The 72,089-nt window shown below is 34.3% G+C and overlaps 3 protein-coding genes and 1 long non-coding RNA gene across 5 annotated transcripts; 3 read left to right on the forward strand and 1 right to left on the reverse strand.

Annotated features, from left to right (window-relative positions):
• Positions 1-262: 262 nt before the first annotated feature.
• LOC115987696 (40S ribosomal protein S15a-1) lies at positions 263-2,183 on the forward strand. Its single transcript, XM_031111295.1, has 4 exons — positions 263-372; positions 810-957; positions 1,057-1,217; positions 1,865-2,183. Exons 2-4 carry the CDS (start codon positions 825-827, stop codon positions 1,961-1,963), a joined length of 393 nt encoding a protein of 130 aa, XP_030967155.1. The 5' UTR covers positions 263-372; positions 810-824; the 3' UTR covers positions 1,964-2,183.
• A 19,066-nt stretch (positions 2,184-21,249) lies between these two features.
• LOC115987719 (ras-related protein RABE1c) lies at positions 21,250-27,859 on the forward strand. The gene is made up of 9 exons (XM_031111319.1): positions 21,250-21,432; positions 21,531-21,671; positions 24,633-24,705; positions 24,788-24,888; positions 26,560-26,625; positions 26,818-26,915; positions 27,107-27,169; positions 27,244-27,336; positions 27,449-27,859. Exons 2-9 carry the CDS (start codon positions 21,599-21,601, stop codon positions 27,530-27,532), a joined length of 651 nt encoding a protein of 216 aa, XP_030967179.1. The 5' UTR covers positions 21,250-21,432; positions 21,531-21,598; the 3' UTR covers positions 27,533-27,859.
• A 584-nt stretch (positions 27,860-28,443) lies between these two features.
• LOC115987705 lies at positions 28,444-32,054 on the reverse strand. Of its 2 annotated transcripts, none has more exons than XM_031111306.1 (6): positions 31,881-32,054; positions 31,531-31,618; positions 29,410-30,483; positions 29,254-29,319; positions 28,974-29,172; positions 28,444-28,770 (listed from the first exon to the last, which is right to left on the reverse strand). In XM_031111306.1, exons 2-6 carry the CDS (start codon positions 31,531-31,533, stop codon positions 28,706-28,708), a joined length of 1,407 nt encoding a protein of 468 aa, XP_030967166.1. In that variant the 5' UTR covers positions 31,534-31,618; positions 31,881-32,054; the 3' UTR covers positions 28,444-28,705. The 2 variants fall into 2 exon arrangements, with proteins under 2 accessions (XP_030967166.1, XP_030967172.1); XM_031111312.1 differs by having other exon boundaries at positions 29,410-30,474; positions 31,881-32,035.
• A 5,800-nt stretch (positions 32,055-37,854) lies between these two features.
• Positions 37,855-39,883, forward strand: LOC115950143. The gene is made up of 3 exons (XR_004083045.1): positions 37,855-37,968; positions 38,755-38,821; positions 39,559-39,883. It is a non-coding gene; the product is annotated as an uncharacterized LOC115950143 (long non-coding RNA).
• The last annotated feature ends 32,206 nt before the right edge of the window (positions 39,884-72,089 follow it).

Consider the following 72,089-nt stretch of genomic DNA (forward strand, 5'->3'; position numbering starts at 1 on the left):
GGTTCTAAAATATGAGAAATGTAAAATGTATTATACACATTTAAGTTGCCAAACATAGTTGTAAAAGGCATTTTGATTTATAGAAATATATGAAATTCTAGTTGCTAGATACCAAACGGGCCATTATTTTGTATAGTTCAGTTTAGTTTTTTAATCCAGACAATGCTGGGCCCGTAATGTATTGACTTTAGGCCCAAGGTGGTCCAGAAACCCTAAGGGCATTTTAGGAAAACGACAAAAATATCTACCTCCTTCATTTCAACGCCCCCAATAGCCAAAACCCTAGCTCATTTGTTCTTTTAACTCTAACCCCCTCCTTCACTCCCCTCAAGCTAAAAAGCTACAAGTTGCGGCCGCCATCTCTGCACTCAGGTAAACCTCTCTTCACCCAAATCTACAACCTCTCCATCTCACACACATTCTCTTTCCCATGATTATAATCTGTTATATAATTCTGTGTGTTTATATTTTGGAGTTATCGATTTGTTCTTTTTGATGCGCTACTGTGTAGTTTTGGACTTATCGAGATGAATGGTGTCTGTCTTTGCCAAAAACTATATGATGATATATTTTCTGTTTGATTGGATTTTATACAATATGGCGTTACTGTAATGTTTATGTAATTATGTGAATGCTTGCATTGTTACGATTGATGCAACAACAAAGATTTAGTCCCAAAACTATGGTATTGGCTATGGATCCTCATTAGATTAATTGGGGTCGTTCGCATTTATGTAATGTTGATATGTATATAAAATATCTTTGCTTTGAGAATATGATCTGATGATGGGTTTGACCTTTTTGAGCAGTTTTGATTCGGGAGAATGGTGAGAGTCAGTGTGTTGAATGATGCTCTCAAGAGCATGTACAATGCCGAGAAGAGGGGAAAGCGACAGGTCATGATCAGGCCATCGTCGAAAGTGATCATCAAGTTTCTTTTGGTTATGCAGAAGCATGGTTTGTTCCGTTGCATTTGTTTATCTTGTCTTGTCTTTCCATCCTTTTGTAAAATCTTAAAAGAGTTATTGTTAAATTTGGTTTGAATTGGTTTTGTAGGTTACATTGGTGAGTTTGAGTATGTTGACGATCACAGAGCTGGTAAGATTGTGGTCGAGTTGAATGGAAGGCTGAACAAGTGTGGCGTTATTAGTCCTCGTTTTGATGTTGGTGTTAAAGAGATTGAGGGCTGGACTGCCAGGCTGCTTCCTTCAAGACAGGTTAGTCTCAGGAACTTCATATCTGTTGTTCTTTGCATAATGTGTTTTTAATTAAAAGGATATTTATTGGTGGAATTGTTTTCTATCCGTGGCTAAGGACAATTGCATGTTAGAAATGAATAAATAATTTGTTCGGATGCGAGAGATGCAATTGAAACATGGGATCATATCATTGTTATTCTAGATTGTGCGGAATGATTCAGTAGTTTCTGATTTTCTTAAAAAAATTGCAATATGTTTGCAAATCCTTGGATCACATGCCATATAATTTGATGTTGTATGCCTAAAAGTAGTATATTGAATGCTTCCATGTGATTTGGCATTTCGTTAGAAGTTTGGAGAGTTTTGATGCAGTGATGAGGGCTCCTAAATGTATGAATCCTCTTTTTGGTGTGTACACCGACATGTGTCTAGGCAAGGAAGTAATCATTGAAAGGTGTTTGTGTGGAGCTCATGTGCATGTGTTGCTGACAGCATTTATATAACAAATGCACGTTTATATTATTTGTTATCTACCATGTGGATGTGTTCAAGTTTATACTAGTTGGGCATACTATTGACTTATTGTTCCTATTCCCTTAAGGGGCCTTTTGATGTTTGCAAGTGATTGATGTGTTTGGTGATGATAAATGGTATAACTTTTGCAGTTTGGGTATATTGTCCTGACCACATCTGCGGGCATCATGGATCATGAAGAAGCGAGGAGAAAGAATGTTGGTGGCAAAGTACTTGGGTTCTTCTATTAAGCTACGTATTGAGGATCCTTCTAAAAATTTTGGATTACCTAATGAGTAGTTCCTTTATTTCCTTGCGAAAAGAAAAAACTTAGAAAGACATGTTTTCTTCCAATGTTCGTATGAATTCTATTTGTTAGTTTGCAATGACTTCTATAATTTATTATGGTTTAATGTGATATTACTGCAAGTTTGATATATTTAATAGCTGAGTGTTCCATCCTTAGTGGTATGATTTGGAATTGTTACTTGAAAAAAAATTCATATTATGGTTTAAGTCACCTGGAATTGTTACTTCCTCTCATTCCAATCTTGGTGATGTCACGGTTTAATAACTTGTACCTTGTTGGGGTTTCACTCGCATCTTGGTTCCTTGCATAGGAGTTGGAAAGGTGGAGCTTTTAAGTGACGTTAAAGGGTTATTCTTAAGTACTTAAGTTAAAATTTCTCAGTATGTCATGCTGATGATTATGTTATAGGGTTGAGAAATTAGCTGTAGGCCCTGATGAAAATTGTTACGTCCGCTTGAGTGCTAAATAAATGGTCCTGGTTAGCCTTGTGGCTTTTCAATTATAATGGTACAATCTTATTCGCAGTTGTATGGTTATGGTAGTGCTGGCTGTTGATATTTTATTTTGATCCCACAGAAGGTCCCTTGACTCTCCTTACTATTAGGCCTCGTTTGGGAGGATGGAATGGGTAGGAGGGAACACTCATTTCTCTCTATTCCCTTAAAACCTTAAATTTTCATTCTCCCGAAATTGGGAGGGAATGAAATTAGGTTTAATAATTTTTTTTTTTTTTTATGAAAACTCCCAAAATACTCCTATATATTCCTCTCTATTCTCTTAAAATTTCAAATTTTCATTCTTCCTAATTTTAGGTGGAATGAAAGGGAATGAAATTAGATTTAATAATTTATTTATTCGAAAACTCTCAAAATATCTCTATATATTCAACCTTTTATTTTAAAATAGAGGTCTAATGGTAATATTATTATAAAATGATTTTATTTCATTATTTCTATGTAACTCTCAAACAAGATTATTTACATTTCATTCATTTTCATTTCTTTCAATTCCTTAATTTTAAAACTTCCAATCAAGGTTACTTAATCCCATTCTATTCCATTCGTTTATGATTATTTCATTCAATTTCATTCCCTTTTCTTATGAACTCCCAAATGAAGCTTAACTGTTGGACTCTTGATTAATCTAGGTTTTAAAGTTGACATCAAATAAATGCATGGTGTTTTGCCAACCGTTGCTCTATTTCCTGAGTCTACACGAGTAATTTGGTTACATAGTGGCCGACATAAGTTTGTTTTTATACTTTTAAGTCATGCAATTTGCTCAAGTGTTTGAAATAACATCATGTGGATGGAGCAACAGTGACACCAAGTTTCTTGACTGGGATGGCTTGTAAACACCACCTTATATGTCATTTATGGCGTCAGTTGTGGAAAAGAGGTATATTCCTCGTATTTGCTACCCGACAATAAATTTCATGCCTCATGCGTCTATATGCTTGAGTGAAATGAAAATCTGATGGAAAAGAAATTCGGTCTGGCTAATTGCTCATAGTAAATGGAACTCATTCTTTGAGTCTGCACATATCGAGCTTTCTCTATTAGGGTAGGCACTCTAGCTTAGTTTGGGTCTTGGTGTTAGTAGTAAGGAGAGAGAATTTCTTGAGAAGCTGTTTTAGGTACCTCTTATATTTTTTCCTAGCCTTTTCAACAAAAACTTGAAAACATTATGGATTACTACGGTATTTTCCTTTAAACTTAAACTCCTTGGTGGGTATATTGGATTTTCTCTATTTGGGAGAGTTTATTTTTATTAGTTTATTTGAAGCTCTCCCAAAAGAGCAGGAGAGGATCTATTTTGCGGTTGAAGAGTAGAGATAGGAGAGGATTCTTTTCCATACCCCACACCTACTAATTAATCTTTGTTCAGAGTAGAGCAGCATGAAGGCTGGAGCCATATACCATTCTAGTTGGTTGGGATTTTTAATAAAGGAGATTCAAGGTTCCTATTAAAAGTAGTAGTAAAGCTTCATATTTGAAGTTTACGAGTCTGCAGCAAACAGAATAGGTTCCAAATATAAAACCATTTTTGTTGCCTAGTCTGTGGGGTTTGCTCCCCATAGTTTTTTTTAAAGACTCAGCCGAATCAAGCAATTTACTAATAAGAATTGCACTGCTACACGACTCTGAGCAATGACATCCTTTTGATTCCAAAATTAAACAAAAAAATATGTTTGAGCTAACCATAGAACATAAAGATAAGGTAGCATTGCAAAAAAGCCAAATGAAAAAGAAGTAGAAAGCATGAGAAAAAAGCTAAATGACAAGAAGGAGAAAACAAGCTCAGGAGCTCTCATGATAGTTTTATTATGCTTTATTCAAGCTTCGAAAAGATAAAATAAAGAGAACTTAAAATTCTCATCACTCTCACATAAGTAGCTTGACTGAAGAAGCTTGAGCCAAAGTGATCTCATTCTAAATGCACTAATTGCCAAAGGATCCCCAGTTGCCCAGCTGATCTCAAACATGTTCCACAGCTTCAACGGCAATGATTCATATACGTATCATCGTCATCCTCCTCATCATCACCACCGTTGATGCTGCCGCTGCTAGTTCTTGATGCCATGAGGATTGTCTTGTGAGAACTGCAGTCGACACCTAGATGGAGACCATGGATGATTTCTCAAAGAGAATTTGAGTGTTGGAGAGATTTGTGAGATTTAAAAGAGTAGGTGTGTTTGTGTGGAGTGAGTATCTTCTAAGCATATGCTTGGAGCATTAACTTGCTGGCCCATTTCTTTTTTTCCGTCAACTTTTCGATTATAAATGGGAACGTGGATTTATAATCATGTAACTAAACTTACAATTTTTGCAATTTTCATTTCCCAGCAATTTTCTATCATATTTTGCCTTATCATCCTGCTTTGGACTGTGGACCATAATGTTTATATTTTTTCCTAACTAAAGCTCACGAGCTCTAAAGTTGATTTGCATGTATAAAGATTAAAGACGTGAAAAAGGCATTCTTACATTTCATACTAATTCGTAAGAAGGTAAAAGTTCATCCAAATTGGATGCACAACTTATTGATGTACAAGTTATTCCAAAATATAAGTCAAAGTTATTAAAAAAAAAAAAAAAAGTCATTCCAAAATGATTTTAAAGAAAGTAGGTCAAATTAATTACTTGCAAATGAGTAAGATTCCACGAGTCTTAAAAGTGATTTCTTTATCATATACTATTCCTTTATGTAGGCTTTGTTAGGATTAAGAGTTTGTAAAACGGGATTTGAATTTTAAGTTGTAGTTCCATTTTCCAATCACTTGGATTAGTTATAAACATTAATCACTTGGTTGTCTCTGTGATAATGTTTTCTTTTATTATTAAGGAGGGAATTAGACTGATTTTAGTTGTGAAATTTTGTGGGGAAATGAGATTCTTCTATCTTTCTTTTTCTTTTCTTTTTTTAATTTTTTTAAAAAAAATGATAGTATGAGACTTATAAATAAATTGAAGCTTTGTTAATCTATGAATTTGAATTGATTATAAAGGATAGGATAGCCTTGACTGGATGGAGTTACTATTTAGCATATTCCATTGCCCTAAAATATATACCTAGACACATACCTCCACTAATCCATAAAGTGAAGCACTGAGTTTGGTCTGGTGTCAACTTTCCCTTAAATACTACCTATTTTTTGGTTGGGGGAGACCCTAGTCTCCTATATACCTCAAAGCTTTACTTTTTATTTTTATTTTTTAAAAATTGGATACAAAGATATAATTGTAAATTAACAAAAAGTCAAATTGGCTGTATTTAGATCCGAGAATTGCAAAATATATATATATATATATATAAATATATATTTGAAATTTGAAAACATTTGATAGTGTAAATGAATTGAAATGAATTTTTAACATCACATGAGCTGGATTTGAGTTTTGAAGATTTCCAGCAAACTTACTTTTATTATGCCTGAAATAAATGCAATGCAATAGCTTAGTTTTTACAGAATATTTTTTATTAAGTTATACGTATTTAAGGGTGGGAGTATCATTCGTCCACAACCCTTAATAGAGGGAGTGTCACTTTGTTTATAGTTTGGGTAAGATTCTTTTTTTAAAAACAAAATATTTCGTTAGTAAAACAACAGTTAGAGAGGACATATCTCTCTCTCTCTCTCTCTCTCTCTCATAGGGAGAGGATTTGCTGTAATCTTGGGTGCAACAATTGCTACTTATAAGATAAGGTGGCAACTAAAGAGAAATAATAAATGTCTAAGGATCATGTCCAATACTTAACCCATGATTTGCAGTCACTTTTCTTTGGCTGCCACCTTACCCTGTATGCAGCAATTACTACACCCAAGATTGCAACAAATCATCTCTCTATATCATAAACTAACTGTTATATTATATAAACCTCAAAATGGGAGTGGCATTTCATAAAATTTCAGGTAAGGATGATATAAAATACCCTTTATTATTTTATTTCTTTACCTATCTAATTTTATATAATAAGAACACGATTAGTTGGATTAAAAACAATGACATTTTGATTCTTAAAAATTAAAAAACCAAACAAAACGCAATGACATTTTACGAGAACAAACACATCACAAATTTTTCCTCATATTTTACTCTTTGTAGACTTTTTTTAATATTTAATTTTTATAAATTAAATTTTCCTATTTAAAACAAACATTTAATAAAAAATAACAAAAAGAATTCTAATAAAAAAGGATAAATAGTAACTTACATGAAATAATACTTTTCTCTCCAAATTTTCCAAATTAGGGGATAGAAAACTTTCATCTTCCCTCCGTTTTTTCTTCCTCACTTTTTCATCCTTTCTTTTTTTCACTCTAATAAGAAAACATAGCTTAAATTTGTATTTTTAAATACTTCTACCTAAATAAATCAATATTACATTTCATCTGTACTACCTTTCCCTTCTTTCCCTTTACTTACATACTCCTCCAATCTTATCCTCCTTTTTTTTACATACTCCCCCAATCTTATCCACGCACCTCTATGTACAGAGAATTATAGGTGTGCTTCTAATATAAAAATTGAAAGAGAGTCATGGATTACTAACTTTTCTCCACAGAAAGAAAAGAAAGACAAGAAGAAAAGAGTAGAGCATGGAAGCTGGTATTCGCAGAAAGAGGAAAACCCACTAAGATTAAAGTGAAATCATTTATGATTGATCTCCTTTTATTTTTTTATATGAAATGCACCAATTGTGGTTTATACAATTAAATTGCACGGTCCCACATTGGATTCTCAAATAAATTAGCACCATTGTCTATCCGTATTTTGTAATGTATCCCCAATCATATTTCATAAAGAGTGATTATTCATAGTTGATGCTGCTTTCCCATGTCTGCGTATGAGCGTGAATTATACAAGTGTTGCTTTCTTTGTTGGACCATCCTTTGCAGTAGAGATAGAAAGGTACTAGGTACTATAATAAAAATATACATTTTTACATGATTTTTATTTTCGAGTTTGCCATATTTTTGTATTAAATAACTTGTTTGTTTTATTTTTTATTTATTGACAAGTAAGATAATAGAATTAAAAAAGGGGGGCTGTCAGCCCAAAAAAAGGCAAAGACAATAAAAAAGGAATCGATCTATCAACTTTTTTACAAAAGACCCATAGAAGGATGAAAAAGATGGATTGGGGTCCCCAATTTAGAGAAATACATGCCCAACATGCTAAATGATGAGCAAGCTCATTATATAATTGATAACAAAAAGAGATTTTTACAACAGAAAAGCAAAGAAACAAGCTCATTACTTGTTTGTTTTAATTGATGTAGAATACCATGTCATTTATATTTCAAAATTTTCTAATAATTATGGGACAAAACAAATACCAGTTGACCTTAATAACAAAGAACTTGATGGTCTTAGAAAGAAGTTTTCTTAGTGCCAATAACTTAGAACTAGAAAGTGTGGCCTTTGCTGAGTTATGTTCTTCTCAATTTCAATTTTGTCGCATCCTAAAAATTATTATTGCAAAGTCCAAGTTTGAAGCCTCCATTTAATGATAATGAGTCACAAAGGCCCACATTGTCTCAGGACAAAATGATGTGCTAGCCTTATAGATTCGGTTCACACCCACAAAATTAAGTGGTTATCATTGCTTAATGCAAGTTGCCAATGCATCAAGCAAAGCCATATTTCTGAATCTCTTTTTTTTTTTTTGGTAAACTATTTCTGAATCTCTTTAGTATCGTCTATTCTATGTCTCCCTTTCTTAAAATGATGGAACAGTCTAGACTGTAATAAGACAACGTAGAGATGATCAGGAAATTTTTTATTGCAAGAAAAAGGATAGAATAAAGCATTAAAGTCAACAAACTGTGTTTTCAAAGAAGTTATGGTAGTTCTCATCCAAAAAAAAAGAAAAAAAAAGAAAAAAAAAAAAGGTTATGGTAGTGACCACATATGGAGATGATCATATTGTGTTGGAGTCCAATATTGGTATTGGTATTTGGTATGGGCATCTCAATTTCGCATCTTTTTTTTTAGGTGTTTGCCCTAGTGAGTGGAAAAGTCTGTCTTGAGGTTACTAAAGATATTAGCACTTACCAATAGGTGATCAACAACGTTCTCACTTCTCAGTGGACATTTTAGCACTTATATGTTTCTTATGAATTTCTGGTCATGAAGCTTGAGCTCCTTGGTAGTAGATCGAACTTAATTTGAAGATGGTTATTGTGGTACTTTTATTAGGGTATGTTTGGGACGAATAGAATCAAGGAGAGAAGAGAGGAGACATAAAAGGTATGAATGATGGGTTGTAGGTTATAGGCCAAATCACATTCCACACCCAGTGGTTGTGAGAGGTCAAGGACCTGCATGGTGTGTAAGACACCTTAGATTTGTTTTTGTACTACTTTAGCATTTTTTTTTTCTTTTAAATAAAATAGAAAGGAGAGGGTGTGGTGATGAACTATTTTATTTGAATCATGTGACTGATGATGCACGAAAATTGTTAATGAGTTAATGGCTCTTGATCACACCAATGGGTACTTGAAGAATAAGAAAACAAGAACCAAACAAAAGGTACCGGTGGGGTACCAGCCAAAGACTTTCTGAAAGTTAAGTCAGTGAATGAGAAATCTCTAAGAACTCTATGGTGAGAGAGTTAGGGATTTCTACGTACCTGGAAAAAGAGGAGGCCTGATGCTTATATAGTGATATGGAGGAAACCTAAATCCCGGGAATACAAGGATTTTCTTTATAGGGAGAAGGTGGAGTTAATGCCACCAAGATCTTGGGGATACCCTCCATTCTGGGAAGGTGATAGTCGTGTGGTAAGGTTTTTGTGCGTGGTGCGCGAGATGTTTCCATATAAGAACATGCATGTAGACCACATAAGGCCACGTAGGACCCGTCGGCATACTTCTCCGTCTGTTGGGGTCATTCATCAGCTTGGAATAGAGATGTACCTGTTAGCTTCACATGGATCTATCCACGTAACCGTCAGCTTCTGTTGGTGCTGGGCACAAGGTTTCACATGGACCCTCTTGAGACCGATGGTTCCTTTGGAGATGTTGTCGGCTTTATTGTTGGTGTGATACTTCCTGACGGGCTCTGTCATTAAAAATCCTAATCTTATTCCAAAAATACCCTTATCAATGACCATAGTTAGAGCATTCACAGAAGTAGAGTTAAAAATTTAGCTATTTTGCTCTACTAAAAGTTACTTTATCTATTTTACCTACACACATGCTGCAGCAGTGGATCTATTTTAGGTTTCAACACAATAAAATAATATAAATATCACAATAAAATAATATATCTACTACAATAAAATAATCCATCTCACAACAATAAAAATACTACAAACTGATCCACCACCACGGCCAACCAAGAACAACTGCCCATAGCCACCATGAAATCCAGCCAAACCACCACCACGAAATCCAGCCACAGCCACGAAATTCGCTACGCTTTTGAGTTCGATGAAGGATGCCGGTGGAGCTTGGATTGACGATGAAGCTTAGGTCGGCAATGGAGCTTGGATCGGCGGTGAGATGGAGGACTAAGCGAGATGGGTCGGCGGCGTGGGACAGTGATGAAGATGAAGATTGATGATGAAGGACTGGGCGAGATGAGTCGACGGTGTGGGATGGCGATAAAGATGAAGATTGACGATGAAGGACTGGATGAGATGGGTCGGCGGCGTGGGACGACGATGAAGATGAGCCCAAAACAGATCGGCAAAGCAGAGAGTAGATGAGGGAGAGAAAAAAAAAATTGAGAAGGAAAAAGGAAGAAAGAAGAGAATCCGGAGAGAGAGAAACAAAAATTTTATAATGAAAGGGGAGAGAGAAATTTAATATATATATATATATATATATTTTTTAACTCTCAATTACAGTGCACATCTATAGATAGATGTGCACTATAGCAATGTAGCAATGAAGCTAAAAAAAATAGCTATAGCTCCACTGTTAAATGATGATTTTTTGTGTTTTGGTGGAATTAAAATAGCTATATAGCTATTTAGCTCCACTGTTGTGAGTTCTTAGAGCACTCACAGCAACTCACAGCAGTGGTGCTAAATAGCTATATTGCTATTTTTTAGCACCATTGATCACAAAAGAAGACTACTGTAAGGACACGATTCCTTCGCGGCCCACTAACATTTTTGGGCTCACACAATAAAGGTCCCTCACAATATTATTTGTAGAGAGTGGGCTTGAAAAGCTAGTCGCTGGTCAAGTGGCGATGCCCGGTCATGGCTTTAGAGAGATTTATGTAGAAAAAGGGGATTGGGTGTGAACATTTAGGCCCTAAGGCGTCGTACCCCGTGGGGTGGAACTCCTCGGAGATGATCCGAGGACCCTATGAGGCCTTATCTCGGTTGCCCAACGACGGACTTTCTTCCGTGGGGTCCGGTGTTGTTGAGATGTTTTCCCCATGTAGTCTTCCTTTTTCTGGAGGTAGGATCGGCCCCCCTCTCAGATTTACTTACTTCCTTATTTTATACTAGCTTGCATTCGCTGTCCTTCGTTCACGTGTAGGGTCAGTCTTTACAAACACTGACATTTGTCCCATCAGTCCAATCCCGGAATTGTTGGGGATGGTTTGATAAAGCTGCAGGGTATGGCTCTGTCAGGCGCTGGGTCTTATCTGGAAGGGTAGTAAGGATAACCTCCCCAAGGTATCTTGGATCTCCTTACGAATTCGTCCCTATACCAGTTTCACCTCTTTGTTCTGGTGGGACTATGGATCTGCCGAGGACTACACTGTCCTCGGCTGCCTCCCAAAATTCTTTTGTGCTCTGCGTTGTGGAGCTTGGGCCACAGCTCTCCTCGGATTGGGCCTTCGGACTCTCTAAGGGCAAATGGGCCTGGTCCACGAATTGTTGGGCCCCACAACTACAGTAGTGGAGCTATAAGCAAAATTTGTTGCTTCTCAGCTACAGTGCACATCTATCTTTAGATGTGCACTGTAGCTCAAAGGTTAAAAAAAAAAAAAAATGATTACACTTCTCTCTCTTCTCTTAATAAAAAAACCTTTCCTATTTTCTTTCTCTCTCTCCGGCTTCTCTTCTTCCTTCTTTCTTCCTCAATTTTTTTTTTTTTTCTCTCTAGCTCGCCAGCCAGCTCCCTCATCTCCCTCATCCCTCAACTCGCCGGCCAGCTCCCTCATCGCCGATCTATTCTGTTGACCCAACTCGCCGACCCACCTCAAGCCCCATCGCCGAGTCGACCCAGTTCCCAAGTACTCAGATGGGTTACCATTGTTTTCGTTATCGGAGCCTTTTCGGGTCGGGTTTACATAGCGGGTGGGCACGATAAGAACAAGAACACGTTGGAATCGGCGTGGGTTTACGATTTAAGGAAGGACGAGTGGGCCGAGTTAACTCGGATGAGTCAGGAATGAGACGAGTGCGAAGGGGTGGTGGTTTTTTCTTTCCTGCTGTGGATTGGTAGTGGTGGTGGTGGTGGATGATTGTCCTGTGTTGTGCTATGATTGAGTTTTATTTATTTATTTATTTATTTATTTTTATGTATTTTCATATGGGTTTGGTGGTTGTGGTGGTGGTGGTTGATTTTGGCTATGGTAGTGATGGTGGATGATTTTGATAGTGGGTTTGTGGATTTTGGTTGTGGTGGTGGTGGATGATTTTGACTTTGGCAATGGGTTTTGTGGATTTTGGATATAAGTTTTGTGGTTTGTGGTTGTGGTTGTGGCAGTGGCAGTGGCAGTGACAGTGGGTTGTGGTTATGGTTGTCATGTCTGGTGGTTTATGGTGACTGGTGGTGATGGGGTTGTGATTGTGGTTGTGGTTTTGTTTTGTTTTTTTTTTTTTTTTCTATGTTGTGGTTGCCAAAGTAGAGTGGTGGTTGTGGCCGGTGGTGGTGGTGGTGGCGGTGGGTGTGGTTGTGGCTGATGGTAGAGGTGGTTGTGATTGATGCTGTAGATGTTTTTTGGTAGTGGGATATATTATTTTATTGTAGATGATATATTATTTTGTTGTAATATTTATATTATTTTATTGTGTTGAAATCTAAAATAGATCCACTACTGTAATATGTATATAGATAAAATAAATAAAATAATTTTTAATAGAATTAAAAAATTAAATTTGTAACTTCACTACCGTGGACGATCTTACTATCCTATTCTTTAGGTGAGATGGTATATCCTGTTTAGGTATATATATATATATATATATATATATATATATATATATATATATATATACAAGAGGTGGCGTATAAAATAATTTTCCAAAATAGAATGACTGCCAGTGGCTGAAATGCTTGATTTGAGAGAAAGCTGGTTCGGTGTAAATGGATTTGACAGAAGCAAGATTAGTGTGAGATACAGGGGAGTGCGAATCTGAAATAAATCTGAAGAATTAAGTTGTAACTCTCCTATTTATTGAGGACAATAACAAGGATAGGGGCCTACATGCACTCCATCAAAGTTTGATCTCATTCTCACGTAAAGTACCAATGATTTTAAATGGTGCGAGACAATAGTCCCTACTCCTTAGGCCAAACAAACACCCATAATGATAATTGTATCCAAAAGGTACAAAACTTAAGACCTATCTCATACCGAGACCATATGCAATGGCCAATGGGCCACGACTTTGAATGTTGTAACTAATTTAGTATTTGCTAAAAGGATCTTTAATTCCTCAAATTTTACAATTTGGTTTCAATACTTTTTAAAAAAGAATTTTTTTTTTTTAATGAGAAATTGTCATATCATCCACTAATTAAATAAAATGTGAGGATTAAAACTCACTACCACTTGTCATTGTATATTTAAAACAAAAAGACATATCCAATTAAAAAAATACTGAAGATAAGTCAAACCTTAAATTCTATATCTAATAGTATGAGTTAAACCTAAATGTTTTCTTTTCTAAAAAAGAGAACATTGTATCCTTGGACCTTGAGTTATACTATCATGTCGATTAGCAATTATTTTTTCAAGGAAACATCAACTGGTAGCTCTAGGAATACAACAAAATCTTGTGAAAAATTAGTCTTATGCTTGGTCAAAGCATTAGTGCATTTGTTAGCTTCCTTACAGTATTGGTGAATCCTAACCATTATAATTCTTTTCAAGCTTTCCCAAAAATTAGTCTCAATGGCAATAGGAAGATAGCATTATTATTTTTAATATGATATTGATTAGCAATTATTTCAAATATTTTTTTTGATGACAATAGGAAGATAGTATCATTATGTTATAATATGATATTGATTAGCATTTATTTAAAAATATTCTTATTATTATTATTGAAAGAAGAAGATGAATATATATATATATATATATATATATATATACAGTTGAGGCAAAATGAAGCTACTATCTTCGGACATTCTAATTGTTTTTTCTAGGGATGACAATTTTTGCCCGACCCGCGGGTACCCGGTCCGATTAGGAATAGGGTCGGGTATGGGTTTTTTAAAAAAAAACCCGAAGTGGGTCCGGGTCGGGTCCGGGTTTTATAAAAAAATCCGAGACCCGACCCGGATAAAACCCGGTATCCTGAAATTACAAAAATACCCCTTCTCTCTCTATATATATATACCTATCATCTAACCCTAACCCTCATTTCTTCATCTGCTCAGAACTCACGTTGCCTCACTCACAATCTCTTCAGCTCAGTCTCGCCACTCTCACTCACTCACTCACCTCGCCGTCGCCGTAGCTCACCGCCGATCTCTCTCTCCACCGTCCCAAGCTCACTAACTCACAAGCTCACTCACTCACTCTCAATCTCACCGCCGACCCAACTGTCTAACCTCTCACAGTCGCCGTAGCCGGTCCCTCTCGTCGCCGTCCCAAGCTCTCGCCGTCGGTCTCTTTCTGTTCTGTTCTCTACTTTTCTTCAATTTTTTTTTTTTTTTGATATTGATGTACTCGGTCTGTTCTGTTCTGTAGCTAAATCAAACATTTTTGTGTATATATATAAATGATAAAAGAAGAGTTGAATGTGGTTGTAGTGGATTTGTGTTTTTGACTTTTTGTGGTTGTTTTGAATGGTGGGTGTGATTTGTGTTTTTGTTCAAGTTTGTTCCTTTTTGGATTAGTTGGTTTAGCTTAGGAGCTGGAGAGCTCAGTGAAAGAAGCTCAAGGTTTTCCCATTTTGTTTACTTCAGAGTTTCAGTAAATGGATCTGCTTTGTATGTGAGGTTCATAGTTTTGAAATTTGGATTTCGTTGTTCTTGTTATAGTCTCAAGCCGAAGTATCTGAGAGAGGGGTTTTGTGAGTCTCTTTGCATTTTTTTTTTTTTTCGGTTGGGCCATGATTTGGGCCCAAATCTGGTTGGGCTAAACGGGGCCCGCAGGGCCCGACTGAGTGGGTCTAGGCCCCGGGAAAAAAACCTGTTTAATAAACGGGCCGGGTTCGGGCTGTGGGTCTTGACTCGCGGGTTGGGTCCGGGTATGAAAAAACCCAACCCAACCCGACCCGAACCCGATTCGTTGCCATTCCTAGTTTTTTTTTTTTGGTATCTTTCCCTATAATCCGAAAAGTGAAAAATAATTATTCTAAAAAAAAAAAAAAAAACCAGTTTGCATTGGTCTGAAAGGGCAAAATAAAAATTATATTATTTATCTATATATAAAATAAGAAATTAGAACTCTAATTTTGTGCCATGTGTCTAGAATCTGAAATTGAAGTTGAATTTTGCATTATGTGGCTAAATGTATGTGGACTCATTCTCATTAAAACCACTTCTATGTATCAGGTCAAGTGAGTTATTGTGCTAATTAAGTTTTTTCTTGATTTTGTAGTCAATTGTGAAAACCAAAGAGATTAATATCGGTGATAAGAACTTGGTTTGGGTACATTGCATAATTTCCAAAAAGATAGCAAAGCCAAAGTTTGTATCTTTGTTATAAATTGCTTACAAAGTTTGCATCTTTACATTTGCACTGAGTTTCAGATTAAAGTGTTTTCTTTTTGGTTCTGACACTGAGTTTTGTTTACTATTCACTTACAAAGTTTGCATCTTTACATTTGTTAAAAATTGCTAATATGTGATCAGATGCACATTATGCCTAAAATTCACTATCCTTATATTTGGTTTTTTGTTCAGGTTTGGCACCTATAACAATGAAGAAAGCACTGCTGTGGACCGATGGATGATACTTTTTGCAGGCTGCAAAGGAACTTAATGATCAATGGAATCTCACGCGAATTGGAGAGGACTCGGCTGTAGATGTCTGGATGGCAGATGTGAGTCACTATGTTTTTAAAATGTTCAGTGAAGGTAAAGGTTATGAACAATGTAAATTTTTCGGAGAGAAATTTATTATTCTATATTGACGCAAGTTTGGTCGCTTTCTTGGAGTGGATCACTCCACTCTATCTTTCTACTGGAATTTTTTATTCAGATTGTTACAATTTAATTCGAAATTTTATTTGAATTTTCCTATTGTTGTTACTATCATATATTATCATTCCAATTGTTCAATTAGAATCTGAAATTGGAGTCCAATTTTACTATACACGTGGACAATCTAATTATTTTTAATTTTGCTGTCATGTGTAGAAGCCAATTGGAATTTTTAAATTGGATCACTCCACTCTGTCTTTCTACTGGAATTTTTTATTCAGATTGTTACAATTTAATTCAAAATTTTATTTGAATTTTCCTATTGTTGTTACTATCATATATTATCATTCCAATTGTTCAATTAGAATCTGAAATTGGAGTCCAATTTTACTATACACGTGTACAATCTAATTATTTTTAATTTTGCTGTCATGTGTAGAAGCCAATGAGATGAAATTAATAACACATTAAACACTCATGCTTTGGGAATCGGTAGTACCAATCTAAATCCATTGGACCTGCTTCGTGATAATACAACTATGAAGGATGTATAAAAACACGCACAAACCCCTCTCTCTATAAAAAGAGATTGGAGAGAATTTCTTTTATCAGCCATAGAACTTTAGAGGTTTTTTCTTCACACAAATGCCCATCATGTTACAAAATGACCCATCGTAAAACTACAAAATGAGTACAACTCTGAAGGTTTTTTTTTTTTTTTTTAATTTAAAATTTTTTAAGCTGCGAAAATTTCAATCACCAATAGAGATTGAAGATTCAAAAGCGTGAATGGATTTTTTAGATAAATATTGTCACCAAGGTTCATCTTTCTATGTAAAATATATATACTGCTAAGTTTTGTTAATAAAATTTTCTGGTTAATAATATGAATTTAGACTTAACTGAACTTTTTAAACATGAATAAACTCATGATTAATAATATATCCATTCCCGTGCGGTAGCACGGGACTACATACTAGTTTATTAATTAATACAGACAAGTACATAGTCATAGAAGTTATATGGTTTCCTTAAAGAGGAAGCAAAATGAACTGGTTTCCATCTGATTTGGTCTCAGCTCAGACTACGTCAAAGTTTTGTCAGCAAAAACATTATGAACGTTTCTGGCCTGTGACCAACCTGGTCAAAGTTGTCCCAGTCTTTGAAATTGGTTCCATGCTTTTAATCTCCCCAATACGCACGCCACTATGTCTTCCTCTGACATTCACAATAAATATGATAAGATATCAAATTTGCATAATGAACCAAAAAAATAAAAATAAATACTCGTACAGGCTTATGTGTTTATACGTTACTCTTTCCTTCCGTCCAAAATTGTTTATCCGTTTAGAAAATTCAAACTTTTTTTTTTTTTTTTTTAAGAGAATATCATTTAAACGCAGTGTTTATCAGGTAAAAATGCACAAAATCTCAAAATTATAAGTATTAATTTAAACAGTAGAGAAAGAATATTGGTACTGACTTTTAAAATAGAGTAAGGCTAAGATAAGAATTTTATTTTTTAATTTTGGAAAGAGGACTTCATTTTGAGATATTTCAAAAGAGAATAGAGCACTAACAATTTGAGATGAAGTGAGTAACCAAAATGATATTTTTGTACAGTACTTATCCAAATTTAGATAACACTTTTAGCTTAGGTATTTGAAATATTATGGATAAAGTTTAGTTACAAAATTGGTTGTAACTTGAAACTACAACCTTACTCAATATTATTAACATTACTACATATTTCTAAAATCTAACAGTTGGATTAAATGTTCTTCAATCTTCACGCTGTTAATACACATGTCAAATTTTATACTAATCGGATATTATTTGCTATATGCTTTATATGATTATATTTTATGCATAATTTTAAACTACAAAAACTTACACTTTAAACAATTTATTGATGGCATAACTATTGATCTTTAATTTTCTAAAAGTTTTGCAAGTATGGAAGATATAAGATGAAAATGTAATCCAATTGTGGATTTGTCAAAATTCACATCCAATAAAAATATATTGATGTTGTAATCTTAGAATCTAACCAATTTTGTAACTAAATTTTGTCCAAATATATATATATATATATATATATAAATTTCTTGCACGAGTCACTCTTTCTTTCACATTCCCAAATCTCTCTCTCTCTCTCTCTCTCTCTCTCTCTCTCTCTCTCTCTCTCTCTCTCTCTCTCTCTCTCTCTCTCTCTTAGTGTCACATAGATCACAATGATTGCTTCAAATGACATGGTGAGCAAAACAAAGATTAGAACCTTGCCAATGATCTGAAAACTCCTCAAAGACAAGGAACCTCACCAACGGTTGAAGGTTGATGATGATTAGAGGATGGTGTTATGGTCCTAGTGTTTCACATTGATTAAGTGTAAGCTTAACTATGTGTTTATAAACTCTTGGGCACCCTTCCCTTACAAGCCGGTTTTCAAAAGTGAGTTCTACCCATGGGTTTGTAAGTGGCTTTGGTTTTAAGGTGGTGTAGTTGTCCTTTTGGAGGCTACAACTCTAGGTTTGTTGTCAATTTGTGGGTTTGATTTGTGTTGTTGGTTTGATCTGCTGTGGAGCATTCGTTTGTGCACTAAGAAAACAAGGGAAAACTAAAGAAAATATTAAATATAATTAGATAGAAATAGTAATAATAAAATGAATGAAAAATGAATAATTAAATGCGATAGAGTTTGGAATGGAGAAATGGATGTGGGTGTTTTGAAAAGTGATTATTGATTAACTAAGATACAAAAAGTAGGTTCTTAGTTTAAGAGATAAGGGAAATTTTGCATAAGCCAATGTGAAGGCTCAATATTATTTTTTAATCAATTAACCATCTAGGATTACAACAATATCAATGTGCCAATTTTGTTAACATTAATTAAAATATTGTCATTAACCTACAAAAAATCAATATTGATTTAGACAAAAATAGAAGAAGAGTAATGCTACAGGCACAACAATTTCTACAATATATATATTTTGTAGCAGTTGAGTTAACAAGTTTTTAGAGATTTTCATTTGGGACCACCGCTGACATTTCTTTTTTACTTACCAATAACAACTTACCACTTTGATAATTGAGCAATTTTTTTGAGACTCTAGACTTGTTGATTGGTAATATTGCGTTTAAGCGGCTTGACGATGGCAATGTGCCAAGAGCCTAATAGTTGGATTGGCTTTTTTCTGATTTTTTTAACGAAGATGTTTATGGTCCATTCTAATTGAAGGGGGAGGAAGGAAGGGTGATCAAAGGGGAGTAGAGTAGAGTTGGCGTCGGCCAATTCTACTCTACTCTACTCTCTTTCTCCTCGGGAGAGGATCACCTCTAGTTTCCTCTAATTTTAAAATAGATGAGTGACACGTGTAAATAAAATGATCCAACAATTAAAAAATTAGCAATTTGTGTTTTAAAAAAATAGATGCAAAGGCAAACATTTTTTGAGATAAAAGTGCAAGAAGAAGGCATGGGCTTGTCGGAGTCGGAGTAACAGTCGATGGCAACCTTCGACGGTGCGTGGATCGGCAGCCAAATTGCAGGCCGCATGTGAGAGCAGAGATGGAGGCTAGCTTCTTTGGTTTTACATATCAAAGGTCGATGAAGAGAACCGTGGCGTTGGTTTTGTGAACCACCGATCGATGAAGAAATTATGACAGCGCGTGGATCAATGGCCATCGCGCGTGGCGATGCGTGTGGGTGAAGATGGAGATTGTACTCTTGGTTTTTGCATATTGGAGGCCAAATAAGAGATCTGCGGTGTTGACTTCACGAAAGGATTGAGAAAAAACTAACAAATTTGAAGGGAGGCTCAGACTTGATGATGTGACAGCTGTGACTTTTGATAGTGGCAAGGCAGCGACTGAGAGGCCTTGTGTTGGTGGTGAAGGCAGCAATAGTCTTAGGTTGAATGGTGGTGATGTATAGTACATCAGTTTGGCTCCAGAGATGGTGAAGGGAGAGGCAACAAAGAGATGGAAAATTGTTAAGTTTTTCCTAACTGTTGGATAATTTTATATACACATGTCACTTATCTATTTTAAAATTGGAGGAAACTGGAGGTTTTAAAACTAGAGGTGATTCTTCCCCCTTCTCCTCCTCCTTCCCTTCAATCCAAACATGTTATTAAGATTTAGACCCCCTTCTCTCTCTCTCTCTCTCTCTCTCTCTCTCTCTCTCTCTCTCTCTCTCTCTCTCTCTCTATATATATATATATATATGTAGGGGTGTCAAAATTAGATACAACTCATGAACTTGACTCGACACGACATAAAATTAGCAGATTATAAGTTGAGTCTTAATGGGTTAGTGTCATTTTCGAATTGACATGATTGATCTGTTTAATAAATGATTTGGTTTAGTGTCCAATCCATGAAACTTATTTGACCTGTCTGACCCATTTAATTAAATAAAATTTTGCCAATATACTATTCAAATCTTAGGTATATAAACTTCTTAGTTGTTGTGTTTTATTTTCTTTGACATATTATGATTGATTATTTGTAACATTGAAATATGCTTTAGTTTTGAATGATTATTTGCAATGCAATTACTCATTAGTTCTGAATTTTATATTAATAATATTTATTTTTTTGGTTTTTTATAATTCAATCCGGTTAATACTATTTTTTTTTCTTTTCATTTTGATAAAATCTGATAAACAAGTCGACACGATTGACCTGTTTAATAAATGGATCGTATTAGGGTTGAAGAATCTTGACTCGTTTAATAGTTATGTCGGATATGAGTTGACACGACACGAACCTAACACGCGAACACGAATTGCCGCCCCTAATATATGTAACAACTAACTAATCTGATCATAAGGGAAGTGGCACATTAATATTATTATAATAATTGAGGGTGTAAATTGCAAAATTTTAAAATTTAAAGATCAACTCAAACCCTTCTCGGATCATAATAATTGATTCATTGACCCACATATCATACCTGGTTATGCATGTAATGTACTGGAATATGCACAGTATACCAAACGACTGATTGAAGATACGGCCAACATCATAGATTGAAGATACAGCCAACATCATAGATTTTCATTTTAATTTTTCCTTACCCACTTGCATGCCCATATGACAGTTGTAACGTAACGCTTTGACAGAGGTATCTATTGGGTGATGATTAGGATTGCCAGCTCACACACCCTGGCTCCAATCTCCCACATGCATCCCCACCATACAACACCCCCACGACATCAATTAACCAATCAAAATACGCCACCTGGAAATTAAACAGATGGCGGAGCTTGATTAGTTTCACCGCTAATGTGCGCCACCGAGGCAAAAAGGTAAACAACAAAAAAGGCAAGTTTTAGAGTGCGGAGCGCATTTTAGCAACACACCCACCATACTCGGAGGAGCTTAAAATTGAAGAAGGTGGTGAACCACTCAAAGGATTTTGTTTCCTATTTCGTAAAATTACCAAAATATCCATTAACTAGTAACTACCTCAATAACTCTCTCTCTCTCTTAAATTTCAATGCCCCTTCGGTTTTGACCTCTCGGAGACCCCTATCTCCCATTTTTTCTCTCTCTAAAGCTCTCTCTCTCTCTCTTGCTCTTTCTCTCTCCCTCTGTGGAACTTTCCGATCTGGTACTTCTTGTTACTACGATTGCTTTAAATAGTTTTAGCTTTGTCATTGTGATTTGTTTGATTCTAATTTTTTGTATTTTACTTTGACTTGATTGCAGAGAGGTTAATTACTCGAAGGGGTTTCGAATTTTTTTTAGGTGATTGATTTTGGATTAAAACTATTTCAATGGCTGCTCCACCGGCAAGAGCTCGTGCCGATTACGATTACCTCATAAAACTGTTATTGATCGGCGACAGTGGTACGTTTTTTAAAGCAATTTTCATTTTCTCGAGAACCAAACGGATCGTTTTGTGTTCAGAACCTAGATCGTGTTCCTGAGCTCGAAAAATGTGAAGATTTTCTGCATTGTAGGTTCACTTGATTTGATTTTGGAATTTGGAAGGTTTTTTTTTTTTTTTGGTTTTGTTTGGGATTTCTAGGCGTTTTGATGTGGAATCTGTGTAGATCTAGTTTGATTCAGGGTTTAAACTTGTTCTGACCTGATTTTTGAGCTTTTAGGAGTTGAAATGATGAGAATTTAATCAAACTATGTGAATTTTATGTCTTTGAGCTGTTAGGAATAGGTGTTTTTGATTCTCAATGTTATATCGTTTTTGCAAAATAGCCTTGCTGTTGTGTATCTAAGTTATGATGGATTATCTGGATGTGAGATTGAACTCTGTTTTTCAATGACTGGCTTAGCTGCAATCCTTGATTCAATTGGTTTACCAGATTGGGCCTCCAAATTGTGTTTGCCATGTTTTTATTATTATATAAAATCTTTCTCTATATGTTTTGACTGTGACTTGGTCTATGCTATCCTGATTGATTTTTTGTTTGTTTTTTTACTTCAATTACAGATAATAATTAAAAAAAAGTGTTTTTACTAAAATTCTGGCAAGTTCATATTTATATATGCTTCAATTTGATTTCTTTTGGGTTGCATGTTAAGTAGGGGTAAGAAGTGATGTGATAACTATCTTATTTAGTGTTTTAAACTTCAAATAGCCCTTTTCCAAGTCCTTGAGTAGTCTTTTTGCAATATGTTTATATTGATGAAGTTTTTGCCGCCTTCTTCTTCTTATTTTTGTTTTTCCTTTTAAAATTCATTTTTAATACAAATGTGCAATAATAGTTCCTAGCTTGGATTTTTTTTTTTTTTTGGGGTGTGGGGGTGTGTTCATGGGTGATAAGAGTTAACTTATTATTCAAATTTGACTTGGTTTAATTTAAGAGTAGTGAGCTCTCCTGCTCTCCTCCTCACCCCTCCATTCTTTCTTTTTCTTTATCATAAAATCATAGAAAGTGCATTGATTCTTAACTGGTCTGAGGCTTATTTTGATATAGCGTTACCATTTTGGAGCTCTCTGCTGGGTTTCTAACTTGCTATGTTGACCTACTTTACATCAAGTATCATATTCTCATTTATGTATTTAGATGAGTACCTTGAGGCTTATATGGTCTCTAGAGCTAGGTAGCTTTGGTGTTATGCGAGTTGTAGATTTTGGAATGGGTGGTTTCATAGGAATGGTGGAGAAGAATGTATCGAGTCGAACTTGATTAGTCTATTGAGGATCTATGACTGATCTTGAAAGTTTTGGGACTAAGGCTTTGTTGTTGTTGGTGGTTTCATGGGAATGTACTGATTCAACAAATTTATTGTGTAACCTTCAAGAGAACATGCATGAGCAAAGTCTTGCCCACCTACATGTGATCAATCAGAAATTTTGCAGTCCTCTTCTGGCCTTTGGTATATCCTGTGGGTATAGGGCTTAGGTCCCTGTTCCTCCTCCTCTCTCTCTCTCTCCCATTCGAAAGCTCTGGCTTGAAGATATTAAATTTCTTCATGGTATAGAGACAATTAAGTGATATTAGAGACAATTAAGTGATATTAAGGTAGTGATCTCACACTTAGCAGAGAGAGACTTTTTAATTAGTTATGCTGATAAGTTTATGCAGTGTTTGGGGGAAAAAATCATTGAAACTTGTTCCCTTATTTTATGTGAATGAGAAAAAAAATTTGGGCATATTAAAGATAAGGACTTTGCTACTTAGGTCATTGCCTTACATAGATGGAGGATAGCAAGCATTTTCAATGTTAAAGCTTCTTTATCATACGTTTTATTTATTTATTTATATGTATATTTTGGTAAGTAAACATACATTTTACTGCAAAGAGACTACTTCATGTACAAGAGAGACAAAGAATTCTAAAGACTTTATCATACCGCTTCATTTCTACATTCATACTGGACCTGTTTGGCTGGACCTTTTATACCTTTTCTCAATTGAACTTTGAGAAGCCTTTTTAGGATGAACTATACTAAACAAATATGACTAGTAATGAGGGCTTACAGTGGAGCACTTGTAGCCTATAGAAACTCTACATCTTTTTGGAGACAACTGTGCTATCTATTTGAGTACTTGAGTTGAAGCCAGAGATTATATGATTTGTTAATTGGTTCTTTAACTTGATGATATGTTGACAATCTTGTTGGGCTCATAATATGTCTGACTGTATCAATGCTGTTATTTTATATTTAATTGTGGTTTACTGGTTTTAGGCAGTGAATTTTTAGGGATTATGTTGTGAAGTTCAATCATAATGTTCTTAAAATGGATTAAGATCCTCTAGAGTTCTTAAAATCCTAGCCATTCATTTTAAAATGAGCGGATTAGATTTTACCACAACATCATTAATATTTTAAAAATGTTTGAGTATCAACATTTTTGTGTCTATTTAAATTATTAATGACGTGGAAAAATCCAACCCACTAACTTCCAAATGAATGGATAAGATTTTAATAACTCTATAGGATCCTAATCTTTCTTAAAGATACTTATCGCTGGGCAGAAGCAGTGGAGAGGTTGAGTTTGAGTTGAACAGTGTGCATGAATCCTGGGGCATAGTAGCAATTTTTATAATATACACTCAGTGCTGGAGGATATCAGGGGTTTAATTTTTTGGGGATATTTCATATCCATAACTAGAGAATGTGTTATGGGCAATGAAAATTCTCTCTCTCTCTCTCACACTAAGTTAATTTTCAGACTAGTACCACTGCTCCAAAAGTTTGATATTTTTGGAGATCTTACATATCCATAACTAGAGAATGTGTTTTGGGCATGAAAATTATCTCTCTCTCATTAAGTTAATTTTTGGACTAGTAACACTGCTCCTAAAATTTGACATGTTGATTCTTGTTCATTACTTCTACAGGTGTGGGTAAGAGTTGCCTTCTTTTACGTTTCTCAGATGGCTCCTTCACCACTAGTTTCATCACTACCATTGGGTTTGTATTCTTTGAATTGCAGCAGTTAGTGTTGGATTCTTGAAGAATTTTACCAATCTACCATGTCATTATTCTCTTGCAGCATTGATTTTAAGATTAGAACCATTGAACTTGATGGAAAACGGATCAAACTGCAAATTTGGGACACTGCTGGTCAGGAGCGGTTCCGAACAATCACAACTGGTAATTCTTTTTAATTATTACAGGTGTAGACGTTTTTTAATTGTGGAAGATAGATAGTACTTATGAAGGGAAGTGGTTTGGTGGGTAATTTTCCACTCTGAAACCAGTTGATTTGATAAACTTTATCTTGCAGTTTTGACAAATGGCATTTTCTAAAAAACAATTTAGTTTTTGGTGGTGCACTAGGATTCCATTAACAAAGAGTTGTTCATCTGGGCCAGTTGCAATTATCTTGGGCTTGGCTTGTTTGTTTCTTAGTGACCAAGCCTGAGCCAGTTGAAAGGCTCTTTTTTTTTTTTTTTGGATAGGTAATAAGAATAATATTAATCAAGATGAAAAATGAAGAGCAAATACAAGATGTTCATGATGGTGAACACAAGAAAAAGAAAAAGCAACAAACAACAAGAAGGAAATAGATTTTTTAATTTCTTATTTTTAAATTCTCAATATTTCAAAATTAAGCTCATAAGCATATGAAATGGCTCAACATACGACGGTAAAAACCATGTATGGGTGAAAGAAAGTTGCTGACTCTCTCATCAGTTTCTAAAGTGCGACAGGTGATCCCTCAATTTTGGTGCACCATTTTACTCCATAATTAAATAATAATGCCTAGGGCCAAGAGCCTTGTAGCTCAATTGGTACCTCTTTGTGTTTCCAATGAAGACATCCAGTTCAAATCCCCCTAACCCCAACTGTCGAATTATCAAGAAATAAATGGTTAGTACCTAAGCCCTTCTAGAAAATAGATTCAAAAGAGGGTTGCCCTCTGTAACAAGCCCTCCTGCTTTTTTCTTCCACTAACATGTTAGCTTTAAACTTCGGTCCATTGCATGGGTTTTTCTGTTCCATTATTTAATATTATAATATAATAAAATTATTAAAGGAGTCCCTGTGTGGCCTGCTAACATATAAGTCAATTATTAGCTTGTTAAAACTGAACTTGAGTATACTGTGGTTTGATTTAAGCTTCAGCCAGGCTTAACATCTATCCCAAGCTCAGGCAGATAGACCTCTGCTTTTCTTGTTTGTGGCTCTGAAGATATGAACCTAAAAAAATTTCTTATGGAAATGGGACTTTGGGAGAGGGCAACTGAGAGAACCACTGAAGTGGATCAGGAGCATTAGTTTAGGGTACATACCTAACAAAATGAATTATAAAAATGGGACCTTGGGAGGAGAGCAACTGAGGGAACTGCTGATGTGGATCAGGGGCTTGAGCCCTAGCACAATGAGGTTCACATTAATGGACTTGGCATTAATGTGTGGCATATTTGCATTGAGGCAGTTTGGAGGTGCAATGCGAGAGTTATGCCCTCATACTGGGAAATTGTTTTAACCCCCCTTTCAAAATGCCCAATTGTGTCTTTAACATTTTGCTCCATTGAACCTTCTCAGTGATTCTGGTCGTCTCCACCAATTGGTCTCATTTACTGGAAGTATGTTAGATAAAATGTCTAGGATCATCTGAATGCTGTATGTTGGTCTTTATAATATGATCAAGATAGAATTGTTTAAACACTTATACTGGGTGGTTGGATGGTTTCTATTGCTGTTTTCTTGTAATTTGTTGTCTTTCATTGTTTTGAACTGCTGCTACAAATGCTTATCGAGTTTGCGTCTTTCATATTATTTTCCCTAGTAACTCTGTTTTTAAATTTTTATTTCCAGCTTATTATCGGGGAGCCATGGGTATTTTGCTTGTCTACGATGTGACTGATGAATCATCTTTCAACAGTAAGTCCCTCACCCCTCTCTTCTCTTCTTACGTGCTTGTGCACACACATAGATAGAGCAGTTAAAGATTTGGATAATTGGATGTTTATTTTTTGTTGCATTATCTAGTCTCACCGAGGTTGTTGGTTGACAATTTATGGTTTCTTGGATTTCTACTGCTTTTTTATAGACCTGTCTTCTCACTGTTTACAGATATTAGGAATTGGATTCGCAACATTGAACAGCATGCTTCAGATAATGTCAACAAGATACTGGTAGGGAACAAGGCTGACATGGATGAAAGCAAAAGGGTATGTTCCTTTGTTTATAATTATTCATAAAGCCTCTTTTGCTCTAGGGTGAAAAAAAGAAAGCTTACTTTGATTAGTATCTAGAATTAATCATCCTTCTAGTTCCTTCATCCTGCCTTTGTGGATGAGTGTTTGCACTTAGCACCATCCCCAACCATCTTTTATTATAATCTTGCTTTTTTTCTTGTTAGGCTGTGCCTACATCCAAGGGCCAAGCACTTGCTGATGAGTATGGAATCAAGTTCTTTGAAACTGTAAGTAATGCTTACTCATTATTGAAACTTGTTAATTAGTTTAGTTATGTACTCAAATACACTTTTCCTTGCAGAGTGCAAAGACAAATCTAAATGTGGAGCAAGTTTTCTTTTCGATAGCAAGGGATATAAAGCAAAGGCTTGCAGACACAGACTCTAGGGCCGAGGTACTTTAAAATCCTGCCTTAAACTTGAATAAGAATGAAGTATAAATGATACTACTGGTGGTCACTATTGGCATCAGGTTTTGAAAATGTCTTTCTGTGGTTGTCATTGCAGCCTACAACCATTAGGATCAATCAACCAGACCAGGCAGCTGGAGCTGGTCAAGCTGCCCAAAAATCAGCTTGCTGTGGATCTTAAGAACACCCATTATTTTATTTGAGCAGGGACATGTCATGGAGGTCACACTGTCTGGAAACCGAAAAAGAAACAGAAAAAACTAATTGTCATAACAATGTGATGGGTGCTTGTAATTTTCCTGACTCATTCTTTCTGAACTTGTTTTAGTGTGTGAAGGGTAGCTTCTTTATTTGAGAATCTTATTTCGTGGCTAACATTTGATGTGTATCTTGTGGCAAACAACAGCTTTATTTGTTTTCTACCCGGTTTCTTTCTTTTGCTTGGGAAATGAACAGTTTATATAAATTGTAGTTTCTAATGTAGAAAGATGGGTTATGCTTTTTATTAGATGAGTAAATTTGGCCCTTGAAAATCGAGTTCCTTCTTGAAAGAGACTCTAAAAGACGTGGTTAACTTCTTATAACAAGCCGACTTGTAAAATTGTAAAGTGTAAACACAGGATGTCTCTGGATTATAATTTTGATCCTTGGTTAAGTACTTATTTCAGCCAGCTGAGATTAAGACCAGGGTTTTGGTCACTGGATCCGTATTCTTGTTGGCCTCCCCAATCCCGACATCTTGTTTCATATAGCAATCTTAAAAATGCCTCCTCCTTTATTACATCAGCAATCCGAGAGAAGCTTGTCCCAGGAAATATTCAGATTTAAAGACACCGTGGGAGTTTTGTATGTGTTTTATACTAAACTTGGCTAGGATGAAGGAAATGAGTCCGATTCAACACAACATGAGAGTTATTCAAGAAGTGAAGCAATTGATTTAACCTTTACTCTAGAGGAGAAACATGATAATCTGAATAAGTTGTAATATTTTATTGTTGTATACGTACACTCTTGGATCTGTACATCTGAAACACTTCAGTTGGATGAGAAAATCACAGGCACTAGTTTTCCATAACATGATAAATACCATCGCAAAGCACCTCATCTCGATGGACGAAAGCACAATATCATGTTTTACATCATTCTGCACCAAAAGAACAAAAAACACCTGTTCTTCCATACCAAGTGATAGAGTATATAATTTACAAAAGAGTTGTACTTGCACCAAAAGAACAAAAAAACACCTGCTCTTCCTTACCAAGGGATAGAGTCCATAATTTACAAAAGAGTTGTACTTGTTCTATGCACATTTCACCTTATATTACACTTTGACTACGGCTCATCTAGAATACTCCTATATATTCAGTTCTTCCTTTCCATATATACGCTGAAGCTCGCGAGTTGCAGCTTGAAATGATTCTAGAAAAAGAGAGGAAACAAAGAATCAAAACAAAAATAAATTAAGTATGGGAAGAAGAAGAAGAAGATTAGTGTCACAGTTAAAATATGGCAGCCCCCATCCCCCCAAAACAGTGGGAGAGTTAATGAAAAGCTAAACCATGAACATTTTTTATAAAGAAAAGAAAAGAGAGCAACAACTGATATGCATGAATTTTTGCTACCTTTCCAAATGCGAAAGGACTTCTGATTAATAGGTGCTCCAAAAACAGTCTGAATCGCATCAAACAACAAACTCTCAGGCGTGCTTCTTAATTCTTGTACAATCTGATAGATAGTCTTTCCATTCTCGAAGTATATGTGATTGTTTGGATGTTTTGTTTTACAACCAGCATGGCGCTCAAACTCATAAGCATTCAGCACCTATGCAGAAACCATAAAGATTAAACAGTTAGCTCTCAAGATATTTTGCTGCACCAAGTTATGAATCAATGGATTACTCACCTTAGAAAAATTGCATGACTGACACCCACAAAGATATCCAGAACCTTTTATAATTCCACGAAGCTCCTAGTTAAATGTAAAAATATAATTGTAAGTCAGTAAAGTGAAATGGCAACTGAAGTTCAAAAAATGGACGGAAAAAAAAAGGGAAATTACCTCCCGTGCCAAGGACACATACTTCACAGGAACACCATCAAGCATGCCCGTTGAGATCAAGCTTCTAACATTAGAGGGGAAGCTGTTTGGAGCTTCTTTCCTTGATGTTTTGAATTCTGGCTTATTCTTAGAAACAGATTCAGGTCTTAATTTAGCTGCTGGAGTGGCACTAAGAACTGTATTGGCATTTGTTTGATCCGATTCTTTCTCGTGGGCTGTTTCTAATGTTTGAACTGAAGACTGAGTGTATAATAAATCATAGTTGCTGACTGGCCTTCCCACAGGGATAATATCTTGTTCATCAGGAAACCCGCCAAAAGATATTATATTAGCTTCCCCCTTACCGTACGTGTCACCCATTGAAATGGAATTACCATCTTCATTTCCAAAGGTGGGACCTGTCGATCTGATATTGGCATCTCCCCTATTGTAGGCATGACCCATTAAAGTAACATTGTCATCCTGGTTATAAGGCTGCCCTATTGATGCAAAACCAGCTTCACTTTCTCTGTTATAGGCCTGACCTGAAGACAGGTGATTGATATTTTCCCCATTAGAACCGTGTCCCTTTGGCATATGCACCCCATTATCACAATCCTTAACTTGATTGACTTTGACCTTTCTTATTCCACCATAGGTAAGACATGTTTCAGCATCTTCCATAGCATGAGATATGGACAAACCAACAGATGCGTCTTCTCCAAATTGGTCATCCATACTCTTTCTTCTCACATTTGGATTCTCTGTTTCAACAACAATATTCCTTTCAGCAAAATTGACAGGCCTTGCTGTTTCAGATCCAAAAAAGCGGTAATTGAACTGGCTTGGGACTGAATGAAAACTTGAGGCATTCTCCCAAGAAGGAATATTAGCATTTGACATTCCTGAACTTGATTTGTTGTTTGGAGCTTGCACTGCTTGCTTCTTGTTAGGGAACAGCTCTGTTTCAGGAGCATCTACAAACCATTGATGTGATCGCTTTGGTTCAATTCTGGAAGTATTATCAAATGTTGGGTCTACGTCGTTTACATGTCCAGCACCCTTTGACATCCAAAATCCCTTGTCCTGCAAAGACTGCCAGAATCAATCACTATACTGTTGCAGACTCACACAGCATGCAAACACTTCCTTATGGTGGATACGAACAGAAAGGTTTAATTCAAGCATCCAATTAGTCACAATACACAAGGTTCATTTTCCCCCAGCTCTTTTCACCCTTAAAATATTATCTTCCTTTTCCAAAGAATTGGAACATACTTTTACATATCTTCTTAAAATTTGAATGGTGATATTTTCATTGTCTAGGTAAAGGACAACAAAAGTTATTAAAAAAAAACCTTTATATCTTTAATGAAATTTTATTACTTATTATATAAGCATATTAGAGTTTACAAAGAGTGCTGCTAGCAAAACGCAGAGCACAGTGCAAAATCAGGCTCTGAATACTGCATTCTTGCAGCCGAACTCAGCCAACATATACACTCAATTAATTCCTCCCTCCCTAACTATTACAGATTTACATCTTTTCTAGGCTTGCCAAAATCCGATCCATCCAACCTAAAGGAATACATCATTAGCCTCCAACCTACCATTTTCTGAAGCCTAAGTATTTTTAATCTAAAATAAACTAGGATAATAAAAGAAAGAGAATCTAGCAAGCAAAAATGGCAGTGTGGAACACTTGTAGCCCTAGAAGACCATCCTCTCACTGGCAATGAACCATCGGTCCATCACATTCCATATATCGTGTGGAAGCCGTTTCAATTTTTTAACAATGGATCATTTCAAAATTTAAACAACCTTCAAAAGAACGGGTCAACCCGATCAATTCTCTCACCTCAACCTCAACCATGCCCAGAAACTTAGTTTGGAAAAAAGACATTCCATATCAATAAATATCCAAAAATATTAAATTTATAAATGTCCCAATATTGAAGCTGCAAATTCACTCAAATGCCATATTTTTCACAAACACAGTAACACAGACACATATATAATGACAAAACAAAACAAAACATTAGTAACAAACAAACAAACCCCAAAACCCAAATAATAATTAAAAAAAAAGGAAGCATTACATGGGAAAATTTCCAACGTAAGAATTAAGAAACTAGAAGGTACCATTTTTGCTTTGCGATTCAACTTTCACTTTCACCGCACGTTGTTTACGTCTCAACGAAGTATTTAAGAATATTATTCAGGGTAACATCTGCGAAAGACACCGAAGCTTTGCTTTTAGTGTACGGACATACAATTAGCCAAAACCAAAAAAAAAAAATAATAATAATTGCAAAATGAAACATTGTACAAATTCATATTCAAAACAAAACCCTAAACTAATATAAAATTTCAGCAAAAAACACATGAAAAATTTGAACGTGAAATTTCAATTTTCAATTGCAAATGAGTAACAGAAATGCGATTACCCTAGAAATGGAGAATTAGAAAGAAAGAAAATTGACGATCGGTACCTTCGACGATGACCGGGAAACTGACCAGACCGTGGATATCCGGTCGGAAGTGGGTTAATTTTCCGGCGAAGCCACACCGGCGGTGAATGTTTCTCACAGAGAGAGAAGGCCAAAAAATAAATGGATATGTTCGAGTGTGAGGAGCACTCGATTTTTTCTCGGAGAGGGGAATATAAAAAAAGTGGGTAAAACATGAGATAGAGAAACGGTTACGATCATCTACGTCGTACACGTGTAATACGTAAATGAATCTGGACCGTTGGTTCGGTTGAGCCACTTGACTGAGGTGTTTTTGGTCAAGTCATGTAGGACGAGTGGCGAATGGGGATTGAGGCTCTCTATACACGTGGTCAGATTCTGGTGGATAATATGAGCAATAGCCAAACAACTGTACTTGCAACTTAGCCATGTCATCTGCCAAGTCATTGGTGCAAAATAGAATGGATTCACTTCCTTGTTGGAAATTAATATTATTTAAATTAATTTATACTATTATTTAAGGAGTTTCTCTGGTTTAAATTTCTCATTTTTTAGTTCAAAAATTTTTCTACACTCCTATATTTAAGTAGAGACAAAACTAAAGGACAATCAGGTAAAAATACAACTTTAACTCCTACTAAAATATTGCTTAAAAAATAAGACTCTCCTATTAATTTTCAAATTGATTTATAAACTTATAAATTAGATTTTCAAAATAAAAATTATATATATATATATATATATATATCTATACTACTATTTAAGGGGCTTCTCCTATTTGGATTCCACATTTTTCATACCTAAGATACCCTCATCATACCCACTTACAAGTTTTCAACTACCAGGGATAGATATGTAAATTAAAACTTTTACATTTTAAAACCACAAACTCACGTATGTTTTGCAGTTTCTATCTCACTTTCTCTCTCTCATTTTTCTTTAGATTGCAGATATTTCAGGTTCTATTTTTTGCAAGTTCTTCTTTATTATCTTTTCTTTTCTTTGAGTTCTACTTTTTTTTTCTTATATGTATCATGTTAACTCTCTTTTTTTTTTTTTTCTTCTTCTTCTTTTTTTCTTCTTCTTTTTTTTAAATGTAATTTTGAAATAAATGGTTCCTTCATATACTCTACCATTGTACTTCTTAATGAATTGTCATTTCATGTTGTAGGTATTGTGATCCAAAGACAGGGATGCCTTATGCTACAAAAGAAGCATTCAAAATCATTCGTAAACAGTTAAATAGTATGGCTTCTCTTACCTCCTTTAATAGCCTTTGTTTACATTATATTTAAAAAATTTGAATTGAAATAAAAATAGTTTCATATAAATGATCATTTACTATTTCCTTCTCCTTCCTCACTTCACTTCATTTTTTTTTTCCTTCTTCATATATATATATTTTACCATCATTGTGTATGTTTTGGCGTTAAATTTTTTTATTTAGGTATGTAGCAACCTTGAGTTCTACTTATATATATATATATATATATATATATATATGTATCACGTTAACTCTCTCTCTTTTTTTTCTTTTCTTTTTTTTTTAAATTTAATTTTGAAATGTTGGTGGTGATTGAAAACAAAAAAAGCCACGTTGTATCAAAAAAATTATCTACCACGTTTCTATTTTGAAAAAAAAAATCCTACGTTTTGTAAAAAAAAAAAAACTCTGGCCGACCCTTTTTTTTTTTAAATTAAAAAAAAAAAAAAAAAAAAAAAAAAAACCTTAACACGTTGGAATTCCACTCCCACATTTTACTCCGTAACAAAATTGTGAATTTCACTTCTCCCATGTTTTACTCCTAAGAAATTGCTTACTATCAAATTTAATAACTTCCTTTAATACATGCACGCTAAATGTTGGTTTTGATAATTAAAGTTTTTTTTAAAAAAAAAAAAAAAAAAATACTGGGTTCCCTACATTCTTTATCTTTCTTAGGTCTCACGGAGATACACAAACTTTGATTGCATAGGATCTTGGACATGGACATGTAAAATAGTAGGTTAGACATGTAAATTATCATTTAAAGAGTCCTAAATTTAGATAAACTGACAAAACATTACTACAAATAGGAACACTTCTTACTAACCCACTTATTCTAAACACATGTTTCTTAATATATATCGGGAAAAAAAACCCTCACGTTAGTAAAAAAAAAAAAAAACACACTAAAGCGTAAAGTTCTTAATATTTTTTCTTTAGAAACCCAAAAAAAAAAAAACCTAATGAAATACCCTTAATTTAATAAACTTCTCTTTATCTCTAAATCATAAGAAATGGTTTAAAATCTTAAATTGATAAAAATTGAAAACAAAAAACCTAATGAAAAAAGCTACGCTATATCAAAAAAATTATCTACCATGTTTCTATTTTGAGAAAAAAAAAAAAAAATCCTTAACACATTTGAATTCCACTCCCACATTTTACTCCTAACAAATTGTTTGAATTCCACTCTCCCATGTTTTACTCCTAAGAAACTGCTTTACTATCAAATTTAAAAATTTTAACTTCTCTTTAATAACATGCACTAATACTCATCACACCCCTAGGTTTTTTTTTGGTGATTGGAAAATGTAATAATCTCAAATTATAATAAATGCTCTAAGTTAACCCTTACCCAAAAAATAGAAGAGCCTCTGATCACGCGCGTGAGCTCAGACAATTACAAAAGACCTCATTTTAGGGAGCTCTTAACCCCATTTACATCCCGCAAGATGCAATGTCCTCAAACAGCAGGAAAATTCAGATTAGAATACAAAAGACCTCAGACAATGTTGCCCAGAACATGTCATCACAGCTCCATATTAACAAGAATGGAAGCCAGAAAAAACAATTATATAAACAGTTCCAAATATATCACTGTTGGTGAGGGAACCATACAGCTAGGTAACAGCACGGCTATTTGCACGTCCATTACTAAAAATCATTATCCCATAAATAGACAGCTGATGATAACTCTCTCAAACATACCCATCAAATGCATGACGATTTTTATTACTTTGATAGAAGATGCACCTTGATAAATAGTATATCATGCCCAACACTCCATGTTCTGGTCCCCTCCAGCAAGAAAATCTGGAGTTTATGATAGCATTGAGAGATTCAGAGAAAGTGACTAAAAAATATTACATAAAAAAATAAAAAAACAATTTCTTCATCTTGACTTTTTCCTGTCGTTTTTTTTAATCATAAATTAATTAAAAAGAAGTGACATGGAGAAAGAATTCCTAGGATTCACAGATTTGTAGAAGAATCTTGAAACCTGATTGGTACGGTAAATGTAAATCCTAACAAAAGCTTATGACCTATAATAAGCTATTACTGCATATTTCATTTGGCATGAGTTGTAAGAATCGCCCAATATTTTCGTGTCAATCCAAGTTAACAATATAAACTTAGAAATAAGAACCAATCATCAAGTCAAATACCAAGGTCAAACCCACAACTTGTTACTTTTTGTGTAAGGCACTTGACATTGCACCAAAACCCAACCTCTAAATCACATTGTTGGACCAAAAAAATACTGAAACCTAAAATTCCCAACACCCATAACAGGTAGAATCAAACATCTCACCATTGAAAGGTTAATAAATACAACTAGGAAGCAGAGGCAATGGAACCAAAATATATATTTGTAAACATCTCACAATGTTTGTTTATATATATTGTAATAAAAAAAACACAGTTTTTTTTTCCCTCCAAAATAGGATCACTAAAAAAATAAAAAAAGCCTCATCGTATGTACGAAGCGCATGTAATGAGGCTAGTCTATACTACTATTTAAGAGGTTTCTCCTATTTGAATTCTTTTTTTTTTGGTTCAAAAATGCCCCTACACCCCTATGTTTAAATAGACACAAAACTAAATGATAATCCGGCGGTCAAAATACAATTCTAACTCCCACTAAAATATTTCCTAAAAAATAGGGTCACTCTATTGTTAATTTTCAAATTGCTTTATCCACTTATAAATTAGATTCTCAAAATATAAATTATATATGTAAAATAAATTATAGTCACTGTCTTTTATGTTTTTTTTTCCTAAATTATGCAATAAGCCAACCGTATATCAAGGATAATGTTCTCCATAACTAAGTTTTGGTTATATATACTTATCAAAAAAAAAAAAAAAAGGTTTTGGTTATATATATAGCATTTAAAGTTTTGGTTACATACATAGCTTTTCAATTAGTTCGTGCATTACTATCAAAAAAAAAAAAGCTCGTGCATTGCACTAGTTAGTGATTAGTCATATATCATATCATATACTATATAATAAAAGTTGGGTTTAGAAGCCGCGCCAAGTGGCTTCACCAAACTCCAGAAAATTTTTAGATTTTTAGAAAATACTAGCCTCTAAGCACGCGCTCACGCGCGTGCTCAGAGGCTCTTCTATTTTTTGGGTAAGGATTAATTTAAACCATTTATTATAATTTGGGATTACTTTATTTTCCAATTACAAAGTTTGATCATATTTTGTAGATAGTATTTTGGGTGAGAGTTAAAAGAATTTTATTTATTTTTCCTTTCAAACTCTAAATCATGATAATAGAATAAGGTTTTTTTTCCCCCTAAACTCTAAGTCCGCGTTTTTTGAACTAATTTAAAAAAATAAATAAAAAATCAATTTGAGTTTTAAAAAACTAATTTTAGTTCAAATGGAACTCATATTTGAAAATATGAAGATGACTATTAGTTTATGAAAGTTAACTGTATAAAGGCTGAAAAGCAAACATTCCCTCACTGTTACGTTTTTGTTTTTTTTTTTTAAGGGAAATACCGTTATGTTAAGAATAATTTGCATTGATCCATTGAATTGCATGTGATGACATTTAGGAATATAAGAACTCATATTTGAAAATGTGAATATAAGAAAATTTGAGTTCAAATAGAACTCATAAATTATCTGACATGAATGGAAAGAAAATGATGAGTAAATACCTTTTTAAGTGGCTTCCTCTAGCACGTAGCCACCTATTACTATTGTTCCTCTGAGAGTCTGAGTATAAAAAGTAGGGACTTGAGGGTGGAGGGTGGAGATGGGAAGTATTTTCTTTTTTATGGAAGAGATGGGAAGTTATTTGATAACCTTATAACTGCTTAATCATAATGGAGAGATTTAAATTTGTTAGGAAGAAGTTTGGAGTTGTGTGTGACTAAAATGTGGGTGTACTTTTCAATAACTGTAGAAGTTTGGAGTTGTAGTTTCTCTGCTTAGTTGCTTTTAATAAAACTCCAGTTTACCCAAAAAAGAAAAGAAAAAAGATGTGTTTAAACACCAACATTTTATCCGTACTTGTGTTAGTTTTTTAATCCGTACGTGTGTTAGCTTTTTATTTTTTTTATTTTTTTATAACTATTTAGTATTTTTTTTTAAATATCAGTACGTGGGGTGTTTTTTAAAAAAATAATAATAGTATTTAAAAAAAAATAAACATGTAGTTTTTTTGAAAAAGTGGGTTAGTGGGAAAGTGTACCTATTTTGCAGGCAATATTTTAGTGCAAGTTAGGCATGTATTTTTACCAAATTATCATTTAGTTTTATCTCTACTTAAACTTAGAGAAATAGGGGTATTTTGGAACAAAAAAAATCCAGTCCAAACAGGTGCAGCCCCTTAAATAGTAGTATAGAATTGATATATAATTTTTATTCTCCTATAATTTCTAAGTTGATAAAAATCTTAATTTGATTACAATCCAAATTATTCATCTAATCCTTATCTATATATATTATATTTATATATATATATATATATATATTTATATATATAAAACCGAAGCCTTTGAAGCTTCCATAATTTTTCACGTCACCACAATATTTAAAAAATTAAATAATAATTTTTTCAACACAATATTTAAATAATAAAATTAAAAACTCTTTTCACTCCGTTAAAAACTCTATTCACTCAAAAACACCGGATACTTATCTTTAAAAAAAATATATATATATATATATATTAAAAAAAAAAAAAACACAACAAAACCTGGCCGTCCCTACCCTATTCCAGAATCAGGAAAAAGAAAAGAGCGAGAGAGAGAAGATGATGAAAACGTCAATGGCTTCCCTAAGGTCATTCTCCGCGAGGTTCGTGGTTGCTCCGCTGAGGTACGTTACGATCTTTGCTGTTTTCTCTGTAAATCTTTCACTCTAATTGTTTATTACTGTTAAATCTATCAATGTGTTATGAATTTTTCCCTGGAACTTCTTATCGGTGCTTAGAAAAACACATAACTATTCTTGTAGGTAATTGCAACGTTTTAAAATTTTCTGTAGGGAGGTTCTTTTTATAATTCAAAATTGAATTTAAAGTCGTCTGTATATATTTTAAAAGAAATTTCCCCTTCTGAATTGTCTAGGGTTCTTCTTTCACCCTTATTAAAAAATAGATGACTTTATTGTTTTTGTTTTTTTCCCTTGGATTTTTTTTTTATTTTTTTAATTTATTTTTTCCATTCTATCCCTGCCAGAAACAGTGCTAATTGATGGGTATACTATTGTGGAAGTGCATCGTGTTTTGGTTTAGGACTCTATCACCACAAGTCAAACTCAAAACCCACACACACGATGCAAAGGGCAGTAGACAATTGGGCCTGGATTTTTTAATTTGGAAATATTTCCTATTCTATTTTTTTCTTTCTAATTGAAGCTCCTTTGGAATCGCAGTTCTCTCTAAATGGTGACAAGTTGAATTTATTGCTTTGGAACTGGGTTTAGTAATTTAATTTGGATGCTTTGGTCACAATAGATGGGTTTATTGTTTAGACTTATTGACAATTTTTTTCAAAGTAAAAACAATTTTCTGTAATTAATCTTAATGAAATCCTGGGGATCAAATAAGTGTAGGATTGAATGTTGTGCTGATATATGTTTTTCTTTTTTAATCTTATTTAGGTCTATTGTTCAGTTAAGGTTTGTCGGAACCACAAGCAAAGAGAGATAGGCCGTATCCCCGTAACCGGTAAAGTATTTGCTTTTTTTGTTTTGGTTTTATTGTGGTAGAACTCGAACAGTTTAGTGGGTTTTCAAACTTTGGCTTCTTCCTCTAGAGGTGGAAGATTCTTTCTTTAATTTTTGGTTATCTGTTTTCCCACATAACTTAGTTCCTAGATCCATACTAGAGCTTTCTACCTCCAGTTCCCTAAACTTTTAAATTCTAAGTTTGGAAAGATTCTCCTCCTTGCTAATTTTTTCAACTTATTTTTTCAAGTCTTCTGGTATTGAAATTTATAATATAATTAAGCCTTTTAATCTCATCTCTTGAGACTATGTACCAAGATATACTTTTTAGGCAATTATAAGCCATCATGAATTTATTTATCTTTTGAGACCGTATAAGCCATCATGAATATTATTTCTTTTCAACCATGCTTTGGTAATCCAAAGAAGTAAATAAGTTCATTATGCAAGACCTGTATAACATTTTTCCTTCAGGCAATGGTGTGGCTTTAAATTTTAAGATATTTCATACTCAATTCCATCTGCCTTGATACTATAAATAAATTACCACTTATCTAAAAATTGTAAATTGTTAGAAACTAATAAATTTAATCATTCAATCAAAATTCTTAATTGCTCTTTCGGAAATCCTATTGCAAGGAGGGGGGAGAATATTGTCCAAAGAATGATGGAAAACTAGCAGTTTATTCACGTGATTTCAAATCAATATCTAATCTAATACCATATATGTTAAAACAGAAGCTAAGAGAAAGTAAGGACCTACAATCAAGGATGTTGGGAAAGGTAGAGATAGAGTTATTTTCTATATTTTGCTCCCATGTCTTGCTGCTTGCTTTGTTGTATATGTTCTTCCCGTTGGTTGTGCAGGGTGAATGGGAAAAGGAGCTACCTTTGTTGGGTTTCTTGGTTCAATAAGAAAAAGGAGGAAGCTTTATATGTTTTTGGTCGTGCTTTCCTTGGGTTTCTTTGAGAGGTTGGTTTGACTGTTGTGGAGAGTTGTTGGTGGTCTTTTTGGGTTAGGAAAGGATTCTGTTTATGGAGTTATAGAGGGCTGGAACAGTGGTACTTTTTATATTTGTTATGTTACTTTTTTTCTTTTCTATCTCATTTGTCTATATTGAATTGTGCTTAAGAACAGCCAATGCTATTGCCCATTGTACCTAGATATATAAATTACTTTGTTATATACTACGGAATATGAGTAGCAAGATAGAGTTACAAAAAATTGCCCCCTTTTGTAAAATATGTTACTATCTAATTTTATAAAGAACATTTTTCTACCATTGAGTTGGCTTATCAGACTTGGAATATATGTAGTTTGTTTTAAATCTAACCTACATATGTAAAGGGTTTGTGAAGTTTCCTTCCTTAGAGGTATAGAGTATGGGTATGTACACTTTACATGAAACTGTAATTTGTCTTTACACAAATTTTACTATTAATAGAAAATTTCCTACTATGATTGTTTAAATATGAGCTATGAAAACAAGTTTGAGTAAAAAGTGAAGAAGAGGATTAATTTTTTTTTTAATAATTTGATAATTCAAGAAGAGGGTGTTTGAACCTAACAAATATAACAATAATGTTATATAGATTTTGTAGATATTCTTTGTGCTTTCTCGTGCATCGTACGGGTTAGCGACTAGTTTTTTTTAATTACTACACATAAAAAGAGCTTAGAAGCCTTGTAGTCCACCCCCAAACCCACCCGATTTGGCCGCCGCTGTCCTCCATCCACTCTGATCTCTCTTTTTCCCTATCGATATCTCTGTCCCTCACTCTGTCACTCTTTATCCCTCCGATCTCACTCTTTCTTCCTCTCCCTCAATGTTTTTATTTTGATTTTTGGTTGTGTTAAGTGTATATTTTGAAATTTTCTGTAATAAAATTTGTTTGGATGCTAAAAAAATGGCTGAGAAAATGTGAAAAATTTGTAGGAAAATAACATTTTTAGAATGTTACCAAACACCGAAAATCAGGGAGGATTCGGCATGAGGTTTTTCTCACGACTATTTATAATTTATTTCAAATTAAATATTTAATTTGTTTATGAATGTTTACTTTTTTTATTTTTCTTTTTTTAATTAAGCAAAGTAATAAGCACTATAAATATATAGGCTTCCTTTATTTCAGTAAAAAGGAAATGTTTGTAATGTATTATTTGGTTCTATTCCTTGTGTAATTATGGGTACTCTTAGAGGACCATAAATGCGTACTCTCCCCTCTCTCATAATTGTGAGTCCCACTAATTAAATTTATGGTGGGACCCATAATTTATGTGAGAGGGGGAAGTACGTATTTATAGTATTCTTGGAGTATTCAATAATTTTCCCCCTTCCATATCCTTCCTGCAATCATTAACTCAAATGACATATTTGGTCTAATGTCATAATTTTTTTTGGATAAGTTTGTTTTGAAGACATGGATTAGTAGGAGAGTATCTTATTTTGTAAGTATTTTAAGCGGAGTTGGAGATATATATTTTTATCGGGTTGTCCTCAAGTTTTCCCCCTTAAATCTAAGGTTTAGTGGTATTTCTGAACCACATCAAAGTCCAGTCTAAAGAGAGAAATCCTCTTTTTTATATATTTCCAAATTTATTTTATAAAATTAAACAAATATATACTCTTCCACCAAAAGTGATTGGTTGCGAGTTTGAGTTTGGGAATCAACCTCTCCAATAAATTGAGGATAGGTGACTTCTCTTGCAATCTTTTACATATGAACCCTCACATGTGAGATGAGGGTTTTTTTTTTTTTTTCCTTCAAAATTTTGCAGTCATCCCAACTCAAGGGATAAATGGAATCACACTATCGGAGGACACAAAAAATTAATGGACCACTCATTCAAACAACTACTTTGGAAGACTTACAAAAATAAATCACATTATTGGAGTGTACCTATATCATGCCAGCCTAAGTTTCTTAATGCTTAAATTTGGAACCCACAAAATACCTAAGAAAATGAAAATAGAGTAATTCTTCAGATTTTTCACTCAAATCCATAAAGTGTAGGGGTTTATATAAGAGCTTGGCCTATCTATCTTTTCATCACGAGCGCGGGGGTGGGGGATTGGGGGGACAGGGGTGTGGGGGCATGGCCGGCTTTGCCTTTTAAATTTCTCCACTCTCTTATATTTTTGGTAAAAAAAAGTTTAAGTTATAAATTTAAATAATGGCCCCTAGATATTTCCTTAAAAAGTGTAATGCAATTATATAGATGACTAATGCATCATTACTTCCACTCTAATTACTCCTATACCACAATTAACTCATAATTAGCATCAAAGCACAACAATAGCCCATTAGTCGGCCTTGCAATCGTGCTATAGTATTATCCTAAATTTATAATGGTACTGTAGCTCACTTACAAAATTAAAATAATAATTTTTATTCATTCACCTCAAAAGTAGCTCCTCTTTCTCTCTCTCCCTGACTCACCACAAAATTTAAATAATGTTTTTTTTCTTGTTTTGGGTTGTATATTTTATTGTGTAGATATATTATTTTAATATGTTGTATAGAAATATAAAAGTTGGGATGTTGGGTGTGTTGTAAAATGGTATGGTATAGTAAATAAAGTAGTTTTTGAGATGTTAAAATGAGATATATTTTGTAGAACCCGCATGTTAATGCTCGTAATGGTGTAATTATTAGAGTTTGTGCCCATAACTTAAGAACATGGGTTGGTGGGTAAAGATGACTCGTTATAGAATCAAATTTTCCTTAATTAAACGATACCTTCACCACTCACTAGTCGTCTAAAGGATTGAATGATCATATTTGTATGGGTCATCATCTCGATTGTTAATGGTTAGGTGATGGACGAGTTTTAGCCATAAGTTTCCCCCTTTTCTACAATCATCCAATTGGATGGTTTAGATGGTCAGTGGACTGTCAAGAATCCAAGGTAGCTTGGTCACCCTAGACGTCTCAGTTCACTACAAAAAAACGCGACTATAGCTGACCTATAGCCGCATTTAATAAACGCAGCCGTAGGTCCAATCGAATAATTTCTTTAAAGGAGTACCTATAGCCGCGTTTTTAAAAATGCAGCTATAGAACCAGCTGAATAATTTTTAAGGAGGACTTGTAGCTGCGTTTTTTAACTGGACCTATAGTCGTGTTTTTCAAAAACATAGCTACAGGTCCACCTTAAAAAATTATTCAGCTAGTATAGCTGCATTTTTGGCTATATGTAACACCAAAAAAAAAAAAAAAAAACTTTTTCTTCAGCATCCCACATTTCCCCCACTTTCATCTTTTCTTTCTTCATTCTTCACTCACTCCCCAGCACAACTCTTCAGGTTCTTCTTCTTTTTTTTTTTTTTTTTTCTTCTTTTTTGCTCCTTTCTTCTGCAAGTCACGCCAAGTTCCTTTTTTTTTTTTTTTTTTTTTTTTTTTTTCACTCTAGCACAACTCTTTTTTTTTTTTTTCTTTGTTTCCTTGCAGCTACTTCTTCTTTTCTTTCTTTCTTTTTTTCTTCATCTCAAGCACACTGATTTGTCTATAGATCTAGTTTTTTCTTGTTATTTTATGTTTAGTTAGTAAGAAAATGGAGGAAATGTTGATTTTATTTATTTATTTTTTTTTTTGAAATTTTTGGATCTGTGCTTGAATTTGTGCTTTTGTGCTCCTTGAATGGAAAGCGTTTTTAGATTTGGGTTGGTTTTGTTGAATGAGAGGAGATTCATGGGTTTGTGTTTAATTTTGAATTTTTTGGGGAAAAAAAACCCAGAATTTTTTTTTTGTTTTTTAAAAAACCTATAGCCGTGTTTTTAAAAATGCAGCTATAGGTCCGCAGCCTATAACCACAGTTATAAACGTAGCTCAAAGTGGGTCTGTAGTCGCGTTTTCAAAAATGTAGCTATAGGCTCGCAACCTATAGCTGCGGCTAAAAAAACGTGGTCGTAGACCCGCAAGGGGTTATTGCTGCGACGCATAGGCCGGGTTTGTAAACGCAGCTATAGGAAACGTGGCTATATCCTATAGTTACGTTTTTGGGGGTCTATAGCCGCGTTTTTGAAACGTGGCTATAGACCCCATTTTTTGTAGTGGTTTATGAGCAAGAATGAAACAAATATGAGTAGAAACTCCTAATAAAGAGCCACATGACTTTGTTTTGTCAAACCAAGGATATTAGGCATGGGCTAGTAATTTAACAAAATTAATAAGTTATAGGAGTAAAACATTTTGGGGTTAATAATACTTAAGTTTGATGTTTCATGACTCTTTTTGTTTTGGTTTTCCACAGGGTGTCCAGGTCAATTTACGCGCACCTCAACTAATCCCCGTTCGTGGTGGGAGCTTGCTGCTATCCACAAGGTGTTGTGGCTATGGAGACTTGAACTAGGGAGCAAACCTAGTCGAACCCCAGAGCCTTACCCAATGGTGGACAAGCCATGTTTCATGACTTTAAGGCTTCATTTGGGAGGAGGGAATGGAATGGAATGGAAAGGAATGAAAAGAATCATTTTAGAATATTCTTTACTTCCCTTGTTTGGGAGTTTTAATGGAGGGAATGGAAAGTTCATTCCCTTGTTTAGGAGTTTAAGTAGGAGGGAATGAAATGGGTAGGAGGGAATACTCATTCCTCTCTATTCCCTTAAAATCTCAAATTTTCATTTCCCCCAAAATTGGGAGGAATTGGAGGGAATGAAATTAGATTTAATAATTTTTTTACTAAAACTCCCAAAATACCCCTGTATATTCAACTCTTTATTTTAAAATAGGGGTCTAATAGTAATATTGTCATAAAATGATTCCATTCCATTTCCTCCATGTTGCTCCCAAACAAGATTACTTACATTTCATTCATTTTCTTTCCTTTCCATTCATTTATTTTAAAATATCTAATCAAGGTTACTTAATTCCATTCCATTCTTTTCCATTCATTTCCCTTAAATATATTCCATTCCATTCATTTCTATTCCCTTATTATTATTTCATTCCATTCCCTTCTCTTATGAACTCCCAAACGGAGCTTTAATTAAAGTAGCTTGTAACTTCATGCATAAGTATGAGATATATTTACACATAAGCATAATTAAATACATATTTAAATTTTACCGAGTTTATATATAATATTTATATATTTGAAAAAATAAAATAGCTACTAATAAAATAAATATAAGTTTATTTGAAACAAATGAAAAAAAAATTCATTAAATTGTTATCCATGAAATTCTCAATTTTATTTTTTCCAATCACTATTTGTATAATAATAATACCATAACAAAATGATCAAATATGGTGAATTTTTTTAAGTTTTATTAATTTTGATTTTATGGTTTTCTTACTTAATAACTCATTTAGCACAAAAAATTAAGAAAATTAAATTGGATTCCTTGATTTTTGTAGCATAATAAATAATTGCACCAAAATTAAGAAAATTGGATAGGACACATGGTATAACATTAGACTCCAATTTGAGATTTAATGAGATTTTCTCTCAACTTTAGTTTAGAGGGATAAAATATGAATTCTTAAAATTTAGAACTAAATATAAAAGAAGTTATACTTTAGAAGAGTAAAATGTAATTTTACCAAGTTTTGAAGTACATAAATCATCAATGTGTATATCCAAATTATCAAAGAATATTCAATAGTCATTAATAATGACTAATGAGCATCTTGTGTGTAATTGTATAATACTATGAATGCGTGAATTCCACTCGCTGGTCAATATGCCAAAATCAATCAATATCAATATCATATGTTATACATAATAGCAGAAGTCTTTTCCTGCAATTAAGGAGGTGCTGCCATGTAGGAAAAATGCCCATCTAAATTAAACCACGTTTAAGTTAAAAAGCGATAAATTACATTGTTTGGTAATGCTATAATACCATTTAAAAGCAATAAATTATAATGTTTCACTGCGTTAAAACATTGTTTGGGAGCCCCCTTGGTATAAAAGGAAACTAACTGCTTAAAAAAAAAAGAAAGAAAGAAAAGATTGCTACATGGAGAAAGGAGAAAGAGAGATCGAGGGAAAAGAGAGACACATAAATAGAGAGATAGAGACAGAGGAAAGGGCGCCACTCAGATCTTCTGCCATCACCGTAAGCCTCCACTCACTACCTGACTATCGGAATCGCTACTGGTAAAGTTCTATTTTAAATTTAAAAATTTAGGTTTTTTGGTTTTTATTTGGATAATCAATGGGTGTTAATTATGATTTAGATTGGTATTTTGGATCAGATTTGGTTTTGATTAAGAGATACGAAGATAGAGGAACCAAGCAAAGTTTGTAGATGCCAAGAGAGAGAAGAAATATCTAAGGCTGGCTATTGTCCATTCCCTCGCTAGACTTGGGCCACCGGAACCGCAAATACACATGAAGAAAAAACTATGGACCATCAACACTGTTAGGCCATATATCTGCCACCTAGATCATTCGGAATTGGAACCGGTACAATTTTTTTTCCCATTTTTTAGATTTTGGCATTTGGGTATGAAACGTTACTTTTGATTGAGTTTTTTTTGTTGATATGTTTACATTTTATTTGTTTTTGTTTCGGATTTTTGGGTTCTCTATCAAAATGTTTGTTATCTCAATTTTAGATATTTGCTTTTGTTATGTTTTTTAGATTACAAAAATCACTAAAAATATTGATTTCAGTTTGGGTGCTTCTGTTTCTAATCTTGATGAAGCCATTGAGATTAAATAAGTATAGGATTGAAATCATTGGGTATTTCCATTTCTAATATTTATTTTCCTTTTTCAATCTTATTTTAGGTCTTTCTGCCAGAACATCATACACCCAGATAGAGTCCGTAAGGCATAGAGAGACAGGTTGTATACCTATAACTGATAAAGTTATTGTTTTTGGTTTTCCCTTTTCGTCTTCAAATATGGGGATTGAATATGATTTAGGTTTGAATTTCTCGGTTGGATTGGTTTAGATTTAGCTATTTCAATTAAATTTGGTTTTGAGTTAGGCTTCCATTAGCATGCCCTTGATAGGTAATTTGGCTAGTTTTTAATTTTTAAAATTTTAAATTATTGTTGTGTTAGTTCTGGTTTGAATTAGATTGTTTTGGTTTTGAGTGATCATTCACGAAATTCATTACGATTAGTATTTTTTCTCTTTTGAAAATTGAGACCGCTAAGTTTTTGAAATTGACAGCACTGATCAGCTTTGCAATGCCTAAGATAGTAATCAATATATACATTTTAGTAATATGCTCACAAATTGTTTGATAAAATTCTACTGTTGTTTTTTATTCTAAATTTTTTTTTATTGTTTATAATTTAAGTTTTATGATGTGAATAATTCTCCCATATTTATTGTTTATAATTCAAGTTTATTTTTTGTTTTCCATGAAGAGTTTGCTAATGACCATATTTATGAGACAGGTTCTTTAAGTGACATGCATGGTTTATGTGAAGGGAGCATTTTCCTGCAATTGCATTCTTCATATCTGTTTGGTTCTTTAACGTGCTTCTTCAACTGTTTAAAAAAAATATATATATATATTTAAGGATTCTAATCGTAGTGTACTTTTGACAGTTGTTTCATTGTTATAAACTTCAGTATGTGTGTAAGTAACTTGATCCTATTTTTTGGTTCCCAAGTTATTTGGTCTCATTTTTATTTTCTTTTTAAAATTTTAAATATGAAGTGTAGCCCCTGTCCAACTTCTTTACATTAATTTTCTTCAACTTTCTGTTTCAAAATTCTATAATCAAATATTTACTTTTATCCCCTTCTGAGTCTAGATGGCCTTTTGTACTAAAAAGAAGGCAGCTTCCGGTGTCTTTTTGCTTTTTTGAATCTATAGTTTTTTGATGTCTCTGTTTCTCCAATTTAAACTCTGCTCTTGCAATATATGTACTTTGATTCCTTATTCTCATCTAATCATATCTTCTTTTGTTTCTATTTAGCTTAGAGGTTATATACCACATTATAATGCTAAGATACATTAAGAAAATAACCCAATGTTTCTTTACGTTTCTCTCTCATGTTAATTTTCAACTAATCGAATAATTGATCAACATCCTAGGGAAAATAGGATTTGGGTGTATGCTTTTTGGAAAGTAGACTAACAATGAAGTATTTTTTGCAACTCAATGTGATTTTGGGTGTCTATTATAAATGAGGTCAGTCATAATTTCTACTTTTGTTAAAGTTGGAGAAGCTATTGCTGCATCCATTGCTGTATTAAGCGGTAGTTCAAACTTTAAACCTCTCTACAAAACTGCTCGGTTTTTCATAGATAGTCTTAGAAGCTTTATTTCAGCCGTGTGGTTACTATCCGTTTTCCTGGACCATAATTCATAAGCAAAATTGGTTAATCAGTTACTAGACATTGTTGGTTAAAATGTTGAAATTCATTAGTTTTACGCTTCCTACATAAAGATGCATATAAATGTGCAAGCGTGACTATGTCTACAAAAGGTATAGTTGCTTTAAAATTGGCAGAACTAAATCTATACTCAAAATGGCTGCATCCAACATATTAATGTAAATAATATGTTATTCCTAGGAACCACAATGAATTCCATAACTTGGGTGTGGGTATAATCTAATATATCTATTTTGTTTATCACTACAAGGGTTGTTGTTAATAGATTTTCTCTGTATCATTGCAGCTTTTTCGGGATTGTGAGCTTTTTTTTTTTTTTTTGCAATTGAAATTTAGGGTCACGATTAAGATTCGATGTCGTTTTTATGGGTTATGACTTATGAATTGGTTAGGTTTTAGAATTTTAGATTCCCATATACTATTTATTATGCATTTTATTTGTTGCAGGTGAAATTCTATTTTGTTTATATATTGTGGCTTGATTATGCACTACAGCTTTTTCTTTTTTCTTTTGCAATTAAAAAGTTGGATTCAATTTCCCTTTTAAGGGTTATAAATTGGTTTGGTTTTAGAATTTGAAATTCCCATGTACTATTGATTATGCATTATTATTTGACTAATATTTTCTTGACTTTTTTTTTCATAAACCTGTAGCCATTTTTCTCTTTTAAACTTTTTGGTTGTAAAATTTTCTCTAATCTCATGGTTTAATTCATTATGGTTCCTAGGAATGGTAGATTTGGTATTTGAAATTGTCTTGCAAGTTTTAGTTCGGTGTGATTCATTTTGGTTCCTAGGAATAGTAGATTTGCTATTTGAAATTGTCATGTAAATTCTTGTTGAATGCTATATTTACGAAAAACAATGTTTAGCTATTAAACTACTTGAGATGTTCCTTAAAATTTTGGGATATAAGTTAATAAGAAACTTCTTTTACATTATACTTTCAGATACAATTTTTATTCAACTTTGATGTTGGTTTTCATTCCCTTTTAGTTTTAATAAAGAAATAGGAACACAAAATTTGCATATTAATGTTCAAGCTCATTTTTTCTTAAATTAAAAAAAAAAAATGAAATTGTTGAACATTTTTCTGATTTATTATTTTCCTTTGTTTATCTGATAATTCTGTCCATTATGTATTCGTTGTTTGAATTTCCTTTGTTTTTGCATATTTTAGACAATTTTTTCTAAAAAGAAAAAAAATGAATTCCATGAATTCTTTTTCAACTAACCTGTAAAATTGTTATGTTTCTTTTCTTTGGTGTCATGTTTTGTGATCAACTTCCTTATAATGATTACTTCAGCTTCTTTTTGTAGACTTTGTTTCACCTTTTTTCCTATATTTAAAAAAAAAAAAAAAATTCTCTGTCCTTTTGTTTAGACAGATTTATAATGTTCACCAGGTGTTTTGCAAGAAATGTTGCTGGATAAAACTGGCAGGTTAGGACGGCCTAACTATCCCTCTATTTATCTGATATTTTGGATTACATTTTGTCAATTGATGTATTTGGGATAGTTCTCAGCAAAATTGGATCGTCAGAGTTCTCTTTGGTTTATTTTATTTTATTTTTTTAAAATCCTTTTTTTAGGCTTTACATTTCAGTCTACCTCAAAGATTAAATTTTCTTGATTCTGAGGGATTTTAGTTGCTATTTGTGATGATTCTATGAATGAAACTTTCAATTTCAAATAGAGCTCTTATATATGGTTTGTGATCTCTAGCATTTTTCTCCACCCATGTTTGTAAGATTTGAGTTGCGATAGTAACAAATTATTTATTACAAGTTTGGATATCTTATATTAGTATCTATTTAATTGTTAGCCTCTATCTTCCATACTGTTGAATACTTTGTTTTGTTGAGTTGTTTTGGAACTTTGTGCATCCATCTTAATTTCACTAACTTTTGAATTACACATTTGAAGGAATTCAAGGAAATTATTTCGTTAGGCTCCATTTTTGTCCATTCTCCTTTGGGAATTATAATGTAAATTATTGCAGGATACAATAGAGGAAATTTTAATGAAATCAAGGAAGGGCAAGTTCATTGCCATCAAAAAATAGAAATAGGACAAATATCTGTTGAAAGACCTCAATTAACTGCTGTTATAACTACAGAAGTTGAAGAAATTGATGATAAAAGTATGCCGCTCCAATGCTTCAAAAACGTCAAAAGGGTACTAAGCAGATTGCATCAAAGAAGAAAAAAATTTGAAGTCTAATGATCTCAATGTATTTTATAAATAACATACTCTTACAAGCAAGATAAACAAATGGACGTACTAGATTACCCTATGAATTTTAATGTATTTCATTGTATTGTTAAGTTTTTTTTTTAGATGAGTAAACTAAATATATTGTTAAGTTATTCTATGTCATTTTCTTTGTACATATTGCCATGAATTTTAGTGAAGGATTATGAATTGGTTTAGTTGTGATAGGTGGAATTCTGTATTGATTATATATTGTGAGTTGAGGGTTGTTGTTTTGTTTTTAGATTTTGTGTATCATTGCAGCTTTTTTGAAATTGTGGATTTGAGATGCACTGTAGCTTTTTAGTGGTATCATCTTAATATCTTTTGGTTAATTTTTTGTTTATAGTTTGTGAAATTTCTATTACTAAAGATCTATATGGTAGTAGTATGTTTGGTTTATTGCTTTACCATGAACCTGCAATTCTTTCATATGACTTTTAATTTTACTTCTATATCATGAACTTTCGAATTTTATATATGCAGTTATAGAATACAACTTCTTACTTGAGTATTTATTTTTCCATCTAAGAAATAGTTGCCTCTATATCTACCAGTATTTGAAGCTGGTTAAGAGAACTTTTAAAACTATTTTATATGTCCTAGGCCTTGTAATTAAGTCCCACCCCTTGCAAATAAATTTTTGTTGAATGTTTATGATTTGCACGATCACTTACTTTAATAATGATATCTTGATTGTGGATGCAAGGTAATGATAATCTGGTATTGCATGCTTTCTTGACATTTGGTACCAGGATCACTTTTTTTCTCATAGCAGGGAAGTACACACAAGAAGTGATTTGAATAAACAAATTTTTAGTTGGTTATGATATTGAAACTTTGCTTCAGACATTAGGTTTGGTGAATGACTTTCATAAACCTGTAGACATTATTTCCATTTAAACATTTTGGTTGTAAAGTTGAAATTGTCCTGCAAGTTTTAGTTCGGTGTGATTCATTGGAGTTCTTAGGAATAGCAGATTTGCTATTTGAAATTGTCATGTAAGTTTTAATTGCTTAAAGTCAGATTTTTTTTTTAGTCTCTCATAATAGGAAAGTACACACAAGAAGTGATCTGAAGAAACTAATTTTTAAAATTTTTAGGGGATATTGGACACTACATGCTTAAATATACTATGTTATTAAAGTTTGAATATATGTAGTAGAAGTATGATAACTAAATTTATGTTAGATGCAAAGTTCATTAATATGTAAAACAACCCCGCACATTGCGCGGGTTAAACATTAGTATATATAAAAGCAGAAGCCTCATGTTAGAGAGTATGAAGTTGTGACATGTGGTGCATTTCTTGAAGTTCTCTTTATTTAGGGTTCTAAATCAACAAAGTTTGTATTTATATCAAAGTATTAGTTCTTTAAATTAGCCAATAGAGTAAATGCATATTTTACTTATCTATAGTTGTGCATTAATTATTTACATCAAATAAAATTATATGATTATTTTTATAAACTCTATATAAGATAATTTTTAGTTGGAATAATAATAATAAATTTAGAATATGACTTTCTTATTCATGTTTAGTTGCGTTGACAACAAACATAAAAGCCATAAAAAATTAAATATTTGTGAATTCACTAAATTAAATCTTAGTTCTTTAAATTTCCTAACTCCTTTTAGTTACACATAATATATGTGTGTGTGTGTGTCTGTGCGTGCACGCGCGCATGTAATAGAATAAATATATTTATTTTGTTATAGCATAATGAAATTTTAATATAATTTTTCTAAGATTTATATGAGAAACAATTTATTTTATGTGAGAAACAATTAAAACACTATATCATACAACAATTGAAGCAATGTCAAACAGAAAGGGCAAAAAATTAGTAACACATAATCACGAATGTAAAAAAAAATAAAAATTGAAGGATATATGCATTTTTTTAGTAGGCATGAAACATGCTTATCTATTAACCACTATATCATGCAATTTTCAATTTGTGAACACACACATATATATAGTATGATTTCTATTTTGTCTATAAAATAACTAAATATTACAATTTTTTTACAAGGAAATTTATTCAAATTTTTTTTATACAACGATAGTTGGGGGTCTAAATCATGAATATCTTTAATGGAAATTGAGGTGCCAACCAATTAATATACAAGATTCTTAATAAATTTATTGAAATAATGGAGAAAACTAATAATAAGTTGCACCACACAATCTAACACCACTTCCTATCAAAGAGGCATTACAATTTTTTTTTTTTTTTTTTTTTTTGAGAAATAAACACCCATTCTTTTAAGGGAGAGGGAAATGGGTTTTAAAACTTACGCATTTTCAAAACTTCCTCCCATCGAGTTGAGGTTATAGAAAGCCTACAAGTACAAAATTCGATCCAGAACTATTTCTAATTTGAATCATTCAAGAACCTGTGCATATCAAGCAAAAAGGTGTTTCAAGATATTCAATCATTCAAGAACTGCATATAAAATAAGAAGTAAAAGGTTCCAAGATATATTAAAGAAGTGATGAACTTTTTTACCTTCACAATGTAATCTTTGCCACAATGTGATAGGTGTGTGGCAAGTGGAACACATGAAAAACTTGTTTCTTTCTGTTTGATCTAATGATACAAGGAAAGTTTTCCCTATTGTTAACTGTGTTACCAAAATATCAGTAATTATGCATGGAAGAAAAGAAAAGAAAAGAAATTTGGCCCTTTTGGGAGTGAGTGAGAGAGAACCTGTGAGTGACAGAATGAATGAGAGAGAGATTTGTGCTGTCAGACCTCTACATGAAAGAGTTTTTTTTTTCGCTGAATTTTTGTGATGTTTCACAGGTTACGCACTTTATTTTATAGACATAACGAGGTGTTAGGAGGTAATGAAAATTCAAGCTAAAAATTATTACCCAGGTTAAAAATTTATGGAACAATTAATCTATTTCTAAGGGGAATATGGTGCTACCAAATTTTTTTTTTTTTTTTTTTGAGTAATTTTTTAGTGGGAGTTCATAATGTCATTGACGTTTTTATTTTTTATATTCTTATTTTTTATTTTTTAAAACATAATATTATTTTATTAAAAATTTTGTTATGAGAAAAATATTTAGGACAATTCAATTGCCTTTCCATAAAATTTTGTTTTGAAAACACAATTCTAAGAATTGGAATCTTGCTTTGTAAACATAATTTCCTTCTTTTGGGATTTAGGTTTTTGTGAGAGTGTTTTGATTCCACCTTTGTATCTCATTCTTTTGTTAGTAAAAATTTCTCCTCTACTACTTAAAAAATTGATTTTTAAATTAATATGGGTTAATGAACACCCTAGAAAACAAACTTGACCACCCTAAAAAAAAACTTGAACACCCTAAAAAAAAACTTGAACACCTTAAATAAAAATTTAACCTCTCCAAAATTTTGGACCGTTGAACGTTGAACCAAAAAATTGCAAAAAATGCTATATTCACAACACACTACAAAAAAAGAGTCTACTAGCGAGGGTAAAATGCCCTCGCAAAAATTCAAATATCGTCGCAAAAGGTTATTAGCGAGGGCATATGGCCCTTGAAGGCCGTCGTATTTGCTCTGGTTACTAAAAGAGATTTTGCGACCATACCTTCGCAAATAGATAATTTACGAGGGCAATCCACCGTCGTTATTGAAAAAATTTGCCCTCACAAATATATTACCAAACGACGAGAAAAGTCGACGACTTATTTTTAGCGAGGGGAAGCAGTCGTCGTTAACAACTATTCATAATACTTTTATAACTTTTTCATACTAATTTCACAACAAATCCTAAGTGACACGTTATTACATGTGGACAAAAAAGTAATTTCAATATAGGATTAAATTATAACCGGTAACAAAAGTCATTTTGACTTCATTGTGAAAGTATTGCAAAAATGTTATGGACGTATCACTTATCAAAAATTGCCCAAACAAATAAATTAGCCTAAAAACCCGAATTAAATGTTTTATTTTTATTTTTTAAATGCATATTTTCAAATAGTTAGGGGCTGTTTGGTTTTAAAAAAATCCTCACTCATCACTCATCACTTAAAATACCCCAATTCCCTAAAAGTGGCATATTTGGCACTTGTTTCCAAGTTCTCGTAATTCAAAAATTTTATATTTTGTGGGACCCATTACTTGAACACAATGTCAGGCCCACGGTTAGCCTACCCGCGTAACATATTAGGACTCGGGCCATTTCACTTTATTTTTCCCCTTTAGCCCACATATTCTCCCAAAACCCTCAACAAACCCAGTGAAGGATCTCCTCCGTCGAAACCCCTCAGCACCGATCAACAACGAGCGTACCTCGGCGCTGATCTCCTCCATTGAAACCACTAGACACCGATCTCCTTATCGAAACCCAACGGTGCCGATCACTCATCACCCAGCTTGTAGGATCTCCTCCAACGTGCAGTAGCGGCGTTGATCACTCATCATGGAAAAGAGCTCTGACCCGAAGAAAAAGAGAAGGGAAACAGAACTTAAGTCCACCTGAAGAGGCCTGTCACAAAATTTCCTTTTTTCTTTTTATTATTAGTGATTTGTATGGATTTTGAATTTTGGATTTTGGATTTCCTTAAGGGGAATATGGATTTTGATGTTAAATTTTGAGTTGATCTTGATTGAATTCAAGTGGGTCTGACTTCATATGTTTAGATTTCTAAGTTTAATTTTAGTGGGTTCTGTTTGTTTCTATTTGGTGCTAAATCTGGGTTTTCTAGGACTTGAAAGATTATAAAAAATCTGTAGTTAGAGATTACCATTGTTTAGTTAAAAATGCTATGGGTCTGCTTGCAAGATTGGTGCAGTGGCGTCGTGTTCGCTGGTTTGAGCTTGGGCCGGCACGCATTGGTTGAGGTAGGGCTGCTCGGTAGGCGTGGCTGGGCTGAGGGTGTGTGTGAGGAGCTCTGAGGTTGGATGTGGGATATTTTTGTGTGGGTTGATTTTTGTGTGAAGACTGAGAAGGAGCCGTTGGTGGGCATGTCACAAGTAGCGCCTCGACGTGACTTGTCTCTTACCATGGGTCCCTCAGATGTGTGTATTTATCAAAATGCCATCATAACTCTATTTCCATAATTCAAAAATATCAAAAAGTTATTTTCAGTTTTGCTAACTCATCACTCAAAAATAAGAGGATTGAGTGATGGAAACAAAACTTAAAAACATACCCAAACAGACTTTCTCTCTGTGGGTCTCATCATTTTTTAGTGATGAGTGATGGAAATAAAGTGATGGGTGATGGGTGATGGAAACACCAAAATCCAAATAGCCCCTTAGTCTCTTAGTACTTACTTTAGTCTTTAATTGAATTTGTTGGATTTATGTGATACATTTTGTACATATACATATACACTAAAATAATGCTTGAATACGTTATTGAACAAGAAAAATAGAACGGTTGAATGCCTAAGTTGAATATGTTGACTGAATTTATAGTTTATCCTTTATTCTTTTACTAGCACTATAGACAAATTTGTTATAAAGAAATCATTTATATTGCAAGATTCATCTTCTAATCAAATTCGTATTGACTTGAATAATTTTCTTTTAGATCCTAATTAAGCTATGAGAAAATGTCTCATCTTTTCATATCAATGATTAGGATAAAATAAAAATATTATATTTACAAAGAGGTTTTTTCAACCTCTTGGCCATAATTTTCCTAAAAAAGGAATTAGTGGAGTATTGCATCGATTTAATCCTGAACTTCACTTATTTGTGCTTTTTTTTTTTTTTTTTTTTGTGTGAAGTCAATATATTCAAATTTTATTTAATTTAAGTCTTTTAATGATCACCCTGAAAAAAAAATCCCTGAAATTGCCACTGAAACAATTGAAATCAATAATCAATTGTAAATAATCAATTGTAGTCAAGGGAATGCTGTCATTCTCCCTATCTCATGCCCAAAAGAGGTGTTAAAATATTTAGTAAGTTCTAGTTTTAATGTTTTATAATTTAATTACCTAAAAATGTTTGTTTATCTCATTGTCAACTGCTCACAATAATGCATGTCTTAGTTCAGCCTCCCCATAATTCACTGTTCTTTTTTATGTATGTATGGTATTTGGTGTGGTGTCATGGATGTGCATATGGTTAAGTGGCTACTTCTAACTTCTAAGTGGCTGGTTGCCAATGTTGTTCTGACTCACTCACTGTTGTATATCACAAATTGAGAATCATAATGTATATATATACATAGGCAGAAGTCCTGAATGATTTTGACGAATTTTTAAACTTAATTTGCATGAATTACAAACACTAATTTACTTTTGCTCACATATTAGCTGCTTCCCTAATCTTTGCAAGTGCATATATCGATAGGTCATGGTTTAGAATATTAGCCGATCTTGCTTTATTATACCCAGCTATTGAAGAAACCATTTTCTTGTATTGATTCGACACTGACGCTTTTTTTTTTTTTTTCCTTTGATTTGTCCTACGTTGAAGGCTGAAATCTATATATCTATATACGTACGCTTTTTTTTTCTTCTTTTCCTTGAGTTGTCTTACATTAAAGGCTGAAATCTATATATCTATATATATAATAATAGGTGAAATTGAGAGAAATTTCAAATTAGAGTTCCGATTTTGCGTCATGTGTTTTAAATTATTTATTCTTGAAGAGTTTTATTTCTTAATTTTAGAATCAAATGTGGGATCACATCATAAATATTCATCCAAGTGAGTTATTAAGTATAAAAACCAAAGAGTCTAGAACAAATAAATCGTAAAAAAAAAAAAAAAACGTGCTTTACAATATTTTTTTTTTAAAGGACAATTTACATTTTATACCCAATAATATCCTTACAAAATATTTTAAAGAGTTAACAAAATATAAAAATGACTATCAATAGTATTTAAATTATATATATAGGAATTATATTATGCATTTTATTATATATCTTTAAGTGTATCTATGTGTGAGGGTCCTTTTTTGGACAATGTCCAGGCCCAAGTAGAAGCAAGGACCCTGAGCCTTTTAGTTGTTGTTTTAAGGAATTGGGCTTGGTTCACCGCAGCTAAATGGGTTGATTACAAACCAAGTGGTGTACAGAGCAGGAATTCTACAATACATACATACATACTAGCAAACAAGAAATATATATATATACATGGAACATCAAGAAACAGTAAAGGAGTAATGTGATAAAGGAAGACACAAAATAAATGTTAAGGATCCTTAAAACAAGGTGAGATATTCCATTACTTGTTTTAATTGGATGTTACAATATGCTCACTAAGACGTGTTACAAGGTCTAAATAAGCTCAAAAATCACAGACTTAGATGGCTCTCCAAACCTTTAAGACTTGCAAAATTTGAATTCCTTTGAATCCAAGTATGTTCTATAGTGGCTGTTTGAGGATACCGGACGGTATTTTCCTTTCTTTTGCTACTTTGCTTGAGTCTTTAACGGAGTTTTCTCAATGATTCTATTCTAATTCGCTGTTGTTGAATGCCCCTTCACTGTTGGTTGCTTTCCCTTTTTATAGCGTCATCCTAGGGTTCTGGGGTACCACTGATTCCCCTCCTTTGCTCCCCTGGGTACCAGAGCCAATGTTGTGCCAGCAACTTTGGGGGCTAGTCCCTTCCTTGTTTCTCATACTTTTCTTCTTTTGGTGCTTTTTCCTTAAAAGCCTTTTGCTGACTTTTTGTTTTGGGGTGTCCCTAGAGAGCTAACCTCTAATCTTTCTTCCTTCAAGGCTTTTAAACCTCACATTTTCAGACTCAGCTTTTTGGATGCCTTTCCTTTTGTCATTTTTCCCAAGTGAGCCAATTCCATCCTTACCAGGTTGAAAGTTTTCCCAGCAACTTCCTTTCATGGTTCTTTTTTCTGGGTTTCCCAAGGTACTAGCCCCTTGTTCATGAATTGTTAATCTCCAAGCTTTCTGGTTCCTTTCTGCATTATGGGGAGGCTGATAAGGACGTATTTGTTCTTCGTTCCTTGTGTTTCTTAGCATTCCTTTTGAGCTGTCTTAATCTCATCCTAGCTCTGCTGCACATCCCGAGGACCCCGAGCTCTTGGCAGTCTCTGGGTATCCCGGCCCAATTCTTACCACTGGACTCCCTTGTGATTTTTTGATCTTGGCGGGTTGGGCTTTTTCTTTCTTCCCTTCGTTTCTTGGGCCTAAGGACTATCTATTCGTGGGTCTTGGGCTTAAATCTTTTTAATGGATTTGGGACTACCATCTTTTTTCCTTATTGTGAGCTCAAGCCTTTTATTATTTTCTTTTTCTTAGAGTTCAACTCACTGTGCCATTTTGGGCTTTGGTGCAGTATTGTAACTTTTTAGACCTCAACATTATGCATATGCATGGGGTTACAAGCTAGTTTAATTAACATATGCCATCTGTGATATGAAACATTTCTTCTTTCGTTTTGCCAGAACTAGAAGTGGAAGAAAAGATACTTGTCACTCAAAAATAAGAAAAAGAATAAAAGATACTCGAAGAAATTAGCCTTTACTGCAAGAATTTTTGGACCTATTTGATAAGGTAATTCAAATAACACTTTTTAATAGGGGTGTGCACGGTTCGGTAGGGGCGGTTTTTTTCCAAATTTATTACCGAACCGATAGAGATCAGTTTTTTTATAATTGGAACCGATGCACACCGCCTAAGGTCGGTTTTCTGACCTATAGTGGTGCGGTTTTTTGCGGTCGGTTTGAAATATTAAAAGAAAAAACTGTTTTTTTTAATAATAAAAAAATTGGGCTTTCAAGCCCAATATCAATATATCAACCTGTTCAAGATTTCAAGTAAATACAAACAGTTTTTTTATTTAGCAAGCCATCTGTGCAAAAAATCTGTGTAAAACTTGTGCAAAAAATCTGTTCAACATTGAAAAAATAAAAAATAAAAAAAAACTATTCAACAAATTTGTTCACATAAAAAAAACTGTTCAACATAAAAAAAATTTGTTCACATAAAAATATCTGTTCACCCAAATAGTAATGATCCAAACTATCCAAATTTTTTCATTTCATTCACCATGCAAAAATATTTTGAAATTGCCTCAATAAGAGTTCAACTCCCAAAATACTATCATGTAGCATATAATAATATCATTAGTGTCATTGTGTGTGTCAGTGTCAATAACAATAAGCGTTAATGTATCCACTTAATAACATATTACAGAACCATTTGTCACTGTCCACAAATGCCAAAAGAAAGAAATACAAATTAAATTAGCATTTAGGCAAAAGAATGCTAATTGCCTGTATCCCCAATGATAATCCCACCCATGTATACCTAAATAACTACCATTAGTGAAAAGTTCATTACCAATAACATGTACAAATATAATTAGCATATAGGCAAAAAAATGCTAATTCTTGTAAGTCCTTTGTCCAGTAAGTCTGCACTATGCATCATTCTATAACTCCTACAAAATACTAAACAAAACAAAATAAACACGTGTTAATAACAATAAAACATTTATGAACAATAAAATATTTATAATTAACACAAATGAATGATAATAGCAAGTATACTTACATAATACTAACTACTAATTAACTTCAAGCAAAGAGTAGCACATCACTCATCATCATCCAACACAACGGTGCTTGGATCCTCCTCCATAAGCATTGGGCAAACCGATGTAATTTCTACAATCCCATTCAAAATAAAATGACTCGTAAGTGTTGAGCAAATAAATAAACAATTGGTCTATACAACAAATAAAATGAACATATATATATTTTTACCAGTGTCAATCTCAAAACCATCCATATCCTTCACATTATCCATGCACTCCCGAAACTTTAGTGGTCTTTTTCTCTTTGCATCCTTCAACCAATTTTGGGTACCAATAAGGGCTTCAACTGTATTAAGAGATAGTGAACTACGGAACGAATCTAGAACACGCCCCCCATACTAAAAGCAGACTTGGATGCAACTATAGAGACAGGAATAGCCAACACATCACGGGCAATTTGGGAAAGGACTCAATATCTAGAAGAATTCATTTTCCACCACATCAAGATGTCAAAATCTTCCACATCAGGGTCCTCAGAAGATTCCAACAAATACCTATCCAACTCAGATTTGTTTCCACATTGTCCTTGTCCGTCAAGTGTTGCTTAAACCTATTATTATAACTTTTAATGCAATCAGATAATGAAGTATTACCAACACTTGGCCTGGAGTCCCTAGACAATGAAGCACCACTACCACTAGAACTAAAGCTCCATTTTGACCCACTCTCTCCACATACAACCTTTTCAATGCATCCCAAACCTTAGAACTCATCGCATCCCCTTGTCCTTTCCATACCACTCCCTAAACCAAAATTTTACATACTTCAATCTATACCTTGGGTTAAGAACAACAGCAACAAAAAGCATCAAATTGATATTATCTATACTTCCCTAATACTTATCATATTTTTTTTTCCATCTCTACCGCCATACTCTTCAAAAGTGGATCCCCATCAACACCACACAATTGTTGCAATTGATCTTCAATGCTAATTAGCTCATGGAAGTATGTATTAGAAGTGACAACAAGGATCCAGAAAATCTAAGTGTCGCCTCATAAAATATGCCAAGAAATTTCACAAAGGTCTCGACATTTTTCCAATCAAGATAGTTAGGAGTACCAATGGGGTTTTTCCCATTCCCATCCGTTTCACAAAAATAAAGTTTATAATGCCCATCCTCTTCTTCCAACCTATCAAATGCTCTCACAAATTTCAAAGCACAATCTAACATGAGATAAGTGGAATTCCACCTTGTTGGCACATCAAGGGACAACAAGCATTTGGCTTTGATTTTCTCATTTTCAACATATTCTTGGAACTTCTCAAACCTTGCGGGAGAGGCTCTCACATATCGCACTGCATTTCGAACTTTGGCAATTGATTCATGAATGGACTTCAACCCACTTTGCACTATCAAATTCAAGATATGTGCAGAACAATGCATATACATGAACTCACCACCCAATATACTACTATCTCTTTCTTTTGTTTTCTTCTTCACATAATCAATTGCCACTTCATTAGAACTAGCATTGTCCGCGATAACTGTAAACAACCGGTCTATACTCCTCTTCATCAAACATGACTCGACCGCTCTACCTATGGTGTCCCCTTTGTGATTAGCTGTAGGGAAAAAGTTCAAGATTTTCTTTTGGTAAGTCCAATCCCCATTAATGAAGTGTGCGGTGACTACCATGTAGTTCAAGTTTTGTATGGATGTCTAGGTATCCGTTGTCACACAAACCCATTGCCCCACAAAAGCCCTTCTCAAAACATCCACCTCACAAGAATAAATCTTCATACAAGCCCTTGCAATAGTAGTGCGATGGGGAATAGGAAACCTAGGCTCAACTATTTCCATAAATTCCTGAAAGCCTTGATGCTCCACAAATTTAAAAGGCAATTCATCAATGACAATCATCCTTACCAATGCCAACCTTATCCTCTCTTCACTATAATTTGCAACCACTAACACATTTGAACCACTTTCCCCTTCTCTTTTAGCTTGAAAAGACAAAGTTTTTTGCTTATCATCACGAGGAAAAGGCCACTTCTTACACACCTTCATGTGTTGCAACATGCCCGAAGTACCATTTTTCTTACCATGACATTTATATTGATTTTTACAATACTTGCATTGAGACCTAGGATTATTGGGATCAAAACCCACCAACTTAATGAAGTGCTGCCATACTATAGACGGGTCCTTACCACCTTGTTTAGGTGATAGTGGGGGAAGTGATGCACCAAGTCCAATTGGTGCTGTAGGTTTAGGTGGGTTAGGGTTAACACTACCAGGACTAGGAGGAGATGGGTTAGGGTCCCCAGGTGCACCAAATCCAGGTGCAGCATCGACATCTATTTAATAAAAAAATTTCCAACCAACAAAAAAACAAAGTTTCACAACAATATCAAAATATAATTAATCAGTTTATTTACAACAATAACAAACTAACAAATTAACAATCATTAGTCATTACTCAACAATTCATGTCACTGATATTAACAAGGGATTTATTATATTGTTTCCAATATAAATATAAAATAAAAGCTAATTATATATAATATAAACTTAAAGCAGTTGTTACTAAGTACTAAAAATTTAAAATCAAAATGCTGATTATAGTGAGTAATTAGTGATTACCTCTCCGTGAATGATTGAAAGCGTGAACTCTCTCAATCTCTATCTCCCTCAAAAATTAAAATGCTAAAGAAGAAAAAAAAAAGGTTACTTAGTAGACTAATAGTTACTATAAACTTACTAAAGTAACAACTAAAACTAATGACATAGTTATTTTATATATATTTTTTGGGGGGGGGGGGGCTAATAGGATACTTATTAGACTATATAATATAATAGTCTTTCCAGCAGTTTACAGTCCACTATTAAAGTCTTATATAAAAATAAGTAAATCACAACCTTAATCAAACAGCCAACCTTAATATTATATATGTAAGCATCCGTGTATTCCGTGTATATATAATATTGTTATTATATATGTAAGCAGCTACAATACAAACAACCAAATGAGCCAACCTTAATAGTTAATATTATATTATTATATATGTAAGCATCCACCTTAATAGTTAATATTATATTATTATATATGTAAGCATCCATCTATATATAATATTATATACCTAAGCAGCTACAAATAGGCTACAACCAACCTTAATAGTTACTAGTTAATACTTAATATTATATATGTAACTTTGTAAGCATCCAACCTTAATATAATATAATATTTATATATGTAATTGTAAGCAGCTACTTGGAGTTGGACCCCCAGAAAATAGAAAGACACAGACGGCAGTCACACTCACACACTCACACAAGCTTTGCTTTGAGAGATTCGAACCAACTAAAAATGCTTTACAAAGCGGAAGTGTGTAGGCATACAGTGACTCAGTGAGTCTTAGCTGCTAAACTTAATCAAACGTTCAAATCAACTAAAAATACTTATTCATGCTTTCAGCTTTCCCAAACAAATGAAAAGGAAAAAACAGTAAAATAGGAAGACAAACAAAACTGAAAACTTGAAGAAGCTTACCGTCGTTCTGCTTCAGGCGAGACTCAAGACTGAGAGTGAGAGAGAGAGTTAAAAGATACTCTGAGACAAATATGAACTTATATATTCTGAGAATCTGAAAACCTAGCATAAAACGCATTGTTTTGCTTTTATTATAACACCCATACATAGTACATACGACGTCGTTTTATCAGCTTCATAAAAATAAATAAAAAATAAAAAAAAGAACTACAGATCTTGTATCGATTCGGTTCGGCACAGTCTCAATTTCGGATTTCTCAATTCGATGATTTCCCCGCACCGGCATTGGAACAAAGGGCGAAGTCCGAACGCCGGCCTCGGCTCATTCGGTCAGCGCTACAGTCGGGACGGTGTCGTCGGCGCCGGTCGGTTGGGTCGACTCCAGTGAAGTTTTGCACACCCCTACTTTTTAATGTTTAAACACTAAAAACTGTAAGCCAAAAAAAAAAAAAAAAACGCATTTGGCAAGATTTTTTTTTTAAGAGTGTTTGAGTTACGTTTATCATTTTAGAGTGTTTAAACACTGAATTTAGAAAACTTCTCTTATCCGTTTTCAATTTTCAAATAACGTTCAATGGCACTTTTGTAAATAAGTAAGAATTGTAGGTTCCATTGATTAGACGAATACATGTCATCACTTTAAAAACACACACACATACCAAACACACAAATTTTTTTTTTTTTTCACTTTTGAAAGTACCAAACACATTTTTTTGCATTATAAGTACTTTAAATACGTGTTTTCACAACACTTTTTAAACTATAATTTTCACATCATTTCGAACAACAATACTCAATTTGTATGCCAAGTGCCAACCATTCCAAATTTCTTTTATAAAAGTAAACAAATATATATCCTTCCACTAAAGGAAGTGACAGGTTACGCAAGTTTAAGTTCAAAAATCATTCTTTCTAATAAATTGAAGGTAAACTGCCTAACCTTTTCAATAAATTGAGGGTAAGACTGCTTACCATGATCTCTCCTACAACCTTTTATGTATGACTTCGTCCCATGTGAGATGAGGTCTTTTTTTTCCTCGAAATTTTCCATTCATCCCAACTCAAAGGGGACAAAACACAAAAAATTAGTGGGCCACTCATTCAAAAAACTACTTTCAAAGACTTACAAAAATAAATCACATTATTGGAGGGCATTGGCATGGTGCCAACCTAAGTTTCTTTAAAGTATGTTTGGTTGGGGTGATTTTGGGGAGGATGGAAAAAGGAGAGTGGAAAATAAGAGAGAAAATGATTGGGAAGGGTTTTTGGTTAGGAGGGAGAGGGGAGAGAAAATTGGTGGGATCTGAATATTTTTTCTCTGAGTCTACCAAAACTTCATCTTTGAAGAAAACGAGGAGTAACCCCTCGGCATTTTGGATGAAATTACCCATCCATTTTGAACACATTTTTGTTTGTTTCTTCTTTGCATTTTTCACCCAGCAACTATCAATATTTTGAACATTTTTGTCTTTTCCTCTTTGATTTTTTTTTTTTGTCTTTCTTTAAAAAAAAAAAAAAAAAATTGCTTGTCCATTTCTTTTTTTTTTTTTCATTTTTAGAAAGCAGTTTCGGTTCTTGAACTTCTTGTGTGTTTTTTTTTTTTTTTTTTAAATAAAGTATTCATTTCATACAAATTTTTTTAATAAAATTATAATATGTTACTTTTTTTTTATTTAATAGGAACATAATAGTAAATTTCTAAAAATTTTATTTTCTATCTCTCATTTTTTTCTTCTCAACCAAATAAAAGAATTTTTCATCCCTCTATTTTTCCATCCTCACAACCAATCACCATGAGAGAAAACTTACTTATTTTCTATTAACTCACTTTTCCATTCTATCTCATTTTCTATTCTCACACTTTTCCGTCCCTCCAACCGAACGAACCTTAATGTATAAATTAGGAACTCACAAAAAACCTAAGCAAATGAAAATTGAGTAATTCTATGGATTTTTCACTCAAACCTCAAACTAGAAAGTCTAGAGTTTATATAAGATCTACTTGGCCTAGCTATCTTCTCATGAAGGAACGAGTGGGGTTATTGGTGGTGTGATTCTCAGAGTTCGTGTCTGTAACTGAAGAACATGGGTTGGTGGGAAGATAGTCAATATCGTACTGGTACCGGTCAGTATGTACTGTACCGATATCGAAACATCAACGTTTCGTACCGGTTTAAATACCAGCCAATTTCGGACAATACCGGCCGGTACAAAAAAAAGTTTTTTTTTTTTTTTTTTTTTTTTTTTTTTTTTTTTAAGTTTTGTAATTTTTGAATTTTTGTTATTAGTATTATTTGTTTTCTTAGTATGCAGTGGTAACTTTTAAACTTTTTATTTTTTATTTTTCTCTTTTAATTGATACTAAAGTCTAAAACCATGAGTAATTAGTTCTGAATTAAGGAAATGTTTTATAGTAAACTTTTATATTTATTATAATATATATATATATATATATACACACACATACATACATATATATATTTATAAATATAAAAAATAGCGGTAAACCTGAAACGATACACCAGTATTAATCGGTATCCGAAATATATCGTATTGTTGGCCAAACCAGTACAGCCTCCGGTACGGTATTGACTCCCTCAGTTGGTGGGCAGGGCAAAGATCACTAGCCGGAGAAACAGAGTTTCCTTAAAAGGCACTTTCACCACTCACTAGTTGTCTAAAGGATTGAACGATGATATTTTTACAGGTCATCATCCATGAGGTCAGGCTTAGCTTAAGAGTCGAAATGATTTCTTATATATAAAAAGCGGCTATGCCGCTACAGTGATTTAGCACTGTGCATTCAGTGTTAAATCACTATTCATCTACAGTGAAAATTTGGTGAGGCATTTTTTTTTTTTTAGTTTCAAACAATAGCTACAATACCAGGCGGCACTGTAGCTACAGTAGTTACAGTTTTTTTTGTCCATCTGTTTGTACTTTTTTTTCCATATATATTGTTATACTAACACAACAAATTTCACAATATTTTTATAATTATTGAGGTGTCAATTTCTTATAAGTCAAAATAAAATAATAAAATATGAAACTGTGACCAACCACAATTGAAAATAAATGTTTTGTGAAAATGTTGTGACACTTGTTAGGTGAATGTGTAAAAACTATAGTACTTTTGGTTTGTTCAAATGGCACTGTAGCTACAGTAGCTATAGTTTTTTTTTTTTTTTTTTTTTTTTTTCTTCAGTCTTCTGTTTGTACTTTTTTTTCTTTTAAATATTTATAAGAACCCGCATATATATTTTTATACTGATACAACAAATTTCACAATATTTCTTTATAATAAAAGCGGCTATGCTGCTACAGTGCTTCGGTACTGTGCATCCAGAGTGTTGACACTGTGCAACACTATAGCTGCAACAGTTTTTTTTTTTTTCCAATAATCGGTTTGTGTGTTTTTTTTTTTTCTTTTAAATATTGATGTAAGCTGACATTTATATTGTTATACTGACACAACAAATTTCACAATATTTTCACAATTATTGATGTGTCAATTTCTTATAAGTCGAAATAAAATAATTGTAAGGACACGATTTAGTACCGAACCAAAACAGTATCGGGTTCGTACGTAAAGGGCCCAGACAATATGATTTTTAGAGCGTGGGTGTAAAGAACTAGGCTAACTGTAATCTATCCTCCAAAGACTCAATTTCATGAACGTTCAAGGTTTTTCAGTTGATACTCTGGATATTCCTCCTTAGTGACTAGTACCAATCCTTCTTTCTCTTCTCCCTTTTCTCTCTCTACTTTCCGTCTCTTGTTCTTTTTCTTTCTTTTTTCTGTCTCGATCCCCCTTTTCATGTTCTTCTTTTAGTTTATATATCTCCCTTTGCGCTCCATCCTCGCCGCACACGTGTAGGTTGGGTTCGGAGGATTTCTTTCTGTCCCATCTGGCACCTCCTGGAACTTCCTATGGGCAGCTGTAAGGCTGCTTCCCCACTGTTCAGGTATCACCTCCACATTAATGCGGCCAGAGAGTTGGTTGAGAGGTCATTAATGCGGAGGTAGCTGTAGTTTCAGATATTTGTTTGCCTTATCTCTTTCATCTTTAGTCGGCTACTCTACCCTTTGAGATGACTGAATTCTGAGATCTGATCGCAACGAGACCACGTCCTGATCGTCCTCGGACGCGATCGTCCTCGGACGCGTTCTGCCGAGGACCATGGTGTCCTCGGACGGGTATATGGCCTCCGATGGGCCACTGGCCCAACAATCCTGAACCCATTCTGAATCCTATGGGCCTATTAATCGAACGATCCCCACAATAGCCCCTCAAAATCCTACTTTTCGACTCTTCAGGAGAAAAGGTGGATTTTGACGTCATAAGCCTGCACCTGTGCGCGTTTTGGGGCATGCCCCTGATGCTTCAGCACCCCGGTTTTGGTAGCATTAAATTCTGACAACTCCCTTGTCTCCCACGTTCGACGGTGAGATCCAAATCAAACGGTAGGGGGCTTCTCTTATTTTGCGAGCGGGAATTTTACCGCTCACAACCTTCACATGACTATAAAGGCGCTCCCAAATTGAACCTGCACCTTGTCCTTAATGGTTACGTGGTTCCAGAGTTTATACATTGAATCTGCCTTCTTCCAGTCTTCACTGTTCTCCTGGCGACTACAAATAATCATACGTTGTCCGAGGTCCTTCCTTTGAACCTGTAAGTCCTCTTGAAGCTTTTGCCATTATTTTTCTACACCAAAAAGTTTTTTCTCTACTTAGTCTCTTTAGAAAAATGGGGAAACAGAGGAATCCCTTTCGGCGTCTCGTTGACTCCGAGGAGGGTATTTGAAACTTCCGCTCTAAGTACAATATCCCACCTATGGTAGGGATGAGGTATGCAGCCCAAGGGGAGTGGGTTGACGCCAGGCAAACTGGGGAGGTGGTTATCCCCATGATTGCCTTTATTGAAGGCGGGATGACCATCCCCATGGGCAGTATCACTAGGGGTTATCTTAATTTCTTTAGGCTATCCCCCACCCAATGCGCTCCCAATATGTTTAGGGTTCTGGGGAGTATAGACACTTTGAATCAGAGAATGGATCTAAACCTATCCCATCACGACGTGAATTGGGTATACAACCTTCACCGCATAGCTGACCAGGATTATTATCTCAAGTCGAGATATCCTGCAGTAAGGCTAATTCAGTGCCTCCCTACTTCAAATAAGTACTTAAAGGAGGATTTCCTTATTTTTTCTGGGGAATGGCATGATGGTCTACCTTGCCCGACAGTAGAAGGAACACCAGGTGGGTGCAAAGTTACAGACCTATGCCACTTAGCTCGTGAACACATTTTACTTACCTTTATTATTTTCGGGTCTTACAAATTTAACTTTAAAATTAACGGTTTTGCAGATAGACGCTACACGAAGCCCAATCTCAGATTAGTCAATAAAGCGAGCCTAGACAGATTATTGAAAGCCGAAATATACGTGAATGAGGCTGATGGTCAGCTACGGGCAGCACATTTAATTCTTGGCTATACCCCCCTTTCTTTTGGCTTTTAGGCGCCGAAGTACGTGATTAGGGCACGCGATCCTCGGCTTCGCCATATCAGTGTTGTCTACGAAGGGTTCGTTGTTCCAGAGGGTATCCCACTTCCCAAACACACACCTCTCACAAAGCCTCTTCTTGTGGCCAGCGTCTCGGCGGGGCCTTTTTTACCCTCATCTTCCTTCAAGAAAAAGGGAACCAATAGGAAAAGGAAAAGGGGAAAAAACAAGGAAATCGTTGTAACAGTATCTGAATCCACGGACGACTTAGAGATTTTCGATCAGCCCACAAGCCCCGAGGAAAGTTCTGACGAGATGGGGGTACACAGGAAACCCCAGAAAAGTTTAATGGAGCTGATGGAAGGTCAACAGGGAAAGGCTGCACCTGCCCAAACAGTACCATCCCTGGTTTCATCTCTTCCAGCCAGGTCTCCTCCTACAGTTCCTCGCCACCCTCCTCAATCTTCTCCGCAACCAACGCCGACCAGTGCTGCCGAGCAAGAAAAGCGCAGAGAACAGAAGGGTAAGGAGGTGATAGATGCGAGTAAATCTCGCTCCACTCGAGAGGAGGATGTCCAACGAGCTGCAAAGCAGCAGAAAACTAGGCACGCCGCTACGCGGGGTCAAGAGAAATCCGATTCCCCATGTCCCGATTCACAGGCGTGGCTGCCAGCTCCTATGCCCGGTGGGGAGCCCCTGCGAGACGATGCCTCTATAAGGGACTTCAACGGCGGTATTGGGTGTCATGTAGCCTCGGCCATAGAGGAGGCCTTATTGCTCCCAAAGGATATGGCTAAGATAAAGAATGTGAGGAAGAATCAACTCATCCTTGACAATAAACGATATTTGGGCATGGTGAGATACTGTTTTTTACACTGTTTCATTGTGCGACTGTTGCTTACTAATGCGCATTTTTCATTAACTAGGACGCTAATTCACACCCCGTTTCTTACAGATCATCCAAAATACTTTCAAGCTCGACGAGATGCTCAATGCTTGCTCTAACCAGCTAGATGGTGAAAGGAAAAGAAGGGCAACGGCTGTACAAACCTTGTCCAAATCTGAACAGGATTTAATCGCCGCAAGGAAAAAACTACAGGTCGAAGAAGAAGCTCGCAAGAATGCTGAATTGACATCAGAAGGTTACCAGAAGCAGACCGAGGAACAAGCCAAGCTTCTGCGCGAAGTGAATGCCGAGCTGAAGAAGACTCAGGAGCAAGTTCTTATTCTTAAGAAGCATCTGGACGAGACTCAGAAGCTAAGGGAGAAAGCTGAAAAGCTCAAAGAACAAGCCGAGAAAGCGAAAATCAAGTCCGAACAGGCAATGAATGAAGCCGAGCAGAGGGGCTATGAACTTGGGATAGTTGAAACTGAGAAAGCCCTAAGAGCCGAAGTTTCGGAGGTGTGCCGCATCTTCTGCGCGAGAACCTGGAGTGAGGCTCTGGACCGTGCTGGGGTTGAAGCCTCATCGGAACTACGTAAGCCAGAGAACGTATATTACCCCGAAGCGATATGCTCTTCAGCGCCTCAATCGTACCAGGCTGATACCCCTTCCCCAGCTATTAACCCTAACGAGGAGGCTTTGCCTCGCAATTCCCCTCCAGGAGCTTCCCCCAACAAACCCACCACTGCTTCAAAGGCAGAGACGGTCTCACAAGGTTTTCAACAAGAATTGGACTCCACAGTTCAATCAATTGGGGACATTACCATTTAAAAGTAAAAAAGTAGAAACTGTTTTGTAACTTTGACTAGACATTTAATAGAGTACTTTCTCGTTTAGCTTCTTATCATTCTGATGACTCTAAGTTATTTTCACCCGTACTTACTTTGTCGTCGTAATTTTGTATGGGTCCATCTCAATCACCTTTTTCATTATACGCCAACCTTGCATTCGGGGCTTTCTCTTTCTGACTCTTTAATGAATGTTCATAGGGCATTATTTTCACCAAGTTTATGATTTAGAAAGCTCATCACCGCTCTATTTACCACTTAATAATTCGATACACCACTTAGCAGGTCAATTTCTACCGAGTTTACGGTCTGAGGACTTGACATGACCTAGTTTCTGTTCAACAGTTCAGTATGAATGATAAGATGTTAATTTCCACTAGGTTTGCGATCTGAGGACCTGGCATAACTTAGTTTCTGTTTAACAATTCAGTATGAATGATAGGATGTTAATTTCCACTAAGTTTGCGATCAGAGGACCTGGCATAACTCAGTTTCTGTTTAACAATTCAGTATGAATGATAGGATGTTAATTTCCACTAAATTTGCGATCCGAGGACCTGACATAACTCAGTTTCTGTTTAACAATTCAGTATGATAGGATGTTAATTTCCACTAAGTTTGCGATCCGAGGACCTGGCATAACTCAGTTTCTGTTTAACAATTCAGTATGATAGGATGTTAATTTCCACTAAGTTTGTGATCCGAGGAACTGGCATAACTCCGTTTCTGTTTAACAATTCAGTATGATAGGATGTTAATTTCCACTAAGTTTGCGATCCGAGGACCTGGCATAACTCAGTTTCTGTTTAACAATTCAGTATGATAGGATGTTAATTTCCACTAAGTTTGCGATCCGAGGACCTGGCATAACTCAGTTTCTGTTTAACAATTCAGTATGATATGACAGGATGCGAAATTTACAGGATGCATATTCGACGTAAGTTTAAAAGAGAAAATCTGAATTGAAACTTCTTTACTAGTAATAATACCTTCTGAGATTATTTACATTCCAAGGATGGAGTACAGGTTTTTCATCTAGGTCTTCTAGATAGTAAGCCCCTATTCCTGCTACAGAAGTAATCCGGTATGGTCCCTCCCAATTGGGTCCCAATTTTCCCCAATTTGGATTCTTAGTGGCCCCCAGGACTTTTCTCAGCACCAGATCTCCTATGGCTAACGGCCTCATCCTCACATTGCTATCGTAGCACTGCTTGAGTTTGTGCTGGTAGTAAGCTAGCCGTACCATCGCGCTCTCCCTTCGTTCTTTAATCAGGTCTAGACTTTTTTCCAACATTGCATCATTGTTGCTAGAAGAGAATGCACTGGTCTTCAATGTTGGGAATCCAGTTTCCAGGGGAATAACGGCCTCGGCCCCATAGGTCATGGAAAAGGGAGTTTCTCCCGTCGAACGTCGGGGTGTTGTTCGATACGTCCAAAGCAC

This window comes from Quercus lobata, chromosome 1, assembly GCF_001633185.2.
Source record: "Quercus lobata isolate SW786 chromosome 1, ValleyOak3.0 Primary Assembly, whole genome shotgun sequence".
In the NCBI taxonomy this organism is placed as follows: domain Eukaryota; kingdom Viridiplantae; phylum Streptophyta; class Magnoliopsida; order Fagales; family Fagaceae; genus Quercus; species Quercus lobata.

Bases quoted from the DNA above. Each gene is read 5' to 3' on its own strand.
- LOC115987696 (XM_031111295.1), top strand. From the start codon at position 825: ATGGTGAGAGTCAGTGTGTTGAATGATGCTCTCAAGAGCATGTACAAT. The intron at 958-1,056 runs GTTTGTTCCGTT...TTGGTTTTGTAG, and splicing joins TTTGGTTATGCAGAAGCATG to GTTACATTGGTGAGTTTGAG. The intron at 1,218-1,864 runs GTTAGTCTCAGG...TAACTTTTGCAG, and splicing joins GGCTGCTTCCTTCAAGACAG to TTTGGGTATATTGTCCTGAC.
- LOC115987719 (XM_031111319.1), top strand. From the start codon at position 21,599: ATGGCTGCTCCACCGGCAAGAGCTCGTGCCGATTACGATTACCTCATA. The intron at 21,672-24,632 runs GTACGTTTTTTA...TTACTTCTACAG, and splicing joins GTTATTGATCGGCGACAGTG to GTGTGGGTAAGAGTTGCCTT. The intron at 27,337-27,448 runs GTACTTTAAAAT...TTGTCATTGCAG, and splicing joins ACACAGACTCTAGGGCCGAG to CCTACAACCATTAGGATCAA.
- LOC115987705 (XM_031111306.1), bottom strand. The intron at 29,320-29,409 runs GTAATTTCCCTT...ACATTTAACTAG, and splicing joins ATGTGTCCTTGGCACGGGAG to GAGCTTCGTGGAATTATAAA. The intron at 28,771-28,973 runs GTAGCAAAAATT...CTCTTTTTCTAG, and splicing joins GTCCTTTCGCATTTGGAAAG to AATCATTTCAAGCTGCAACT.